Source organism: Nicotiana sylvestris, chromosome 8 (assembly GCF_000393655.2).
Source record: "Nicotiana sylvestris chromosome 8, ASM39365v2, whole genome shotgun sequence".
In the NCBI taxonomy this organism is placed as follows: Eukaryota; Viridiplantae; Streptophyta; class Magnoliopsida; order Solanales; family Solanaceae; genus Nicotiana; species Nicotiana sylvestris.
In genome coordinates this window covers 13,293,511-13,354,765 of record NC_091064.1, presented here as the reverse complement: position 1 = coordinate 13,354,765, position 61,255 = coordinate 13,293,511, and the positions used below count along the sequence as shown (strand labels likewise).

The following is a 61,255-nucleotide window of genomic DNA, read 5'->3' as shown; positions in this document are numbered from 1 at the left end:
CCCAGACATGAGAAAGGTTTTTTTTGGAACCACATTGGCATTGAAGTGGTTTATTACATAACTTAGAGAGGGAGTCAGAATCAGGCTCCCTATGGTTGTAACTTCTTATTTTTGCATTTCTTATGTAATTCAATCATTCAGTCTATAATAATTTGTAAACAACTCTAGGGATGGATAGTGGAAAGGGAAGAGGTGACTACGCATGCTCTAGCTATAAAAGGGGTAGAAGACATGTTATTAGGTTTATATTCCTACTTGCGCAATAGAAACCATGCTTAGGACTCATTTCATGCATTAGAGATCATGTTCCCTAGGACTTACGCTTACTATTTTCAGCATGTCCATTTCACTATCATATCACTTATAAAACCCTGCATTAATTGTGTTAATAACCGGTATTTTTGTGATCACGTTCTTACTGCTATGCACACTTAGAGATCTTGTTTTAGGCTTAAACAACACTAACAAACATATCATTTCTGCATATCCTGGAAATCATGTTTAAACACTGCAATATTCGTGTATATAGAAATCATGCTTAGATTCTGCATCATTATGCATCTCTGTACGTTAGATACCATGTCTTTAGGATTTCATTTATATTTGCTTAAGCACGCCTAGGCTAACTATGAATGCACAAAAATGAATAAAACTATTTTACTCAGTTTTTACAATCAACTGCAATAATTCTATGTGCTGAATACCTAGAACAACATGTTTTTTAGGTAATAAAAACCGTCTTAATGATTCGGAACAACTATTGCCTTGTTTTGCGCCTAGGCAAGCCTTAGGTAATAACCGGAATAAAATGGGAACTGTCTTTGTTTAATTATTAATTGCTACAACAAGCAGGCAGGCCTGAGTCGGACTTCTGTTCTGAGTTATATAATGAATCGGGTTCTGACTTAAACACCCTGCTTAGGATTTTAAATTCAGACCTTAACTGTGTATAAGTCGTGATGTCTATGTGCATTGTTTGCAGAGGTATAACTGAGCCTTCTATATGCTTTTATGTTTTCTTCATAATTGCGGTCTTATATGTTTTGTATGTCGCTTTAGTATTTTTACCTTTAAACCTGAGGGTTTGCCTAGAACCTCCTTCTTATGGGAATAAGAGTCCTAAAATTCCTCCGGGACTGATAGTAAGGAACAGGTAGAAGCATGCAATAAGAGTCGAGACCAATCATCGCTCTAATTACCTTCACAGGGTGGGAAAGGGTAGATATGGATATGATGACCAATGCACTAATACCACATGTATCCCCTATTCCGAGGAGTGTCATACCGGGTATTGCATTGATGTGATCCATTTTACAAACAAACCTACGACGCCCCTTTTATTTTTATAAGTATGCTTAGCTTATAACTCTTTCAAAATCTAGCCTTTCAATAATTGTTTCCAAACACTTGTGCATTTAAACTTAAATCCCCTCTTATTTGAGCCTTACTTGTTTATTTGCTAATTGCACAAATTCACAAAAACCTTTCTGGTCGGGAACTACACTAGTGGATCCTGAGGGGTGCCTACCACCTTCCCCTTAGGATAATTTCAAGCCCTTACCCTATCTCTGGTTATCAAAAATAGTTGTAGTTGAACCTTATAGGTTCCCTAATACACCTTAAAAACCGTTAGGTGGCGACTCTTCAAACACCCAATTCCCAAAAGGAAATGAGTCATCACACCCCATGAATGTCGAAACCTGGACTCCTCTCCGCGAAAGGGAAAAAGGGGTTGCGACACATATGCTTCGTGTCAGTTGAAGATTCATGAGAAGAACTATCTGGTTCATGATTTGGAGTTAGCAGCCATTGTTCATGCGTTAAAGATTTGAAGGCTTTATCTATATGGCATGTCATCTGAGGTGTTTACAGACCACAAGCGTCTACAGTATTTGTTCAAGTAGAAGGAGCTAAATTTGAGGCAGAGAAGGTGGTTGGAGCTATTAAAGGACTATGATATCACCATCTTATATCATTCGGGAAAGGCCAATGTGGTGGCCGATGCTTTGAGTTGGAAGTCAGCCAGTATAGGAAGTCTTGCTTATATTCCGGTCGGTGAGATACCACTTGCTTTGGATGTTTAGGCTTTGGCCAATCAGTTCGTGAGGTTGGATATTTCTGAGCCCAGTTATGTATTAGCTTGCATAGTCGCTCGTTCTTCATTATTGGAGCATATCCGAGATCGGTAGTATGATAATCCTCATTTGTGTGTCCTTAGGGACACGGTGCAACACAGAGGTGCCAAGCAGGTTACCTTAGAAGATGATGAAGTTTTGAGGCTGCAGGGTTGAGTTTGTGTCCCTAATGTGGATGGGCTCCGGGAGTTGATTTTAGAGGAGGCCCATAGTTCCCGGTACTCAATTCATTCGGGCACCACTAAGATGTATTAGGATTTGTGATAGCATTATTGGTGGAGGAGTATGAATAAGGACATTGTTGCATATGTGGCTCAGTGTTTGAATTGTCAGCAGGTTAAGTAAGAGCATCAGAGGCTTGGTGGTTTGTTCTAGAAGATTGATATTCTTGAGTGGAAGTGGGAGTGTATCACTATGGACTTTGTTGTTGGACTCCCACAGACTCAGAGGAAGTTCGATGCAGTGTGGGTTATTGTTGATAGGCAGACCAAGTCAGCACATTTCATTTCGGTGGCAGTCTCCTATTCTTCCGAGAGGTTAGCTGAGATCTATATCCGGGAGATTGTTCATCTTCATAGTGTGCCCATGTCTATCATTTCGGACCGAGGTACATAGTTTACCTCACATTTCTGGAGAGTAGTTCAGCGAGAGTTGGGCACACGGATTGAGTTGAGCATAATATTTCTTCCTTAGATGGACGGGCAGTCCGAGCGCACTATTCAGATTTTGGAGGATATACTCCGAGCTTGTGTCATTGAGTTTAGAGGCTCGTGGGATCAGTTCTTGCCTTTAGCGGAGTTTGCCTACAACAACAACTACTAGTCGAGCATCCAGATGGCTCCTTACGAGGCTTTATATGGTAGACGGTGTCGGTCGCCGGTTGGATGGTTCGAGCCGGGAGAGGTTCGGTTGTAGGGTACGGATCTAGTACAGGATGCCTTGGACAAGGTCAGGATCATTCAGGATAGGTTTCGTACGGCCCAGTCCAGGCGAAAGAGTTATGCTGACCGTAAGGTTTGAGATTTGACATTCATGGTGGGTGAGCGAGTATTGCTTCAAGTGTCACCTATGAAGGGCGTGATGAGGTTTGGGAAGAAGGTCAAGCCTAGCCCTAGATTGTCAGTCGTGCATCTAGTGTTTCAGGTGTCCGTGCTTCAGAAGTATCATGGCGATCCATCCCACGTGTTAGATTTCAGCATTGTCCAGTTGGACAAGGACTTTTCCTATGAGGAGGAGCCGGTAGCTATTCTAGACCGGCAGGTTCATTAGTTGAGAGCGAAGAGTTTCCCTTCTGTTCGTGTTCAGTGGAGAGGTCAGCATGTTGAGGCATCGACCTGAGAGTATGAGTCTGATATGCAGAGCCGTTATCCCCATCTTTTCCCCGACTCAGGTACTTCCTTCTTATGTCTGTTCGAGGACGAACGATTGTTTTAGAGGTGGAGGATGTGATGACCAAAAAGGTCATCACTTGTTTTAGAAACAAATCTTGTGTTTCGAGGCCTTAAAACCTCCTTTTTACCATACCTCAATTTGCGTGCGTGGTCCGGACCTATATTTGGAAAGCCTTTTATGTGAAAATATGAGAAACGGAAATTTCTAGAGTTAAAATTTGATTATGGATGACTTTGGTCAACATTTTGAGCAAACAGACCCTGATCCATGTTCCGACGATCCCGGGAGGTCCACAATAAAATATGGGACTTGGACGTATGCCCGAAAATGAATTCCGAGGTCCCAATCCTTAGAAATCAATTTTAGAAAGAAAATGTTTTGCTGAATTATCTATGAAATAAAGAAAAGAATTAATGTTTGAAACTATTGGTATCGGGCTCGTATTTTGGTTCCGAAGCCCGGTACAAACTTGTTAAAGTATTTAAACGATAACTGTGAAATTTGGTGAAAAATGGAGTTTATTTGACGTGATTTGGACCTCCGATCGAAGAGTTATGAACTTTAAAGTGTTCTTGAAGAAAATGATGAGTTTTGAGGTTTAATTCATAGTTTTACATGTTATTTTCATGCTTTGGTTGCACGAGTAAGTTGGTATGCTGTTTTTAGGTTGGTGTGCATGTTTGGTATGGGGCCCTGATAGCTCGGGTGAGTTTTGGATAGGCCACGGAGTGGAATTTAACTTAGGGAGCTGCAGGGTTTTAGCTAGTGTGTTGCAGGCGGCTCGCAAATGCGAGCAATGGGTCACAAATGCGAATAGTGGCCTGGGCTGCCTTGGACGCAAATGCGAAGAGGACTAGATTCCTCAGGGTTCTCAAATGTGAACCATTTCGCAAATGCGAGGTTAGCAATCTAAGGGGTTCGCAATTGCGAACCCTGGTCACAATTGCGACACCTGCAGCCTGCAAAAAATCATAACTTAGACGCATTTCAACCATTTTGCAAACCCTTTCAAAACCAAAACACTCTTGGGCGATTTTTCAAAGACAAGTATTCTTCCAAATCGATTGTAAGTCATTTCTAACTTGGTTTCATCAATGTTTAACATCATTTCTCATGATTTCAACTCAAAATCAAAGGTTTTCATGGGGGGAATTGGGTGTTTTGGATGGAACCTAGGTTTTTCAAATTTTGGGGATTTGGACCTCGATTTGAGGTCCGATTTTAAAATAAATTATATATTTTGGTTCATAGGGGAATGGGTAATCGGGTTTTGGTTCGAACTTCGGGTTTTGACAATGTGGACCCGGGGGCGATTTTTGACTTTTTGGGAAAAATATTAGAAAACCTATTTTCATGTATTGGAATTGATTCATGTAGCATTTATTGATATAGTTAAGTAACTTGTGGCTAGATACGAGCGAAGTGGTGGTGGAATCAAGAGGTAAAGCGATAGTTGAGACTTGAATTGTGTTCGTGGCATCGAGGTAAGTGTTTGGTCTAACCTTAGCTTGAGGGATTAGGAGTTGTGTCTTATTTGCTATGTGTTATTTGTTGAGTACGACATATAGGCATGATGACGAGTATCTATATGTTGGTGTCAAGCATGCCTGTGAGTCTTATTCTATGACTAATGTGATTCTATTTGTATTGTTCATGCCTTAAGAGATGATTTCTATTGTTGAGCAAATCTTGTGGAAGTAATAGTGATATTTGAACATTGAGGAGCATTGGCTCAAGTTGTATAATAAATTGTGGGAGTATAATTGGCAATTGAATCTTATAGGGCATTGGCTCAAGTTGTGAAGTGAATTGTGAAGTAAAAGTGAAAAAGAGAAGAGAATTTTTATATTGTCTCCCTTGACGGGTTGTTGTTGCTTTAAATGCTATCTCCCTTGTCGGGATGTTGATGCTTTTGATATTGTTCCCTTGCCAGAATGTGATTGTTGAACTATTGTTCCCTTGTCGGGATTTTCTTGTAATTTTATTTATTTCCTTGCCCTATTGCTTGTGATTGTTGTTTGGGTGAGGAAGAGTGTTAAAGCACGAAGGGTGATGCCATGCATTGTTTTAGTGAGAGTGTGTTAAAGCACGAAGGGTGATGCCGTGTATGATTTTGTGAGGAAGAGTGTAAAATCACGAAGGGTGATGCTGTGCTGCACGATGTACAATTCCGTGCCGATTATATTGATTTTATGGTGAGGATGAGAGTAAAAGTACAAAGGGTAATGTCGTGCATTTTATATTGATTCTTATGGTGAGGACGAGAGTAAAAGCATGAAGGGTGATGACATGCACTTGTTTTATTTCTAATCCTTGTTGATACTTGAGTTATGTTGTTCCTTGTATTTACCTACTATCTTTCTATTATCATTTAATGTTTCCCCGCAGTATGTTTTCCCCCTCCCATTCTAAACTGTATATTCCTGCTTTTATTTTCCATTGTATATGATTTAACTGCACAGGTTTGTTTGGTAGTCTGGTCCTAGCGTCGTCACTACTTCGCCAAGGTTAGGCTAGGCACTTACTAGCACATGGGGTCGGTTGTGCTGTTACTATACTCTGCACTGTGTGCAGATCCCGGCGCAACAACTTTTGGACCTTGGCTTGGGTGGTTGCCTTCAGTCCATACGGAGATCCAAGGTAGTCCTGTAGGTGTCCACAGGCCCTTCCTTCCTGTTTCATTTATGTAATTCAGAAATAGTGTTGTACTTATTTTTCAGACCTTGTTTGTAGTATTCCTAGACCTTCTGTGAAGTTGTGACACCTGTTTTGGGTAGCTTTTATTTAAGAAATTGTACTGGAATTATTTAAATGGTTTAATTCTTTCTTCCGCTTGTTTAAATTTCGTTGTTTATAAACTGTTGTTCACATTGTTAAAGGATTAAAATGGGAAAAAGGTAATTTGTTCAAATGGTTGGCTTGCCTAGCTTTCACTAGTAGGTGCCATCACGACTCCCGAGGGCAGAAAAATCCGGGTCGTGACACTTCTGTAGGAAAACGAAAAAAACGAATCCAGAGAAGAAGAAAAAGAGAAGAGAAGAAGAAGAAAGTTTTGGGCAAAGTCTTAAGAAGAACTGGGAGTTGAAATTGAAAGTATTAAAGTTCTCCTTCGACTCAAGAGGTTAACCTTCTTCTTCTCATCTGTTGAATTATTTCACTGAACTATGCAATTTCATGTAGTACAAAAGAATTCAATATCACATTTCTCTTATATATACAACTACTATGGAGATAATAAGGCTATAAGGGTTTGGTTTAACCACTGATAGGTCTACTTCTAGAGGAATAAATTATACTCCCTCCGTTTCAATTTATGTGAACCTATTTCCTTTTTAGTCCGTGCCAAAAAGAATGACCCCTTTACTTATTTGGAAACAAAGTACCTTTACACAATGTTTTATAGCCACACAAAATATATGTGCCTCATTTTACACCACAAGATCCAAAGTCTTCTCTCTTTTCTTAAATTCCGTGCTCAGTCAAATGGGTTCACATAAATTGAAACTGAGGGAGTACTAAATAGTTTGAAACTGATAGAATTATGGACTAGTTCTATGATTAAATATAAATACCTTTTTATTTACAAGATTTGTTTTTGACTAATTTAAATTAATCATAGCATGGGTAAATATAAATCCACAAATTAAGACTCAAACTTGAACCCCGATGATTAGGTTTTCTAAAATAGCTATGAATTAGCCTAAATAAGGAAATTAACATGAGATCGATATTATGTAATTATAGATTGATTGGAGGAATTTGTACGAATTGCTCGAGGTGAAGTATTTGGTATCACACGAGTACTGTGTGTAGTAATCTTACTGCAAATTGTGTTTTCATAACTTGCATGATTTTACACATGATTTTTAATATGAATATGTTACCAATTATTTTAAGTTGCATATGGGACAAGTCTTGTTCTCGATATGATACCGAAATAGTTATTTGAGAATATTACTGTTGTTCTAAAGATTACTGTGAGTAGGCCAAATACCCCCTTCTCGACCATACGCTGAGCTTTCACATATGAGATAACACTACGGGTAGAATGACCAGGAATCATTCTCCACTCTCAATGAGGTAAACTCGATAAGGCTAAGGTCAGAGTCTTGGCATGACAGTCCAAGATAGCATGGTAAGGTGATAACCAGTCCATCCCAATATGACATCGAAATCAACCATGTCCAGAAGAAACAAATCTACACGAGTCTCAAGACCCCCAATCACAACTATAAAAGAGAGATGGACTCAATCTACCACAATAGAATCACCCACTGGTGTACACACATATACAGAGGCACTCAAGGAATCACTAGGCATGACCAGATACGGTTCAAAATAAGATGACACATAGAAGTAGGTAGACCTTGGATCAAATAAAACTGAAGCATCTCGGCCACAAACCAGAACAATACTTGTGATAACTACATCGGAAGCCTCAGCCTCAGGCTTGGCTGGAAGAGCATAACATCGGGGCTGGGTCCCACCACCCTGGACTACATCTCTAGGACAGCCTGCAGCTGGCTGGCCTCCAACGCTGGCGGTATGAGCCCACCTCTAGCACCTCCAGCACCTCTACCCCCACCTCTAGCTGGTTGGGCGGGCTGTGGAACACCTGGTGCCTAAACCAAGCACGGTAACCCTGCTACTGCGACTGAGTACCCACCATTCTCGGACAAGCCCTCCTGATATGACCATACTTACCACACTCAAAACATCCACCTGAGTGATGCGGCTGAGGAAACTGAGACTAACCATGGCGACCTAAATGACCACCCCGAAAACTATGGAACGACGGTGCACTGATAGGAGTTGGTGGTGTATTGTAGGGCTGCTGATCAAAATACTGCATATGAGAACCACAACCACCTGAAGCATCGTGAGATACCTGAAGTGCTGATTGAAAGGCCTAAGAGGATGACCTCTACCATACGAATCCCTGCCTCCAAACGAGGCACCACTGAATCTGCCTAAATGACGAAGCCTCTTATCCAACCCATAACCACCTACCTGCGACAGAACCATCTCCACTCTTCTAGCCATATTGTCCACCTCCTTGAAGGAAATCTCACTCCTTGTCTCCCTAGCCAATTGAAGACGAATCGGCTGAATAAGTCCATCAATGAACATCCTCACCCTCTCTTCCTCGGTAGGAAGTATGATAAGAGCATGACGAGCCAAGTCGATGAATCTGGTCTCATACTAGGTAACAATCATAGAACCCTGCTGGAGATGCTCAAACTGCCTCCGATAGGCCTCTCTCTGAGTGATGGGGAGAATCTTTTCTAGAAATAGCTGACTAAACTGCTCCCAAGTCAAGGCTGGTGATCCGGCTGGTTTAGCTAAACAATAGTCTCTCCACCAAGTCTTGGCGGATCCCGACAAGCGAAAGGTAGAAAAATCGACCCCATTGGTCTCAACTATCCCCATGTTCCTGAGAACCTCATGACATCTGTCTAGATAATCCTGGGGATCCTCAGAAGATGCACCGCTGAAGGTAGTAGTGAAGAGCGTGGTGAACCTGTCCAATCTCCACAAAGCATCAGCAGACATAGCTGCTCCATCACCGGTCTGAGCTACTATACCCAGCTGAACTGCTCCAACTGGCTGAACTGCTAGAGTCTGAAACTGGGGAGCTACCTGCTCCGAAGTGCGAGTAGCAGGAGTCTGGGCTCCTCCTCCAACTTGAGAGACGGTTGGTGCTATAGGAAGCAAGCTTACCCGGGAGACACTCTCCATATGCCCCACTAGATGGACCAGAGCATCCTGGAGTACTAGGGTAGCAATAAACCCCTCTAGGACCTGAGCTGGGCCCACCAGAACTGTGTGGGCCAGAACTTCATCATTAAAGTCAACTAGAGGCTCCGCCGCTAGTGCTGCTGCTCTGGGCTAAGCTCTACCCCTACCTCGACCTCTAGCACGACCTCGGTCTCTGCCCCTCATGGAAGCTACTGCTGGGGGCTCGGGTTGCTGGTCAATGGATGAGGAAGCACGTGTTCTCGCCATCTGCGAAAGAACAGAGTAGAAATTCGATTAGCATTGATAAACCAAACCGCACAACAGGAAGGAATAAATGTAAAGTTTTTCCTAACTCTGTAGCCTTTGGGGGATAAATACAGACGTCTCTATACCAATCCCTCAGACTCTACTAAGCTTATCTATGAATTGTGAGACCCATGTAACCTAGAGCTCTGATACCAACTTGTCACGACCCGAATTTCCCACCCTCGTGAGTCGTGATGGCGCCTACTAATATGAGCTAGGCAAGCCAATTATTGAACAGATTACCTTTATCCATTTTTATACCCTTTTAGCATTTATAAAATAATAATGTGAAAAATAGTGAAAATTTTATTATGTGGAAGAAATGTAGTAAAATATCTGATATATGAATCTAATACAACTGTTTAAGCCTTAATCACCCAGAACTGGTGTCACAGTACTATAGACGATCTAAGAGTGCTAAATACAAAGTCTGAAAATAAAGATACATTGTTTCCGAATCAAAGAAATGAAACAGGAAATAAAGGATAGAGGAGACGCCAGTGCCTGCGGACGCCTGCAGGTCTACCTTGGATCTCCGCATTGGCTGAAGGTAGCCACCCAAATGCTATGGTCCAAGAGCTGCTCGGGGATCTGCACATAGTGCAGAGTGTAGTATCAGCACAACCGACCCCATATGCTGGTAAGTGCCTAGCCTAACCCCGGTGAAGTAGTGACAAGGCTAGGACTAGACTACCAAATGAATTTGTGCAGTTATATAATATACAGTGAAAAATAAAACAGGAATAGACAAGTAAAGATGGGAGGGGGTTACATGTTGCTGGGGTGTATCAATATCAACAGTATGTCAAGAATAACGGCATAAGGACAACTTAGAATTCACGGCAAAACAATAAGAAACTTGTATCCAATCTATAAACACTTTGTGTCAACAATTGTTGCGGCGCGCAACCCGATCCCAATATATAACAACATTGTTGCGGCGTGCAAACCGATCCATATCATTTACCACTATTGTGTCATGCAACCCGATCCACATATATCATTGTTGCGGTGTGCAACCCGATCCACATATATCATTGTTGCGGCGTGCAACCCGATCCATATATAATATTATTGCGGAGTGCAACCCGATCCACATATAATATTGTTGCAGCGTGCAACCAGATCCACATATACAATTAACAATAACCATAACAAGAGTCCCGGCAAGGGATCAATAAAGAACTATACTATCCCAGCAAGGGAATCGATAGTATAAGTAACTACGTCCCGGCAAGGGAGAAACAACTATAACCAAACTTGTTCCAACACCTAACTACCTTAACTAACACCAATACTCAGTCATAAGTAATTTCCACGAGAATAACCATAATCATTGTTCAATAAAAAGAATTATCAACCTAAGCATAGTATTATCTAAGAACACAATAAATTTCAATTCAAGACTCAACGTCATGCTCGACACCAACGTATAGATACTCGTCACCATGTCTATATGTCGTACTCAACAAGAAGCAAGTAGCAAATAGGACACAACTCCTAATCCCTCAAGCTAAGGTTAGACCAACACTTACCTCGATGCCACGAACACAATTCACGTCTCAATTATCGTTTTACCCCTTGATTCCACCACCAATTCGCTCGTATCTATCCACACGTTACTTAATTACATCAATAAACGCTAAATGAATCAACCCCAATGCATGAAAATGAGTTTTCCAAAGTTTTACCCAAAAAGTCAAAAATTGCCCCGGGCCCACATGGTCAAAACCCGAGGTTCAAACCAAAACCCGATTACCCATTCCCCCACGAACCCAAATATATAATTTGTTTTGAAATAAGACCTCAAATCAAGGTCCAAATCCCCAATTTTTGAAAAATCTAGGTTCTACCCAAAACACCCAATTTCCTCCATGAAAATCATTGATTTTGAGTTGAAATCATGTTAAAAGATGTTAATAAAAGATGTTAATGATTGAAGAAAATGAGTTAAAATTGACTTACAATCGATTTGGAAGAAGAGTAGTTCTCGAAAAATTGCCCTAGGGAGTTTGTGTTTGAAAGGATGTGAAAAATGGTTGATTTTCGGCTAAGTATAAAAATTGTAGGTTGTAGGTATCAGAATTACGAACAGGATTAACAATTGAGAACCCCGACCTCTGTTATATTCGCACTTTCGAAAGGGTTCTCGCATTTGCGAATGGGTTCTCGCATTTGCGAGATGGGAATTGCGACTACTGTGTCTCATTTGCGACTGCTAGTTGAAGCTGGGGAAAATCGCATTTGCGATCAAAATCCTCGCAATTGCGATATGGGATGGCCTGGGATGCTTTCGTAATTGCGACAAGGCCCTCACATTTGCGAGCCAGGATTCACAAATGCGAAGCCTGCAGGCCTTAACACACCAGCTAAAAACCTGCAATTCACTAAGTCTAAAATCCACCCCGTGGCCTATCCAAAACTCACTCGAGCCCTCCGGGCTCCAAACCAAACATGCACACCAACCTAAAAACACCAAACGGACTCGTTCGTGCGTTCAAATCACCAAAATAACATCAACAACTATGAATTTAGCATCAAAATCATGAAATTTTCTTAAGAACATCAAACTTCCAATTTTCTCAAAAATGATCTGATTCACGTCGTTTCAAGTTCGTTTCTTACCAAACTTCACAGACTTATCTTAAATCACATAAAAGACCTGTACCAGAACCAAATACGGGCCCCAACCAACAATTTCTAATGACAATTCATTTCCAAATCTCATAAATAATTTCAGAAAATAATTTCTTTCAAAAATTCATTTCTCGGGCTTGGGACCTCAGAATTCGATTCTGGGCATACGCTCAAATCCCATATTTTCCTACGGACCCTCTGGGAGAGTTAAATCACGAGTACAGGTCCATTTACCCAAAATTTTGATTGAAGTCAACTTAATTTATTTTATAGTCAAAATTCATCATTTTTCACATATTGTCACATAAAGGCTTTCCGGTTACGCGCTCAAGATGTGCACGCAAATCGAGGGGAGACATAAAGAGGTTTTTAAGGCCTCAGAATGCAGAATTCACTTTTAAAATAAGTGATGACCTTTTGGGTCATCACATTTATATCCCAAAGAAAGAGGACCAAAAAATTTGCAACTCTACTTTTATGATAATGTAAATGAGATTGGAAATAGATTGGCTTGCTCAAATAAATTAAATGAATCGATAGTGAAGGAACTGATGGATATACTAAAGGCTAATCCATACTCAATGTTTCTGTGATCCTTAACAGACATGCCAAACTTGCAAAACTTTCACATTACACTAAAATGTGACGCTGGATTGGATCAACATGTATATAATGTGCCTACTACTACTAAAATTGCATCAATATAGGTTGATGAAAATGATGGTCCTGCTACGCATGCACTACATCTTCAAATTTATACACACAGCGACAGGACACAAAGAGTAAACTATTATTTTGGGTGCTATGTGTCACGACCCATTTCCATAACAGATCGTGATGGCGCCCAACACCGTTGTCAGGCAAGTCAATGTGGAAGTATTAGTAAATTCTTATTTTACGTACCCAAAACAGTTACAATATTTTCTTAATTTGCAATTAAAAATAGGTGATATTATGCAACATTCGATAATAATTATACAACCCAAAAGAAACGTCTACAAATGTGTGTGCCAAGACCTGGTGTCACAAGTTGGGGGCAACTAGTAGAATATACAAAAGAATAAATTCATCCTACTGTCCGAGATAGAATAGACAACAAAAATAAATAAAGAGACACTCCATCAAGATTCTGAACGGCACAGGAAGGGGCAGCTCACCGTGGAAGTCTCGGACTATGATTCATGGGCGCGCACCAGATGTACCTGCCTCAGATCCTGTACAATTAAGTACAGAAGTGTAGTATGAGTACATAAACAATATGTACCCCATAAGTATCACGTCTAATCTCGAAGAAGTAGAGACGAGAGGTCGACTTGATACTTACTAAGGTCAAGTAATATAATGAAGTGTTATGCTAAGTATGGGAGTCACAAATAACCAATAGTTTGTAGCAAGAGGTAATAAGTCATGTTCTTAACAATTTTACAGTTACCCATTTACATTTCAAATATTTAACAAATCAAGTCATGGATAAGATTTCACATAGATGTCATGTGCACATTATGCCGAGGTCAATGGCCCGATCCAACGGAAAATAAACTGTGCACTCCTGAGGGTCGAATGGCGCGAACCATGAACACATCTATTTCTACCGAGGCGATCGGCTCGATCCACAATTATCAATTAATCTCAAGAAAAGCATGAAGGCGTATTTATTTTCAAACAAATTCATACAAGTGTCCAACAAGTGTATACATTCGCTTATTTTCCTTTCCATGTCTCTAGTATACCCTAAGTGATCCCATTAGCAAGAAATTATAGACACATTCACAAATATAGCATGGTACGGGTCCTAGACTACCCGGACAATTAACATAATAGTAGCTATGCACGGACTCTCGTCACCTAGTACGTACGTAGCCCCCGAATTTAGGAGCACATAACCAATTATATCACCTATGGGGACAATTCCCTCTTACAAGGTTAGAAAGGAGACTCACCTCGCTCCAAAGTGCACTTCCAATAACAAAAACGAGCCCGAACTATCAATTTGCAGCCGAACGATCCAAAACTAGTTAAATGAGGTAGAAACTAGTCAATATAAGCTCACAAGATCATATTCTAGCTATTTAGGCAATTTCCCAACCCTTAACACAAGTTTTCTAAAATCCGACCCCGGACCCACGTGCCCGAATTCTGAAATCTTTCGAAGAAGGTTGTTCTCTATAACCTAAGGATCAATAATATAGGATTTCTAATTCATTTCAAAACAAATTTCGTGGGTAAATCTAACTTTTGCCAAAACCCTAGGTTTTGCTCTAACACCCTTGATTTTACCTTAATTCTAGTGTTTAATCTATCTAAGACACAAGTATTAAACTAAGAATAGGTGGGATAACTTACCTCAAGATGCTAGGTGGAGGTCTTCTCTCAAAAGCTCCCAAAATCTCCAATGGAGGAGTGAAAAGTGGCAAAAATGACTTAGAACCTGTATTAAATGAAGCTCACTACTTCAATGATTTCCGCATCTGCAGTTAGGGGATCGCAGAATCTGCGAGAAATCGAACGCACTTGCGGAACCGGCCAAGCGGCCTGCGACTGCTTCTGCAGTCTCGAAGCTGCTTCTGCGGAGCCGCTACTGTGGTTTTGTCCTGGCCTACCTTGGGTCGCATCTGCGATAGGTGGACCGCTTCTACGGTCTTGCACCTGCAGTCGACCAACTGTAGGTGCCATTATGACAGAAGCAGATGCTTCAGCACTTCTCAAAATTTTCAACTTCACTAGAGCCTCGTCCGATTGACGCTCGGGCTCCCAGGCCCCGCCCGAACATACCGACAAGTCTGAAATCATGAAACGGACCTGCTCGAACCTTCGGAACGCCCAAAAAAACACTAAAGCTAAGAATCACCCCTTAAAACCAATTGAATCAAACTTATGAACTTCAAGTTCTTAATTTTCCTCTAACGAGCCAAAATCCCCTTAAACTGCTCGGATTGGCACCAAATTTTGCGGGCCAGTCTTAAATATTATTTCAGACCTGTACCGGGCTCCGAAACCAACATACGGGCCCGATACCTATGTGATAATTCATTAGTTAGTTTCTTTATATCCTTAGAATTTCAGTTTATCAATTTCTAATAAAAAATCATTATTCTGGCTAGGGACCTCGAAATTCTATTCCGGGCATACGCCTAGGTCCCATATTTTCCTACGAACCCTCCGGGACCGTCAAATCATGAATCTGGGTCCGTTTGCTCAAAATGTTTACCAAATTCAAACTTAGCCTTTTAAGAAAATCCTTAGGAATCAAATGAGCATATTTCACTCCAAACTCTTCCAAATCCCGAACTAACCATCCCCACAAGTCGTAAATTAGTTAAAGCAAGTGTGGGAAGTTTTTTAAAGGGGACGGGGTTCTAAATGGCAAAATGACCGGTCGGGTCATTATATTCTCCACCTCTTAAACAAACGTTCGTCCTCGAACAGATATAGAAAAGTACCTGAGTTGCCGAATAAATGTGGATATCTTCTCCGGATGTCCTCCTCGGACTCCCAAGTAGCCTCCTCGACTGGTTGGCCCCTCCACTCGACCCTCACCGCAAAAATCCTGTTGGACCTCAACCGATGATCCTACCTATCAATAATGGCAATCGGCTCCTCCTCATAACCCAATCTCCCTTCCTGCTAAATAGTACTAAAGTCCAACACATGGGACAAGTCGGCATGATACTTCTGAAGCATCGATACATGAAAAATCGGATGAACTCCCGATAAGTTGGGGGGCAAAGCAAGCTCGTAAACGACCTCCCCAACTCGTCTCAACACCTCAAAGGGGCCAATGAACCTAGGGCTCAACTTTACCTTCTTCCTGAACCTCATAATGCCTTTCATTGGCGAGACTTTCAAGAGAACCTTCTCGTCAACCATGAATGACACATCACGCGCCTTCTGATCCGCGTAGCTATTCTATCTTGACTGAGTTGTGCGAAGCCTTTTCGGAATCAACTTTACCTTTTCCAAGGCATTCTGTACCAAATCTGTACCGTATAACTTAGGCTCACCAGGCTCAAACCACCCGATAGGAGAATGACAACGTCGACCATATAAAGCCTCGTATGGAGCCATCTCTCTGCTAGACTGATATCTGTTGTTGTACGCAAAGTCCACCAAGGGCAAGAATAGATCCCAATGTCTCCAAAGTCAATCACATATCCTCTAAGCATTTCCTCCAAAATTTGAACTGACTGCTCTGACTGCCCGTCGGTCTGTGGATGAAATGTTGTGCTAATCTCCATGCGGGTCCCAAACTCACCCTGAACAGCTCTCCAGAAATGCGAAGTGAACTGAGGGCTTCTATCTGATATGATGGAAACATGCACACCGTGCAACCGGACTATCTCCCAAATATAAATCTAAGCTAGTCTCTCCGAAGTATAAGTAGTCACAACCGATATAAAGTGTGCCGACTTGGTCAACCTATCCACGATGACCCATAATGCATCAAAATTCCGCAAGGTCCGGGGCAAGCCAACTACAAAATCTATAGTAATGCACTCCCACTTCCACTCTGGTATAGGCATCTGGTGAAGTAGGCCACCCGGCATCTGGTGCTCGTACTTTACCTACTGGCAATTGAAACACCTAGCTACATACTCCACTATGTCTTTCTTCATCCTCGCTACCAATAATGTTGTCTCAAGTCATGATACATCTTCGTAGCACCCAGATGAATGGAATACCGCGAACTATGTGCCTCCTTTAGTATCCTCTTCCTCAGACCATCAATATTAGGAACACATAGGCGACCCTGGAGTCGCAAAACAACATCCTCTCCAATAGAAATCTCCTTGGCACTACCCTAAAGCACTGTCTCTCTGAGAATTTCCAAATGTGGATCATCGAACTATCGGGCCTTGATCTGCCCCAATAATGGAGACTGAGCAACAACGCACGCAAGAACTCGATTGGGCTCTGAAATATCCAACCTCACAAGTTTGTTAGCCAAGGACTGGATGTCCAAAGCTAGTGGCCTCTCCTCTGCTGGTATGAACACCAAGCTACCCATACTCTCTGCTTTCCTACTCAAGGCATCTGCGACAACATTTTCCTTGCCCGGGTAATAAAGAATGGTGATGTCATAATACTTCGGCAACTCAAGCTATCTATGTTGCCTCAAATTGAGATCCCACTACTTGAACAAGTGTTGTAAGTTGCGATGATCAGTATAAACCTCACATGATACCCCGTACAGATAATGCCTCCATATCTTAAGAGCATGAACAATCGCGACCAACTCCAAATTGTGCACAGGATAATTCTTCTAATGGATCTTCAGTTGACGCAAAGCATATACAATAACTCGCCCCTCTTACATCAATACACACCCTAATCCAATGCGCAAAGTGTCGCAATATACTGTATACATCCCTGAACCGGAAGGCAACACAAGGACTGCTACTGTAGTAAATGCTGCCTTGAGCTTCTGAAAGCTTGCCTCACAATCATCGGACCAATGAAAGGGAGAACCCTTCTGGGTCAATCTAGTCAGAGGTGATGCAATAAATGAAAAGCCTTGCACGAATCGTCTATAATAACCTGCTAACCCTAGGAAACTCCTAATCTCGATCACCGAAGTAGGACGTGGCCAAATCTGAACTGCCTCAATCTTCTTGGGATCCACCTTAATACCCTCTCCTAACACAATATGCCTCTAGAATGCCACTGACTCTAGACAGAACTCACACTTGGAGAATTTAGCATATAGCTTTTGCTCTCGCAAGGTCTGAAGCCCTACCCTCAAATGCTGCTCGTGCTCCCCCAAGCTACAGGAGTATATCAAGATGTCGTCAATGAAGACGATGACAAATGAATCAATGTAAGGCCTGAATACCCTGTTCATCAAGTACATGAATGTTGCTGGGGCATTAGTCAAGCCAAAAAACATCACCAAAAACTTATAATGGACATATCTAGTCCGGAATGTAGTCTTCGGAACATCCAAGTCCCGAATCTTCAGCTGATGATACCCTGACCTCAAGTCAATCTTGGAGAACACCCTATCACCCTGCAACTGGTCAAACAAGTCATCGATACGAGGCAATAGATACTTGTTCTAGATGTTGACTTTGTTCAACTGGAGGTAATCAATGCATATCCGCATAGTCCCATCATTCTTCTTAACAAAAAACACTGGTGCACCCCAAGGCAATACACTGGGTCTAACAAACCCTTTTCCTAACAACTCCTCAAGCTGCTCCTTCAACTCCTTCAGAGCCATATGGTACGGTGGTGTTGATACAGGCTGGGTGCCTGGAGCCAAATCAATACAAACATCAATATCATGATCCGGTGGCATACCAGGAAGATCAGAAGGAAACACATCGTCGAACTCTCAATCTATTGGAACTGAATCAATCGTCGGAGACTCTGCGGTGGTGTCTTGAACATAAGCCAAATAAGTCTAACACCCCTTCTCGACCATTTGCCGAGCCTTTAGAAAGAGATAACCTGACTAGATATATCAACTGTGGAACCCTTCCACTCCAACCTCGACAACTCTGGCATTGCCAATGAAACAGTGTTGGCATGACAATCTAAGACGACGTGATATGGAGATAACCAATCCATGCCCTAGATGACCTCACAATTTATCATATCAAGCAACAGGAGATCCGATCCAGTCTCGAAACCACAGAATGTGACCACACAGGACCGGTAGATCCGATCCACAACCACAACAGGAGTGCCTAAAGGCTCAGGAGAAATAACCAGGAAACGAGCAAATAGAGATGATAAATATGAATAAGTAGACCCTGGATCAAATAATATTGAGTCATCTCTACCGTTGATGTAAATAATACCTGTGATGACAGCATCTGAGGCCAATGCATCTGGCCTAGCCAGAAGGGCATAAAATCTGGCCGAAGCGCCTTCTAGTTGGCCTCCACCTGACTGAGTAGTAGCTGGCTGACCTCTCCCTGCTTGGCCTCCACCTCTAGGACAGACCCTACCAGTCTGCCCTCCACCTCTAGGTGGCGGGGCAGCCGGTGCTAAAATCATAGGCTGCTGACCTTGTTGTACTGCCTTGCCCCGAAGCCTGTGGTAGTATCTCCTCATATGACCAATGTTTTCGCACTCGAAACAACCCCGTGGTGCGGCGACCTGGTGCCCTGATGGCCTGTAGACCCACTGGAAGAAGACTGAATAGCCGGTGGACGATATGAACTCTCCGACATAGTAGTGAAATGAGAATCAGAAGAACCCTGTGGACCTGAATAACCGCCAGAGGAACCCTGAATAGCTGGTGGGTGGTAAGAACTCTCTAGAATCACACTGAAATATGGTCTCACTGGAGCACCTCGGGGAGCTGATGGTGGTGCTGAATACGGGGGTCTACTGGGCTAACCCCTCCCGAAGTGACCTCTACCCCTAGCTGGGGCACCTCTGAACTCTCCCGAAAACCAAGCCCTCTTGTCCTGCTGAATCTGCTCTCTACCCCTCTGGCGATATCCCTCAATCCTGCGAGCAATCTCTACCACTAGATGATACTCAATACCCATCTCTACCCCTCGGGCCATGCTAGCTTGAATACCGGGGTGCAACCCTACAAAAAATCTCTGCACTCTCTCTACATCAGTGGGAGGTATTATGAGTGCATGACGAGACAACTCAGAAAACCTCGCCTCATAATCGGTTACGGACATCTGACCCTGAACCGGATACTCAAATTGATACCGCGGCTCTTCCCTCTCAGAGGGTGGAATGTACCTATCCAAGAATAACTGTGTGAGCTGACCCCAAGTAAGGGGAGGGGAACCTGCCGGCCTGCCAAGAACATAAAACTGCCACCATCTACAGGCCCTGCCCTCTAGCTGAAAAGTAGTAAAGTCAACCCCATGCGACTCCAATATCCTCATGTTGTGCAGTCTGTCCTTGCACCTTTCTATGAAGTCCTAGGCATCCTCATGACGCTCACTACAGCCACTGGTTAGGCCCCATCTGTGTGTAGTGCACCCAGAGTCTGATACACTGCAGCTGCATGTCCAGGGGCCTGATCAGTAAGGGTTTGTGCTCTCCCTCATACCTGTGATGTAGCTGGATCTGCTGGAAATAAACTAGCCCGAGTCATGGAATCCATGAATCGCAGCATACGGCCCATGATCTCCTAAAAACCTGGTGTTGTAATGCGTCCACTGGGGTAGGCTTAGCTGCGGGCACCTCGCCCTGCTCATCGATGATAGGATCTCCCACAGGATCTGCTGATGGGGCTACTGAAACAGCTCTAGGATGCCCTCATCCCCTACATCGGGCCGGTGCCCTCCCCCGGCCTCTACCTCGGCCTCTAGCAATAGGGGGGAGCAGCTCCTCCCAGGTCTAGACCATCAGTCATGCGTGTCCTCACCATCTGTGAGAGACTAGAAGAGAAAAATTTAGTATACCAACCACTGCATGGCAGGAAATGAATAAAGAGTAGGTTTCCTAACACCCTATAGCCTCTCGAAGATAAATACATACGTCTTTGTACCGATCCGCAATACTCTATTAGGTTTGCCCATGACTTGTGAGACCTACGTGAACCTAGTGCTCTGATACCATGTTGTCACGACCCATTTTCATAACAGATTGTGATGGCGACCAATACCGTTGTTAGGCAATCCAACGCGGAAGTATTAGTAAATTCTTATTTTACTTACCCAAAACAGTTACAACATTTTCTTAATTTGCAATTAAAAATAGGTGATAATATGCAACATTCGATAATAATTATACAACCCAAAAGAAATGTCTACCAATGTGTGTGCCAAGACCTGGTGTCACAAGTTGTGAGTAACTAGTAGAATATACAAAAGAATAAATCTATCTTACTGTCCGAGATAGAATAGACAGAAAAAATAAATAAAGAGAGACTCCATCAAGCTGTTGAACGACACAGGAAAGGGTAGCTCACCGTGGAAGTCTCGGACTATGAATCAGGCGCACGCACCAGACTGATAGCCAGATGTACCTACCTCAGATCCTGTACAATTAAGTACAGAAGTGTAGTATGAGTACACAAATAATATGTACCCCGTAAGTATCCCATCTAATCTCGAAGAAGTAAAGACGAGAGGTCGACTTGATACTTACTAAGGTCAAGTAATATAATGAAGTGTTATGCTAAGCATGGAAGTCACAAATAACCAGCAGTTTGTAGCAAGGCGTAATAAGTCATGTTCTTAACAATTTTATAGTTAGCCATTTACATTTCAAATATTTAACAGATCAAGTCATGGATAAGATTTCACGTAGATATCATGCGCAAATTATGCCGAGGTCGACGGCCCGATACAACGGAAAATAAACTATGCAATGTCAGACGGTCGAATGGCGCGAACCATAGATGAATCTATTTCTACCGAAGCTATCGCCTGATCCATAGTTATCAATTAATCTCAAGAAACACATGAAGGTGCATTTATTTTCAAACAAATTCATACAACTGTCCAACAAAAGTATACATTCGCTTATTTTCCTTTCCAAGTGTCTAGCATACCCGAAGTGATCACATTAGCAAGAAATTATAGAGACATTCACAAATATAGTATGGTACAGGTCCTAGATTACCCGGACAATTAACATAATAGTAGCTACGCACAGACTCTCGTCACCTAGTGTGTACATAGCCCCCGCTTTTAGGAGCACCTAACCAATTATATCACCTATGGAGACAATTCTCTCTTACAAGGCTAGAAAGGAGACTCACCTCGCTCCAAAGTGCACTTCCAATACCAAGAATGAGCCCGAACTCTCAATTTGGAGCCGAACGATCCAAAACTAGCTAAATAAGGTAGGAACTAATCAATATAAGCTCACAAGATCATATTCTAGCTATTTAGGCAATTTCCCAACCCTTAAGACAAGTTTCCTAAAATCCGACCCCGGACCCACTTGCTCGGATTCCGAAATTTTTCGAAGGAAGTTGTACTCTATAACCTAAGGATCAATAATATATGATTTCTAATTCATTTCAAAACAAATTTCGTGGTTAAATCTAACTTTTGTCAAAACCCTAGGTTTTGCTCTAACCCCTTGATTTTACCTAAATTCTAGTGTTTAATCTACCTAAGACACAAGTATTAAACTAAGAATATGTGGGATAAACTTACCTCAAGATGCTAGGTGGAAGTCTTCTCTCCAAAGCTCCCAAAATAGTCAATGGAGGAGTGAAAAGTGGCAAAAATGACATAGAACCCGTATTAAATGAAGCTCACTGCTTCAGCGATTTCTGCATCTGCGGTCCCGCTTCTACGAGAAATCGAACGCACCTGCGGAACCGGCCAAGCGGGTTGCGGCCGCTTCTGCGGTCTCGAAGCCGCCTCTGCGGCTTGGGAGCCGCTTCTGCGATTTTGGCCTGGCCTACCCTAGGCCACATCTGCGATAGGTGGACCGCTTATGCGGTCTCGCACTTGCGGTCGACCAACCGCATGTGTGGTTATGACAGAAGCATATGCTTCAGCACTTCTCAAAATTTCCAACTTCACTCGAGCCTCGTCCAATTGACGCTTTGGACTTTGGACCCCGCCCGAACATACCGACAAGTCTGAAATCATGAAACGGACCTGCTTGAGCCTTCGGAACTCCCGAAACAATGCTAAATCTAAGAACCACCCCCCTAAAACCAATTGAATCAAACTTATGAACTTCAAGTTCTTAATTTTCCTCTAACGAGCAGAAATGCCCTTAAACTAATCGGATTGGCACCAAATTTTGCGGGCAAGTCTTAAATGTTATTTCGGACCTGTACCGGGCTCCGGAACCAACATACGGGCCCGATACCCATGTGATCAATCATTAGTTAGTTTCTTTAAATCCTTAGAATTTCAATTTAACAATTTCTAATAAAAATTTATTACTCGGGCTAGGGACCTCAGAATTCAATTCCGGGCATACGCCCAGGTCCATATTTTCCTACGGACCCCCCGGGATCGTCAAATCACGAATCCGGATTCGTTTGCTCAAAATGTTGACCAAAGTCAAACTTAGCCTTATAAGAAAATCCTTAGGAAACAAATGGGCATATTTCACTCCAAACTCTTCCTAATCCCAAACCAACCATCCCCGCAAGTCATAAATTAATTAAAGCAAGCGCGTGAAGTTTTATTTACTGGACGGGGTTCTAAAAGACAAAACGACCGATCGGGTCGTTATTCTATGACCCTTTACAGTACCCCTTGTTATTTCCATATGGTCAAAGCGGGTGGCATTGTGGTATTAAGAAATTTTCAAGAGCGGATAATATTCCTAGAAATCGCACTCTACTTGAACTTGAATAATTGCCGAATATAAAAATTTTTACCTCCGTTGATGAATATCTTAACATAGAAGCTCAAAATTTACAAAAAGCAAAACGCGAAGAGGTACAGTTTTAGTTCGTAAATATTACTATTATAAACTTGAGATAAGGAATGATGATGAAGATCAAATTTTGCAAGTGGTTTCAGGTAATCACATGCCAAAGCTTCATAAAAAAGGCAACATGTCTTTTTTTCCTACGTGTCATGATATGCAACCTTTATGACGTGGTGTTTCACAGGTGTTGTGATTGTTTATCTTGAAAAAACGATCTTGTAAGGTCAAATATCATTGAAATATACTCATAATCTATCAGTAAGGATGTATGGAAAATGGGTGGGTCGAGTCGAATATTTACAGATTGAAAATGGGTAATATAAAAAAAGATAAAATATCCGGCTTGCTATATTTAATATTAATAGAAAATGGATTAACGGATATATAATATGAATACACATATTATTCATTGCTTCTTAAATGTGATTACTTTTAGAAATTTCTAATCTTCCAATTTTGAGAAACCCTCAATTTGAATCTTCACAAATATAAAATTTAAATATAATTATTTATTATCCATTAAGTTATATATTTTTAAGGGAATAATATGAAATATTATCCATATTTGACTCATTTGTATAAAGTTGATTATCCAACCTATCTTTTAGTGGTTAATATAAATGGGTAATTATTATTTTAATTCATTTTGCCACCATTATATACTATCAATATGAATTTTTAGCTATTATAAATATTTTTATACTACTAATTCCGTATATCATGATCCATAATATTTTATGTGACTACATAGTATTATAATGATAAATCAAAAGGAATTGAGAATTCTCTAAAAAGCAGCCTCCGCAACAAGACATTCCAATGCAAGAACCTTTCTGCATACCATTTCTCCTTCTTACAAAGAAAAACACGGTCTTTATGCATAGAGCATATAATAGATGCGTTATGCATTGAATTATTATGACCGTAAATAATGAGTATAACACATGTATTATATGCGCTATACTTTAATGGGATAATTGCCGTTAAGGTATAGCGTATATTCTAAATGCGTTATACATAATATGGTCTTCAACATTTTTTTCATCTATTTTTATCGCTTGAGTCAAAATTTACAATATTTTGATTCCGGGGTCGTGGTAGGAACTTCTACGTTATGGAGCATTTGCCTTTTTTTTTTTAAACGGTTGTTGTCAACATTATTTTTCTTGGAAGAAAGAGTGCGGTTGACATTTTTGTCTTCGAAAGAGGAGAAGACACTGATATTGTTCATATGACATTTCTGTCTTGGAATAGGAAAAGACACTGATCTTGTCCAAAAGCTTCCCCCCAAATTTGTTAAGACATTAAAGTCCATTATAAAAATTGAAAAGGCAAAAAGGAAGCAAAGAATAGAAACGGTAGAATGTCACAACCAAACAAAAAACAATTTAAAAGGGAAACTTTGAGAAATACAAATAGTATCAAAAAAATTTAGTTGAGCGGACAACAACAACAACAACAACGACCCAGTATAATCCCACAAGTGGGATCTGGGGAGGGTAATATGTACGCAGACCTTACCCCTACCCTGAAGGGTAGAGAGGCTGTTTCCAGGAGACCCTCGGCTCAAAAAAGCAATAGGAGATGATATATTAGTACCATAAAAATGCTTAATAAAAATAACAACAATAACAACAGATATGAAATATGAAATACAGGATACGAAATACGAAATACGAAATAGATGGCTGGTATAGTACAACTAGAAGGTAAAACCCTGCATCAATAGACGACCAATGACATTCCTAGTCTAACTCCTAACTGGATAGTCTCCCTCTATTGTGCTGTAGAAATATTCACACTCTCCCCTAACCTACAACCTTAATGCTCGACCTCCATAATTCCCTATCAAGGGCCATGTCCTCAGTAATCCTAAGTCGCGCCATGTCCTGTCTGATCACCTCTCCCCAATACTTCTTAGGTCTTCCTCTACCTCTCCGCGTGCCCACTACAGCCAGTCGCTCACACCTCCTCACCGGTGCATCAGTGCTCCTCCTCTGAATGTGCCCGAACCATCTGAGTCTTACTTCCCGCATCTTGTCCTCCATGGGGGCCACACCCACCTTCTCTCGAATATCTTCATTCCTAATCTTATCCATCCTTGTATGCCCGCACATCCACCTCAACATCCTCATCTCTGCTACTTTCATCTTCTGGATGTGTGAGTTCTTTACCGGCCAACATTCAGTTCCATACAACATGGCAGGCCTAACCACTGCTCTATAAAACTTACCTTTTAGTAACGGTGGCACTTTCTTGTCACACAAGACTCCCGACGCTAACCTCCACTTCATCCACCCCACCCCTATACGGTGTGTGACATCCTCGTCAATCTCCCCGATCCCCTGAATAACCGATCCAAGGTACTTGAAACTACCTCTCTTGGGAATGACTTGAGAGTCAAGCCTCACTTCAACTCCCGCTTCCGTCGGCTCAACTCCAAATTTGCACTCGAGGTATTCCGTCTTCGTCCTACTCAACTTGAAACCTTTAGACTCAAGAGCATGTCTCCAAATCTCTAGCCTCTCGTTGACGCCGCCTCTTGTCTCGTCAATTAGAATAATGTCATCAGCAAATAGCATGCACCATGGAACCTCCCCTTGAATATGATGAGTCAGTGCATCCATCACCAGGGCAAATAGGAATGGGCTGAGCGCAGACCCTTGGTGCAACCCCGTAATAACTGGAAAGTGTTCAGAGTCGCCTCCTACTGTCCTAACCCGAGTCTTAGCTCCATCATACATGTCTTTAATCACCCTAATATAGTTACTCGGGACCCCTTTATCCTCTAAGCAGCTCCATAAGACCTTCCTAGGAACCTTATCGTACGCTTTCTCCAGATCAATAAACACCATGTGGAGATCCTTCTTCTTATCTCTGTACTGTTCCACCATCCTCCTAATAAGGTGGATAGCTTCTGTGGTAGATCGTCCCGGCATGAACCCGAACTGGTTGTCTGAAATAGACACCGTCCTTCGCACTCTCATTTCTACCACTCTCTCCCAAACTTTCATGGTATGACTTAATAATTTGATGCCCCTATAGTTGTTACAGCTCTGAACATCACCTTTGTTCTTATACAGCGGGACCATTGTACTACATCTCCACGCTTATATTATACCTATAATATAAGCGGACGCTTATATTATATTCAACCCAACTTTAAAGGAAAATTCACAACCCATAACTAACTTAAACACTATATTTATCATAAATAAATATAATTTAAAATAATTATAATATATAGCTACTTTTTATAGCAAATACCTTCTTTCAAACCATATCTCTTATTTTTGGTTGAAAAGATAGTTATATATATAATCAAGCTCTTACAAGAGAGCAGTTAAGGAGATGCATTAGAGGCATCAGATTTACAATACTAGAGTTAGAACCTAATGCCCCCGTAGAGGAGCCATAACTATGATCAAAAGTACAACTAGTCAAAATACTACTATGAGTACTAGGTATAATACTACTATTACACAAAATAGACCTATTTTTAATCATCCTTCTTCTGAGCAGCCCATTTTGATCTTGTTGATATAAGGATGAGACAAAAAGTGGTGGACTTCAAAAAAGTAGACAATTTGCTTTTGCATGCATGGCTCTATAGGTAGCTAGACTATCTGCAACATAATTTTGCTCCCTATAGATGCTTTGGAGAGGAGGACTATCCATCTATAGTAGTAATAACCTGTAATCATTAATAATATTAGTGTATTGCATTGTAGTGGAGTTGAACATACCGAGTATGACGTGTGCCTCTATCTCAATGATGAGTGGTTTGAGATGCTTTTGGACAACAATTGTCAGTCCCATGAGCAAGGCTAGAAGTTCTGTTTGAATAGTTGTCCCATGTAGTGATGTTCATCAAATCCTATAATCCAATGTCCTTGGTGATTACGACCCCAATACCATTTTTGGTCTGGTTAAGTGAGCAAGATCTATCAATGTTAAGTTTATAAGTATGGATGTTCGGGGGTGCCATTTTACAAATAACGGTATTAAAGAATAAGTCTTTGATCTCTGATTTGTGAGGTAATAAAATTCTGCCGTTTTTGTAAAGATGGAAGAAATATTTAAACAATCTTTTTGATGATCTAGAGTATTTTTATTGCGTAGAAGTCATAGTTCCCATAATGCAAAAGGTATAAGAGTGGTATTTGGAATATCATTTTGGGTAAATAGTAGTTGTTGATATATGAAATGGTATAACCAATTTAGAGAAGCATTATGGGATAGAAGAGAATTGACATTGACAGTGGATATCTTAAGCATAGTCGAGAGGTGTTTAGTAGGTAGACATTCTACAAATATATGTTGTAATGTTTCAGGGGCCAAATGACACTAAGTACATATAGATGAATTAAGAAGACCTAATCTTGTGAGATAAGCAGCTGTGGGAAGTCTATCATGGCTAAGTAACCATAAGAAAAAAGATATCTTTGGAGGAATATGAAGTTTTCAAATCCAGTTGTAGCTATCTATTGGATTAGTAGTTGTGGGATTTATACTATTCGTAATAGAATTGTACAATGATTTAACAGAAGATGTGTCATTTTGTGTGAGAGCCCAATATATTTGGTCATATGTTGAGGGTACAAGCGGCATATAAATGTCTTTGATTACAGATTGTAAATGAGTAGGTAAAGTGAATGGCAATATATTGAAATGGTATGTATGGTTGTAATAGTAGTTTGAAATAATTTTATTTTCCTCATATTTTGGGAGGGGTCCATATATGCAGTTACGAAGTAAGTAATTCTGACTAACCCAAGGATCCGTCCAGAATTTTACATGATTTCCTGTTGTTATATTCCATTTAAACCCTAATCCACAATAGGGCCATCCTTTCATAATATTACGCCAAGTTGTTGAAATTTATTTTTTGATCGGTGGAGATGGTCGTAAGTAATTATATAATAACACTTGTGCCCAGAGTTGATTGGGATTTTGAAATAGCCTCCATGCAAGACTTGCATGCAAAGCTTGGTTTTTTAAGGAGAGGTTCTGAATTTCTAACCCTCATTTATCAAGAGGTTGTGAGACGGTAGCCCACTTGATTAAATGTAATTTATTCTTTTGTTGAGTTGTTCCCCATAGAAAATTATGGATAACGATTGAGATAGGTAAGTATATAAGTAGGTATTTTCATGTATTGCGTAATATGGTTAGGAAGATGATTTAAAGTTGAACGAATTAATGTAGCCCTTCCTGCTTTGGATAAAAAAATTAGTTTTCCAGCCTATTAATTTATTTTTGAAATTTTCGATTAAGAATTGGTAATACCTTTTAGCAGGATTATTAGTAAATATTGGAAATCCTAAGTATTTTCCAAAACTTTTCCCCTCATTCATGTGGAAGATTTGTAGTATAGTGGATCTTATATTAGGCGAGCAATTTTTGGAGAAAAAGATTTTGGATTTATCAAAATTTATAGTTTGTCCTGAGTGAGAGGTAAAATGAGTAATAGTATTGACAATAGCTTGACAAGATGTATCTGTAATTTTTGAAGTAAGAATAATATCATCAACAAAAAATAAGTGGGATAACTGAGGTCATTTGTTTCCTATTGAAAGTGGTATCCAAGCATGATAATCAACTGATGTATTAATTTTTCTCGAAAACATTTCCAAACATAGAATAAATAAATAAGGTGATAATGGGTCTCCCTGTCTAATTCCTCTGGTGGGTGTGAAGTAGTCTGTAGGGTTACCATTAATTAAAATTGAAGTAGTAGTAGTTGTAATACATGACATAATTAATTTAATAAAAGAGGGTGGGAAATTTAGAGTGATTAAAATATAATGTATAAACGACTACTCTAATTTGTCAAAAGCTTTTTCCAAATCCAATTTTAGAAGCATGTTTAAATTATTACTTTTCATTTTTTGAAATTTGTTAATGATTTCTTGTACAATAATAGCATTGTCCCCTGCCTTTTATTTTTCTGGAAGCTAGATTGAGTTGGATGAATAATATGTTCCAGAACAGGTTATAGTCTGTTAACAATTATTTTCATAATGATCTTATAAATCGTATTACAAAGAGTGATAGGTCGAAATTACAATATAGTGATGCATTCTTATTTTTGAGTATTAAGCAAATGAAAGTGGTATTAATAGAAGGGTCAATCTGATGATCGTTGAATACTTTATGGCAATAAAAGTTTATTGAGTTACCAATTATGTTCCAATATTTCTGATAAAATAAAGGATGAAGTCCATCCGGTCCAGGTGCTTTGAGGGCTTTAAAAGATTGAATAGCAGTGAGAATTTCCTAGTCTTGCAATGGATTTGTTAGACGAGATTGATCATGCAATGTTAAAACATTGAAAGGCTGTAACCTATTCTTTCTAGAAAAAGTGATTTTTTGAGTTGTAAAGAGATATTGATAGTACTGTGTAATATGATCCTTGATGTGAATAGGGTCCGTTATCCAATTTTCCCCTTGATCTTGAATAGCAGTTATACGATTATGTCTCCTACGATTGAGAGTACTAAGATAAAAAAAATATATATTTGCGACACCATCATTTAACCAGTCAATACGTGACTTTAATTTCCAAAAATCCTCCTCAAGCCTAAAGATTTTATTAGATTCCAAGGTTAATGTATGTTCTAGGTTATGTAATAAAGGATTAGTTGGATAATTGATAGAGGATTGAGTACCGCTTAAACGAGCTAGTATTTTCTTTTTATGTTTAAAAATATTACCAAAAGTGGATTTATTCAATTCTTATACTGTGGTAGTGAACTAATTAATAGCAGGTATCAAATGTAAATTACCTAGCCATACTTGTTGAACTAAGGATGGAAAAGTAGGGTGTGTAGTCCATATAGTTTCAAATTTAAAAAAAATTTCAAGGTAAAGGGGCAGTGTTGTAGTTCTAATTTAATAGGACAATGATCTGAGTATGTATGTGGAAGATATGTAACCAGCACATCAGGGTATTGTTTAAGCCAGTCATAATTAGCCATAATACGGTCAATACATTCAAGTATATTAGTACTATTATGCCTACCATTCGTCCAAGTATAACGACTACCTTTGTATCCTAAATCAGTTAGATGACAATAATTGATACGGTCTAAAAATTTATTAGATCTTGAATTATTAATAGAAAAACCACCAAATTTATCATCTGCATGTAGAATCTCATTAAAGTCGCCACCAATTAACCAAGGGCCCTTATAATTATCATATACACATATGATGTTATGCCATAAAGATTGTATATTTGCTAAGTCAGTACTAGCATATATGGCAGTAAATAAACATTTAAAGGGAAAAGGAAGAACCTGAATATGGCGATGTATTTCCTGCAAAGTGGTGGCCACTGGTTCCATATGAATCACGTTTGACAACCATAAGATAGAAATTCCTCAAGACTGGCCAATAGCAGCAACCTCAATCATGCCAGTAAAATTAAAATCCTCCTTGACATTTTGGTGGTTTTGACAGTGTATTTCCAGCAGTACAACCAAAGATGGTCGATTGTAGTCCAATAATAATGAAAATTCCTTCTGAAATCATCTGACTGAGCACCCCTGCAATTCCAAATAATAAAATTCATATGATTGTCAGTTAGTTCAAGCAGTTGACTGCTTCTTTGATTCCTGTGAGTGCTTGTCTGTCCTGGTCGAAGAAAAAACGTGGGAAGTAGAAGCATGGCATACTTCCCCACATCTGGATTCGTAGTTGGCCTTAGACGAAATGATGTTGTTAGTAGATTCGGAAGACACCTTATGTATATTTTTCTTTCGTACTCCTTCTTCTAGACAAATACCCTGATTCCATCTAGACACGCATGAATTGAACAATTTTCTCTGTTGTAAACGACTGCTGCTTCTAGTTCTGCTTGAAAGTTGAGGTCTTGTTCTACTAGATTAGGATTGTGTAGTGGTGAGTGAGTGGGTGATGGAGCTGGGTTAGAGGTGGTGACAGGAGTGGGAGTGGGGTAAAAGGGCATCTGGAGAAGGTGTGGGTGAAGATGGAAGGGATCCCAATATGGGGTTGGGAGAGGAGGTGGATAGTCTGGTGCAAGATAAGGAGCCTGTGTCATGGACTAGTGGTACCTTCCGTATATTTCTGTCCCTAATTGCATGCCCTCCGCTACTATTTGTGCAAGGTCCCGTGGATTGTTGATCAAAATTTTCACCTCTTGATGGTTGACCTCCATCGTGAAGGTTAGAGCGTAATTCTGTAATCCTGTCTTTAGCCAAGAGGTGAGCTGGGTTGGTGCATGAGGAGTTTGAGCAGCGTAGACAATGGTGTTGGGTTGCATTATCAGATGTGGAGGACGGATGGAGTAGGGAATGTGGTTGTGTTGGAGACGATGAGTAGTCTGCCTGGGTGTATGTTGTTGTCTGCGTAGGTAATTGTAATTTGGGGATAACATTTTCTAAAATGAGAGACTTGGATAATGGTTTGAGTGTATTATTTGGTTTAATTGTAGTAGTTTGGTCCGAATTTGATAGAGCTATAGAAGAGTCGAGATCAATGGTGGAGAGGGGCGATGGAATGACTGATGTGTTGCTTGTGTGTTTGAAGAGTTTGAAGAGATGGGAAAGCCATCATTGCCTAGTTGCATGTGAACTACAAAATTAGGGTTAGACAAAGATAATGGTATGTCGGAGGTGGGATAGTGGGGTAGATGTTGTATTAGGTTTTGTGTGGGTGGTGAATAAGGTGTATTGGGACAGTGTATTGTGCCATGCATGTGTGATTGTCTAACGTGGCTATCTGCATGGCTTAGGATAGATATTGAGTGATGGCCATTTTTTTATTGGGCCGTTTGAGAAAACACTTGAGTGGAAGATGAAGAAGTTAATTAGCTATTTTCAGCCTGATGAGTCAAAAGATTAGGCTTATCAAAATCATTAGGTAGTAGTGTAGCAAATTGATCAGTGGTTAAAATGGAATTTATATGCGGTTTAGCTCTAGTTATAGGATGAGGATTAGGAGTAGGATTATTAATGGTTAATTTTGTAAAGGGAAGTGTATTAGGAGTAATTGATGCAGGCTTACTTGAAGAACTCGTAGGATTAGTAGCTAAAGGAGGTACTTGTTGGAATAGATTTACATCATTGGAAATAAGTTTCATGAAATTTTTTCTTTTTGGAAATTGCATTGTCTTCCGTTCTTCAGCTGATGGAATGAGGTTAGGATTAGGAATGTCTGATTGGTTGATATTAGCAGAAGAAATAGGATGTTCATCTTGAAGTTGGTAAGTACAAAATCTTTGATTATGCCCCCATCCGACCATATTTAGTACATAACAAATTTAATCCTTCATAAAGGATATTTTGCCTATGATTTCCAATGTAATGTGTTCGTAATGGTTGATCCAATGGTATTTCCACACATAAGCTGGCATATCTTCCTCTTGTTGTTGAGGATGTACAAGTATCAACAGTTAATAATTTTCCAATTTTATTACCAACTTTCTGAATATCATAAAATTCAGTAGGTAATTCAGGTAATCGCAACCAGATAGCAGAGTAATTGAATTTTGTTTCAGAAGCTATAAACTTTGGTTTCCATGGACGAACGGATAGAAAGTGATTTAAAAGGTACCAAGGTCTATTATGTAAAGCATGAGTCTTGTTTTCCTCCTTTTGAAATTTAAGAAGGAAAAAATCTGATCCTACATCTATGAGAGGTTGATTTTCAGTGGGTTGCCATAAAGTATAAATTTTTTGCCGAAGTATTTGATGCTCAACCTTACGACCATAAACCTTAACAATTACTGCATGTTGCCAAGGTTTGTAAATCCTACTTTTTTCTTCAAGAGAAAGTGGAATGAAATTTGATGCATCAGCAGGTGCCTCGATTTCATCGTCAAGCACCAATTCAGGGTTTGAAGGTTCATGTTGGTAGATGGTATATAGGTATCATTATGAGAGGTTAGGGTATGAACATACGATTTAGGAGCAGAAGGAGTAGGATATATGGTAGGGTCTTGCGTATCAATAATCATGTGGTTAATACGAGTGTGATTGGAATTGGTTGGTGTAAGGATATATGGGGTTTAGGGGGTATGAACTTTGAAGAAACAGATCGTTGTTGGGAGGTCACGTAGAGAGAATTTATTACTTGCTCTAATAACTTTCCTTTCCGGGGACTTTGTTTTCTTCCAAACCATATCTCAACTACACACAAGCGCCTCTTTTTCATTGCTTCCCAAAATATCTCGTCTGTCACCACTGCTCCGTCGCTGTTGCTCTAACTTTGAAAACTTCACTATTTCTTTTATTCAGTATTGACTTTTTAATTAATAAACAAAGCTTCATTATTTTCTTGTACGGTGATATTAAGAATGCATAAAATCCATATTCTAAGTTTCCAATTTTTGGATCAATTTCAGTAGTTTTTACAAGAACGTTGCTTAATTTTTAGGTATTTAAGTTAAACTACCTAATTTTTCATATTAATAAATAAATTTTTAACAACAAGATCTAAGATAGTGTATTTTAAATGCATGGCTAATATCTTATTCCCTCCGTTTTAATTTATGTGAACCTATTTCCTCTTTAGTCCGTATAAAAAAGAATGACATCTTTCCTTATTTAGAAACAATTTACCTTTACACAATGATTTATATCCACACAAAATATATATGCCTAATTTTACACCACAAGATCAAAAGTCTTCTCTCTTTTCTTAAATTCCGTGTCCAGTCAAATGAGTTCACATAAATTAATACGGAAAGAGTATTAATTTAAAATAAGCCTTACTTAATATAAATAAATATTACTAATATAATAGTAGAATTCAATGCAATACATGAAAAAATATATAAGTAATCTCTAATTTTATAGAAGAAAAATTGAACTTAGAGCAAAGTTATAAATAGATGTCTCCCCAGACATTATTCTTTGTACACATTATTTTACTCGGATATCATTTGTGGGATCATACTGAATTTGTTGTTGTTGTAACTATTTAGTAACTGGAAGGGTGCGAAACGACCAAACTTATGAATCATCCTTCCCTCCAAGAACTTCCCACCTTGCTCTTGGGGAGACTCGAACTCACAACCTCTTGGTTGGAATTGGAGGTTGCTTACCATCAGAGCAACCCTCTTGTCTTAGATTCTGAATATTCCAATAATCATATATTCATCAAAAGGAAGATAAAGAACATGTTGTCAATGAATACCTTTTGGCCCTCTTTACGAGATTTGACCGCAGAAGAGAAGGTGGTGCAAATAGTTCCAGGTCGTGTTTTGTGCGGCAAATTTAGCGGTTTGACACTGAGAATCTATTAATTTAGGAGGATAAGGTTGCTTGATGTCAAATAAAAAAGCTTTAAATATTTTTCATTCTCCAGAGAACATAAAGGATAAACTATCTGGTTCGGAAACAGAGAACGATCGATGCCGCTGGAAGTTGACGAAGCTCGGCGGTGTTAGTGGCTTACCGGCGAAGAATTTGGAGCCGGTAATTGAAGTTGAGGGAAGAAAAGAAAAGAAGTAGCAGTAGAAGCCATTGGATTGGAATTTTTGATTCTAGAACAATTTGGTTAGTTATTGTGTGAATATTTGGATAGGTCATAGGTGAACGAACATATTCCTATTTATAGTGGTAGTGCCATAGTCGGGTGAAGCATTTATTTTTAATATAATTTAATTCTACACAATATCTTTGACACAAGAACGTGTAATATTTAATGCGTTTTTTTAGTTCATGTCGCGATCCCAAATACCTCAATCGTGATGGCTCCCATCACAGAACTAGGCAAGTCAACCCAACATTTTCGACATTAAATTCCTTTTACAAATTCATTTTTCTAAAACAGGTTTAAGTCTCAAATTTCTCGTATGTAATATATAAATCAACAAAAATATGCGAAAACTAGTACGAAGATACACTAACAAAGCCCGAATCTGGTGTCACTAGTCATGAGCCTCTAAGTACAACCAAAACACTGTCTGAATAATACCAAATAGTCTGAAATAACAAAATACTAAGATAGGAAGGAGGAAGGCAGGGGTGCGAACGCCGTGCAACTATCTTACGATCTCCGGATACGACTCTGAGAGTGCTGGAAGCTCTCACTCTGATGCTCGGGCACCTGGATCGACACACAAGGTGCAGGGAGTAATGCGAGTACGCCAACTCAGTAAGTAACTAAAGTAAATAATGTCTGAGTACAGTGACGAGCATTTAAAATCATATAAGGAATCTCAGCAGAAATATCAAGTTAAAATCTACGGCTCAATGCCAGTTATCTCGTAAAACTTCAGTTTCAATTAAAATACTTTGAAAATATATATTCAACATTTTTCAACAGAGGCTCAGCATAAAAAAAAGAGTGAAAGCAGCGAAATGTCATAAACGGCCCCCTCAGGCAAGGTATCACTCATAAGTATAACCTCTCGGGCAAGCCTCTCAGTCACTCGTGACTCAGCTCTCGTCAATCAGTACTCACACTCAGCACTCCGTCTCAATAGATATCTCATAATAATAATAATAATAATAATAATAATAATAATAATAATAATAATAATAATAGTAATAACCGCTGCGGCGTGCATCCCAATCCATAGTTTATAGTCGACTACGCTCTTGGGGGTGTACAGACTCCGGAGGGGCTCCTACAGCCCAAACATCATATCGATATGGCGCGCATATTTGATTTTTTAACCTGTTTCTGAAGTTGGAAAAGCTACTCCAATATTAAGATCGTACTGTATGTGAGATATCGTTCCATCAAGATTCACATGATTTGTTGCAAGAAGGCGATTGGTTGTTGCCTGTCGATATTTGAGGCGGCGTTGCAACAACTTTTCTTCTTTCCGAGTCATTGCTAAAGAGTTATCTATTTTACGGTGTTTGGTATTTTTATCATGAGCTTCCTTTACTTAGCGAGAATTCTTTTCTGATTGTCGATGATCCATTAATGTGACCACACCAAGTACTCAGGGAATTCCTTGTACGGTAAATTCAGCTCTATAGCATCTTCATCAGTTTGATTCATATAGAAGAATTCTATTAACATCTGTGAGCACGTGATTTTTTCCCTATATGAATTACTCCCACAAATTCAAACAAAATGATTTCCTCCATTATTTACAAATTTCATAGATTTTTGTAGCATTTTTGTTAATTGTTTGCATTTGTCTGCGCATGTTAATTTTGTTTAAATTGTGAAAAATACAAAAATCTATTGCATTTGCATTTAGGATTTAACTTTGCATTTTTAATTTAGTTGCTTTACAAAAAGTGAAAAAAAAAGTTTATTTTTTCCTTTTAATTTTAGTCTTGAATTTTGGTAGTTTTTCCTTTAATTTGGTATTTAATTATTTGTGGTAATTGTTATTTAGAGTTAGTTAATTTAATTTGATAGAATAATTTGATTAGAAATTAATTTAGGTTTATTTTTAATTTTAATTTGAAATAAAAAAAATGAAAAGAAAAAAGAAAACAAAAGAGGGAAATCAGTTTGGGCTAATTCCAATTCAATTCCTCCAGGCCCAACGGATTTAACCACCAATACCCGTCCAGTCCAGCCCAGATCTGCCCCTAACCCGATCCAATCTCGCCCAGGAGTAAAACGACCTAGTTTTGGTGATCCCTGCTCTGAGCCGTTCGATCTTGATCAAATCAACGGTGGGGAAATGATTTACTTGGCGATATAAAAGTGTCTGAAAGTGTTACCCCCCCCCCCCAATCTCACTCGTCTCTCTCAGTCACCTCTCAGAGACGAACCTTAGAGCGCCGCCCTCAAAACCTTTCCATCTCCGGCGGAGGCGCCACCCCAAACTAATACTGCAGAACCCCCTCACTCCCCTCTTTCCAAATCCTCACTCCGTTCCCCTCGAATATGCCTAGAGCTTCTCGAATCTCAAATCTAGGGTTCGAGACCTAGAAGTCAAAGTCGAACTCATTCATGCAAGGTTAATGCTCCAGTTTCTCGTGAGTTTTAGGGTCGATTTTATCACTAAATAGCGTCATTCACTTGTTCTTGACAAAGAACAAGCGATTGACATTATTTGGAGATTTAAATTGGAGGGTCAATCCTGAGGTCGAGCCAGAGTCGGTGAGTTTATTTACTTCCTTTTGTTTATTCTTTTATTTTGCTTAGCTTCCTTTCCTCTTCTCTTTTTCACTTTCTCTCCCGTTACATAAACTAAAACTTGGACAAGTTTTTAGCTTAGATTGATTATTGTCTGTTTCGTTCCTTTTCAGTCTTTCTTTTCCAAGTTTTGTTCTATAATTTTTCTTGCTTGGTCTATTTAATTCGTTTGTTAACAGCATAATTAATTTCTGAGTTCACTTTGTTTGTTTGGCTATTTAGTTTAACTAGGTTTATATGATAATTTAGTCCTTTAGTTTAGATTTTAAGTTTGGTGGAATTGTTTAGTCGTTTTCCTACTGCTGGCCATAATTTGCTCATCTTGGTTTGATTCATTTTTTTGTCGTCTGGGCTCTGAATTCGAATCGATTTTTTTTAGCCCAGACCTGGTTTAACCATTGGGTCATTTGACACATGACCCATTTGAGGTCCTGAGGGGTAATAAACAGGGGTGCGAGGGGTAAATTAGGAATTGTAGGTAAGGGAATCATTTGTAACAACCTAAGGAAGCTTCTAGGAAGCTGGGTTAGTGGTTAATTTGAACGTTCAATTTCTAAATTAAGGGTATGGGAGCTAAAACAAAAATATCAAAAGGTGCAAAGTGCAAAACATAGTTCATTTCTACAACCCTAATGACTTGCCTATAAAGGCACCCTTACTTGACATTCAAGGGGGATTTTTGAAGAGAAAAATTCCTAAAAAGCTGAAACGGCTGAATTCTTTTAAAAGTTCTGAAATTCCTGCATTCCATTGTGGAGGAACTGTCAAAATCCTACCTGTTTGGATTTCTGATTTCTCTTTATTAGCTAAAGTACTTAAAATTTTCCCTAGCTACACTTCTGGTTGAGAAATGGCTTGAGCTTTTGGTTTGAAGCTGGTTTTGCATTTGTTATTCCCCTACTATTCCATCGTTTGTTCTTGAGTTGATTTCACTATTTCATTGACTGAATCTGGGCTCTTTTTCTGCTGCTGCTCCGCTGATTCTGCACTGCTCTTGTTTCCCTTTTTTTCCAGGTACACGTTCTTGAATCTTGTACAATGTGGTGCACAAGTTGAGGAATGAAATGGAAATGGAAATTTTGAAGCATAGCATTAAGTTTCTTGTCTCTGAAATGTTGGTCCTGTTTTTCTTGGAAATCATCAGATTTTATAGATTAGTTTTGATTTTCCCTTCGTCATGTTTACTCTTTACTTTTTATCCTTAAGTCTGCTTTGTAATATTGGGTGAACCATGGACTTTAGTCATTTACTGAATTTGAATTCGTGTTAAGGGGTCTTTAAGGCTATAGTTGCAGAAGTTTCATGTCAATTTGTTATGTATTTTAGACCCTATTTAGTTTTGGCTTAGATCTGTATTGCTTTCTAGTGTGAAATTACATTTAAGCTTGTTGGAAATGAGAAGTTGTTGGTCCGCTTGTATAGAATAGGTTTTATTAGTATGAGATTTATTTGAGGTTTAAATTCTCATGTCTCTATTTCGAGTTAATTTGAGGCTTTGAAAGTTGAAGTTGCCTACTGCATAGTTATTAAAATTGGATCTTCAATTGCTCTCCAAATGCATGTCATATAAATTGGAAGCTTACCTATTAATTAAAACTCAGAACTGAATGCCAGTGTAATTTCATATTTTCATATGGTTTTTTGTTTGATTGGTATTTAATTGATTTTGCATAAGTTTGGTTCTGAAAATTGGGCTTAAAGCTGGCCCAGTTATGGCGTTCAAAAAAAATCAGAACCGGTTTGCATACAGTCTGCTCTTGGACGTCCTTTTCACCAAAAGTTGGGCTCATCTTAGGCCCAAGATTGAAGGCCTTTGCAATCAGACTGCTTACCTCTTGGCTACTTGAGCCCATGACATTTTGTCAAATTCAGCTCTTCAGTTAAATGTCATGTACGTTTGAGTGAGTTAAAATCCCTTTAAGTTTTCTCTTAATTAACTAGTCTTCTTAAAATGAATTGAGGTGAGCCATATCATATAACACAAATAGCTTATGGCCTTCCAAAACTTAGTTTGAGATTCCCTCTAAAATTAGAATCGAGGTGTGTCGTGCCGAATAAAATCTTAAAATGCACGGCCCTCATTTAGTTGATCTTGAATATTTGAATCCTTAGAAATCGAGGCGTGCCATTTAGCGAATTTTGCATGGCCCTCGCAAAGTTGCAAATGCGTAGTTTCTTTAGGCGTGTTATTTTAATAATTTATCTTCCTAAACTCAGGTGCGCATTTATGTGACCCAAATCCAAATCTCAACAACGTTAGATAAAATATGTCGAGAGCCGCGGGTGCATTTATGTGACGTGGTTCGAGACGTATTTTAAATGACGTTGCAATTTTCCTTAAAAATAATTAAAGCGGTTAATAAGTTAAAATATACCATAGTCTAAAACATGTATTAAAATCAGATAATAGGCCAATTGTAATAGTTGAGCGACCAAGCTAGAACTACGGAACTCGGAAATGCCTAACACCTTCTCCCGGGTTAACAGAATTCCTTACCCGAATTTCTGTGTTCGTGGACTGTAATACAGGGTCAATCTTTTTGTCGATTCGGGATTTGAACCGGTGACTTGGGACACCATAAAATTATCCCAAGTGGCGACTCTAATAATTTTAAATAAAAATAATCCCGTTCCGATTGTCACTTAAATTGTTAAAACTCCCTTATACCCTTTACGGGGGTGTAGGAAAAAGGAGGTATGACAGCTCCGGCGACTCTACTGGGGAATCGAACCCAGAATCTCTGGTTCAGAGTTCAGAATTCGAGCTTTGATGAATTGTTATGTTCGGCTTTATCTATTATCTGATTTTATTACATGTTTGGGCCTAATGTGCTAAATGTTGCTTTTACCGCTTTGATATTATCCGAACTGTATATAAACTCCTACGAAACCCCTCTCTTCTCTCTCCGAGGAGTGCACGCTAGTCGTAACTTCTTTCTGTTAGTGTCATATCCCAAATAGAACGAGGTTCAGACAAGTTGCAAAGCCGGATGATCTTTTGGTTATCGGTACGCATCCCCCCGGCTCGAGTGGTCCGCTCGGGTAAGCCAGGTCCAGAACAGTACACCCAGGTTTTAAACCTAGAATAACTCAGCCTTATGCCGGATCCCTAGTAGGAACGCTTATCTGCATCATGTGCATTTGACTTTGGAGACTCAACACAGGGGTTGGGTCTGTCTAGGACAGGTATACCCGAAATGAAAAAGATCATCATGATGCATCCAACTTGCTACTTGTGCATTCATTTGCTTCGGATTTGCATGTTGACTGACTTATAGGGAAAAGGTTGAGAGAAAGAAAGTCAATGTGAGGGCTAAGAGAGATAATTGCTTGTTTTTGAAAAACCGATGTCCCAAAATATATTGAAACTCTGCCGAAATTTTGAAAAAAGAGAGGGAAATATTTGTTTTGTTTCGAAAAAAAAGAGAAAAAGTTGGTTTTTGTTTTGTCAAAATTGCCCGAACTATGCCAGTTTGATTCTCACTAGATATGGGATACGTAGGCAACCCCCATCGGGTCTAACTTTCTTTTTGCAAAAATAGCTCAAAAGGCACAAAAATTTTATTACTTTGTTGGAAATAAGTAAGGTGAAGCCATTCGTGTCGAAAATAGCTGAATGTCCCCAAAAGAACGCCAGAAGGCTATTTTTGCAAGAACAACCACCTTTGGTTTTTTTGGCATTTTGGCCGGTTAGCAAGTACAACCTTAAAATCTTCTCCCAGAAGTGCTGAAAGGCCGTATTTGCAAAGCCGGGTTTTATTTTGAAATAAAAATTTGAAAAAAGAGAGAGAAAAACAGTGTTAACTTTGTTTTTGAATCAAATGAGTCTTGATTTTGCTTAATCACCCTAATAAATAAGCAAAATGAGCACGAGTCAAAGTTTGCCAATAACAGTCATGAACAAAATCCCTTTGGAGTTGCATATGTGGTGAAAAGATCTGGGTAAATCAGAGCAAGATAGGGTCAATCTGCACTTGGGGAGGTCTCACCAGGTTGTTGAAGATCAGGCCTAGAGGAGACATCATAAAGGCGTTGGTTACATTTTGGGACACAGCTCATAATGTCTTGCAGTTCTCGAATTTTGAACTCACACCCACCTTAGAAGAGATATCAGGTTATATGGGAAGTACTGAAGGTCTGAGGCATAAGTATCCGATCGCTCCAAGAGTCGTTAACTCTCACAAATTTATGGATTTGCTAAAAATAAGCAAGGGAATCCCGTACTCTGAGTTGGAGGACGGGTTTTCCACTCTACATTTCATATACCATAGGTACGGGTATGTAGGAGGATTCGACAACCCGGAAAGCGAGGTTTGTAGCAAAGGGAACCGAGCAAAATAGGATGAGCATAGGCGTTCCGCCTTCATGGTAGCTTTCTTAGGCCTCATGGTGTTTCCCCGGAAAGATGGGAATATCGATCTGCGGGTGGCTGGAGTCGTCAAAGTCTTGATTACCAACGCCAAGAGCACCCTTGCCCCTATGATAGTGTTTGAGATATACCGAGCTCTCACAACTTGTAAAGCTAGGCCAGATTTCTTCGAGGGATGCAATTTGCTACTACAGATGTGGATGATCGAACGCCTGTGTCACCGCCCTCAGTATATGAGTTATGGGTCCACAGAAAAAAGTTGCATTGAAGAGTTCGACACAAGGATTTCAGGGTTCAAGTTACCAGAAGGGTTTGGAGATTGGGTATCCCGCCTTCGCTCCATCACTGCGGGGCAAATAGAATGGATACTGGGTTGGCTTCTTGTTGAAGAAATTGTGTATATGCCTGCCACCGGTCCTTACTTCCTCCTAATGGGTCTTCGCGGCATTCAGCCATACACTTCATACCGGGTTTTGAGATAGTTGGGAAGATGCCAGGTGACGCACCCAAATGAAAATCTTAGTGTTTATGTGGTTGAGGTCAGCTCCGACGGCCAATTTCATGAAGAAATAGTTCGTTCTATTTGGAACGAGTGCCAATATTTGAAAGCAAACACTCGAGTGCGTGACCTATCTAGAGGCAAGGTTTCACCCGCCTATCTTGCTTGGTATAGAAAGAAGAACACCACAAGGGTCGAACCTGAAAGACCAGCCAAAAAGCCTCACATTCAGGATTTCAAGAACAGTGGGTTTGGTTGGCCAAGGAGAATGAGTACAGGGCGACAATAGGAAAGCCGGAAAAGCAAGTCAGGGATCTTCAGTTTGAGAATGGTTTGCATGCCGCCGTAGATGAGGGCGAGAAGAGAAAGTTAGCCAAAGAAAATGACGCTCTTCGAGCCCAGATTCGAGAAATGAAAATAGCAGCCGAAACATCCGCCAGAAGCGCGAAAGATGGAAAGCTTATAGATAACCTTAGGCAAAAGGTGAGTGAGTACGATTTTGATCTAAACAAAGTAGAGGGTGGTCTAGCCAGGGCCCGAATAAAATTGACTAAGAACACAGAGGAGCGGGCATGCTTGGTTAAACAATTAAAAGAGAAATATGACAATGAGGTTATGGGGTTGAAGAAAAAGATCACCGCCCTTGAGAACAAAATGATCAAACAGACAAAAGACTTCAAAGCAGAAAGAGAACACTGTTATCCAGCAATGGCATAGTTGGAAAGAGATTTGCACAACTGCAAGAACACAATCATGTAGCTGAACAAACTTTGCAAGCTAGGGCCTAACAGATTGGGCGTTTGTTGCAAGAAAAGGGCGTCATAAGAGAAAGGGTCAGAAGGATCGCCGACTACATCACAATGAAATGCAGTAAGTGTGAGGACATGACTAGATCCATGTTCTTCGCCACTATGATGACCTTTGTCCTCCAGATAATGGAAGATCTCTACCACCTCCAAGGGGATTTAGCACGTAGGCCCGTGGCTAGACCAAATGATGTCCCACGGGCCCAGGAGCAGTTGAGGCATTGATGTATTCATGATTTTCATTGGAGTCTGTTATTCTATTTTCGAGTCTGTATTTTCATCTTTTATTGGAGTCTGTTAGTTTGTTTTCGAGTCTGTATTTTCATCTTTTCATCAGAGTTTGTTAGTTGCTTTTGAGTCTGTTAGTTTTTGAGTCGTCGTAATCAAAGCATTTTCTTTTTATGAAAATTTGAAAATCCCAAAATATTTCATTACTTATTTTTACACTTATCCCCCAGAACTACGCTCGGTCTGATTCATGAGGGGTCATGATACATAGGCAATCTCCATAGGATTCGACCATAACCAAAAGAAGGAAAAAGGAAAAAAAAAAGAGAAAGAGAAAAAAAGAGAGAAAGGAAAAAGGAAAAAGAGAGGAAAAACAAGAGAAAAAAAGAAAAAAAAGTGAGAGAGAAAATAAGACACGGTAGGAGGAAATTGTGGCAAAACAAGAGAAAGAAATGAGAGAATAAAGACAACGAGAAATTGAGCAAAGAAAGGTGGGATTGGAAAAAAAAGAAAGAGAAGAAGAAAAAGAAAAAAAAAAGAAAGGAAAAGAGAAGTCGCAAATAGAAATAAGAGAAGGCCGGGATGACGCAAGAAACCGATCAAATGCATTACAGAAATGGTTAACTACCTAGATGCATTACATTCCCCAATGTGCGGTTGCATATCTGTTAAGCTCTAATCACTAGCAAGCTTATTGTTGACAATCCGGTACAGGAAGGTGGTTAGTTTGTTTGGCATTCTGGCAACTCACCCATACAACACCCGGTCCAAAAATAAGTCGATCATGACCAACTAGGAACTTGATGTGAGTGTTATCGATCCGTCGAAAGAGGTGGAAAAATCGGAGGTTAATCTAAAAGAAGAGATGTATAAGCTAAAACAACAGATGGCCGAGATGTACCAAGCGTAGGTAAAAGGGCACCTGCCACCACTTTACCCCGCCAACCCTGCGTTTGTCCCGCCATTGGCTCAGTCCCAAGAACCTCTCATGGTCGATTCATCCCCGGGCTTTCCCATTTACCACCACTATCAGGGCATTACTTCCCAAATACCACAAGCTTCACCACCCAAACCAGTCCCATACCCTCTTCCACCAGTCACTCTCGTTATTGTGGCACCCCCACCTGCGATACTACACCGATCCTCCAGTGAGACTCTATTCCAGACTCACAACACCCAATATTACCCACCGGAGCCCACTTTCAAAGCTCCAGAACCCTATTCCTACACTCCTCATTTTTACCTCCCCGTGGAAACGAGAAGCCACCTAAAAATTCCGAGCAGGAGGAGATGTTTAGGAAAGTTAAAAGCCTGCAACAGTCATTTAGGAACATGCAGGGGTTGGGAGGCAAGGTAAGTGTGGCTTACAAAGATCTATGTTTATTTCTAGATGTTCAATTGCTGGCAGGTTTAAGATGCCCAAGTTTGATTTGTATGATGGGCACGGTGATCCAGTGGCACATTTGAGAGGTTTTTGTAGCAAAATGAGGGGAGCTGGCGGAAAAGATGAGTTGCTGATGGTATATTTCATTCAAAGTCTGAGTGGTTCGGCGCTGGAGTGGTACACTCGGTAGGATCACGAAAGATGGTATACATGGGACGATCTAGCCCAAGCATTCCCTTGTCACTTCCAGTACAATCTCGAGATTATTCTGGATCAGCTGTCTTTAACAAAGATTGAGAAAAAGCACAATGAAAGTTTCAGGGAGTATGGTTTTCGGTGGAGAGAACAGGCAGCAAGGGTTGACCCTCCAATAAAAGAAAGTGAAATGGTGGATTATTTTCTACAAGCCTTAGAACCTACTTACTACGATCATCTGCTATTAGATATAGGCAAGTCCTTCAATGAAGTGGTGAAAATGTGCGGTATGGTAGAAGAAGGACTCAAGACAAACAAAATCATGAGCTATTCGGCTATTAAGGCAACCACTCAAGCCGTTTAAAGTGGAACTGGGGGAGTAATTGGAAAAAATAAGAAAGAGGATGTAGCAACGATTGATTCGGGAGCTTGGTTCGGACCTAGGGGTTCACCTCACCACTATCATCAGCTTCGTCCCCACCACCAAACCTACCCCCATACCCCATATAATCTACCCCAACACTACTACCCACCACCAGACCCCCATTTTTCTATCCACCATGTCCAAACATACAATCAACCTCCTTCCCATGCACAATGGCGTGTGCCAGTCCTACAAAATACATACCCAGCTCCACAAAATGCCTATCCACCCCCACGAGCCTACTGAAACCCTCCTGGATCAGGTTTCCAGCCCAATCAAGCATTTAAGAACGAGAGGTTGCAGAAGAGGAAAACCTTCACTCCATTGGGAGAGTCCTATACTAGTTTGTTCCACAGGCTGAGACAATTGGATATGCTGAGGCCGATCGAGCCAAAACTGCCAAATCCTCCCCCGAGAAATCTTGATCATTCTGTAAGTTGCAAATATTGTTTTGGTGCCCCGGGGCACGACATGGAGAAATATTGGCAATTGAAAACAACTATTTAAGAGCTTATTGATACCAATCGGATTGAAGTCCAAGCTCCGTAGGTGCCCATATCAACCAGAACCCATTGTCGGCCCATCATGAGACAAATATGATCGAGATAGTGCATAAGGGAGGGGAGACTAAGAAGCCTTCGCAGACCGTCATGATGATTCGGTCTAGGGAATCTAGGCCGATTGAAAAGTTAACGAGTGATAAGTCAGTGATCAGGTTGAGCGGGGCAAATAGTGAACCATCTATGGTATTCAAGAAGGGGTCCTCAAGTGATGTTGCAGTGAAACAAGAAAAAGCAAAAGTGGTTGTGCTAGGAGTGGCGAACAAGTCTGTCATAATTGTGGAGGGTGCTCGCACAGATCCTGTCATTATCAAATCTGTAACCAAGCTACCGATAGTCAACAACAAGGCTGTCCCGTAGAATTATGAATGGGTGACAGTGACTTACAAGGGAAAAAAAGTTAAAGAAGAAGTCTATGAGACCCGTAGATTGACTCGCTTGAGGAGATGCTTTGCCCTCGAGGAGTTAAGAAAAGCTAAAACCTCCAAAGATAACCTAGTGCTAGTGAAGAAATCTGTGACCGAAGAAGAGGCAGAAGAGTTTTTGAGAAAAATGAAATTGCAAGACTATTCCATTGTGGAGCAGTTGAGGAACACGCCTGCTTAGATTTCATTATTGTCATTGTTAATCCATTCAGACGAGCACCGTCGGGCCTTGATGAAAATCCTGAACGAGGCCCATGTTCTTGATAAAATCTCAGTAAATCATTTGGAAAAGATAGCCAACAAGATTTTTGAGGTAAACAGAGTCACTTTTTCTGATGATGAATTGCCTGTAGAGGGTACTAAGCACAATAGAGCCCTCTATCTTACAGTGAAATGCGAAGATTCTGTGGTTACTCGGGTATTGGTTGACAATGGTTCTAGTGCGAACATTTGCCCTATCTCTACTTTAAACAAGTTGAAAGTGGATGATGAAAGAATTCACAAGAACAGTATCTGCGTTCAGGGATTCGACAGTGGAGGGAAAGATTCAGTCGGTGATATAGTGCTGGAGCTGACGATAGGTCCAGTTGAATTTACCATGGAATTCCAGGTGCTAGATGTGGCTGTTTCTTACAATTTGTTGTTGGGTCGATCCTGGATTCATACCGCTAAAGCAGTCCCATCTACTCTGCATCAGATGGTAAAATTTGAATGGGATAGACAAGAAATCGTTGTGCACGGTGAGGTTGATTTGTGTGCTTCTAGTGATGCCATTTTTCCGTTCATTGAGGTTGAAGACGATAAGGGGCCCTGGGTCTACCAGGTTTTTGACACGGTGTCGATAGAAAAAATTCCAGATGGGAAGTACGTTCCAATTCCGAAAGTAGCTGCCGTATCAGTCATGGTAGCCGTTGAAATGTTGAAGAATGGTTTTGTACCTCGTAAAGGTTTGGGGGCATCTCTGCAAGGTATCGTACAATCGGTGTCTCTCCCCAAAAACTTGGATACATTTGGTTTGGGATTCAAGCCCACAGCCGCAGACGTGAAAAGAGCCAAAAAATTGAAATAGAGGGCATGGGTCCTCCCGAAGCCCATCCAACGTCTCTCCCGGTCGTTTGTCAAGCATGGCGCCAGGAAGCACCCAGTAACAACAGTTCCCGGTTCTGCGGTTGGTCCTGATAAAGAGTTGATTGAAAGGTTCGAGAAGTTGTTCGACGATGTGAACATGATGGAAGTTGGAGAGGGTTCTAGCAAGGCGGATGTGTAGTTTGTTGGGTCCAGTGCAAAGATTAACAATTGAGAAGCTACTCCTCTCCCTACCCGGAAGGAGTTTTGGTAGTTTGCTTTGATTTTCTTTCAATTTATCTGGATTATTCCAGGGTTGTAATTCAGATTCTATGTTCCGCCCGTTTGGATGTATAAACCTTGTTATCTTTTATTTTCAATGAAATGCAATTTCCCTTTTTCATCATTCCTGATAGTTTTTATTTTTTCTTTTTCTTTTCTTGTTCTTTTTATGCTGGTTTCAATGACATGACATGCATGAGAAATCTTCGGTCCAGTCTTAAGAGCCAATCTAATTCTGAAATAATAATTCAAGAAATAGAGTGTGATGATAAATTAGAATATGATGAGGATGAGGCCTTTGAAGAGATTAGTAAGGAACTAAGTCATTTTATGGGAAAACACAAGCCTAACCTGAATGATACAAAAGCAATCAATTTAGGGGACCCAGATAATGTCAGGGAAACTAAGATAAGTGTCCATCTTGAACCATAAATCAGGGAAGAGATAATTAAAGCATTGTTTTAATACAAAGATATTTTCGCATAGTCATATGATGAAATACCGGGTCTAAGCACTAACTTGGTGGTTCACAAATTGCCCATTGACCCGGCATTTCCTTCTGTCAAACAGAAGTTAAGGAAGTTTAAAACTGACATGAGCGTAAAGATTAAAGAGGAAGTCACAAAGCAGTTTAAGGCAAAGGTCATTCGAGTCATGCAATATCCCACTTGATTAGCCAATGTTGTGCCTATGCCAAAGAAGGACGGTAAAACCAGAGTGTGTGTTGATTACCGTGATCTCAATAAGGCAAGTCCAAAGGACAAATTCCCACTGCTAAACAACCATATTTTGATTGATAATTGTGACAAACAGAAGATTGGATCTTTTATGGATTGCTATGCGGGCTATCATCAGATCTTAATGGATGAGGAGGATGCGGAGAAGACGGCATTCATCACGCCATGGGGAACATACTGCTATAGGGTCATGCCTTTTGGTTTGAAAAATGCTGGGGCAACGTACATGAGGGCAATGAAGACCATATTCCATGACATGATACACAAGGAGATCGAGGTTTATGTGGATGATGTGATCATAAAGTCTAGAAAGCAGTCTGACCATGTTAGAGATTTGAGAAAGTTCTTCCAAAGGCTTCGTAGGTACAATCTTAAGCTCAATCCTACAAAGTGCGCATTCTGTGTGCTGTCTAGAAAATTGTTGGGATTCATAGTCAGCCGAAGAAGTATTGAATTGGACCTGTCAAAGATTACAGCTATCCAAGAATTGCCACCCCCAAGGAGAAAGACTGAGGTGATGAGTCTATTAGGGAGGTTGAACTACATAAGCATGTTTATTGTTCAACTTATGACAACTTGTGAGCCTATCTTCAAATTGTTGAAGAAGGATGCTGCGGTCAAGTGGACGGATGAGTGTCAAGAAGCATTTGATAAGATAAAGGGGTACTTGTCGAACCCACCTATGTTGGTGCTACCTGAATCAGGGAGACCTTTGATTCTGTATTTAACAGTTTTGGACAACTCGTTTGGTTGTGTACTGGGTTAGCATGACATCATCGGCAGGAAGGCGCATGCCATCTATTATCATAGTAAGATGTTCACATCTTACGAGGTTAAGTACACTCACCTTGAGAGGACATGTTGCGCCCTAACGTGGGTAGCACAGAAGTTGAAGCACTATTTGTCATCTTACACTACTTACCTCATCTCTCGTTTGGATCGGTTAAAGTATATCTTTCAGAAGCCTATGCCTACAAGGAGGCTCGCAAAGTGGAAAATCTTGCTCACAGAATTTGACATAGTCTATGTGACTAGGACTGCGATGAAAGCCCAAGCATTGGCCGATTATTTGGCTGAGAACCCAGTGGATGAAGAATATGAGCCTTTGAAAACTTACTTCCCTGATGAAGAGGTAATGCATATTGATGAGTTGGAACCAGTTGGAGAGCTAGATTGGAAACTTTTCTTTGATGGAGCTGCTAACATGAAAGGCGTCGGGATATGGGCTGTACTTATTTCTGAAATAGGGCATCACTACCCTGTTACGGCTCAACTTCGTTTCTACTGTACTAACAACATGGCTAAGTACGAGGCATGCATTTTGGGTTTGATATTGGCTGCAGACATGGGTGTCTAGGAAGTCTTGGTCTTGGGAGACTCGGACCTTCTGGTACACCATATCCAAGGGGAATGGGAAACACGAGATTTAAAACTCATACCGTACTGGCAATGTTTGCATGATCTTTGTCAATGGTTTTGATCAGTAGAGTTCAGACATATTCCAAGGATCCATAACGAGGTTGCTGATGCTTTGGCTACCTTGGCATCAATGTTACATCATCCAGATAAGGCTTATGTGGACCCTTTGCATATTCAGGTCTATGAATAACACGTTTATTGTAACATGGTGGAAGAAGAACTTGATGGTGAGTCGTGGTTCCACGACATCAGGGAATATATCAGAATGGGAGTATATCCAGCACAAGCCACATGTGATCAAAAGAGAACAATTTGTCGTTTGGCATGTGGGTTTTTCTTCAGTGGAGGATTTTTTTTACAAAAGAACCCCCAGACCTTGGATTGTTAAGATGCATAGATGCTAGACATGTCACAACTATCATGACCGAAGTACATTCTGGAGTATGTGGACCGCATATAAGTGGGTATGTTCTGGCAAAGAAGATTCTCTGAGCAGGTTATTATTGGCTGACCATGGAGCGAGATTGTATCAGTTTTGTGCGCAAGTGTCATCAATGTCAAGTGCACGGAGATTTGATTCATTCTCCGCCATTTGAGTTGCATACAATGTCTGCACCATGGACCTTTGTTGCTTGGGGCATGGATGTCATTAGACCAATTGAGCCAGCAGCATCCAATGGACACAGGTTCATTTTGGTGGGCATCGATTATTTCACCAAGTGGGTTGAAGCTAAAACTTTCAAGTCTGTGATCAAGAAAGCAGTGGTAGATTTTGTGCATTCAAATATCATTTGTCGGTTCCCAAAGGTGATCATCACAAATAATGGTGCTAATCTCAACAGTCATTTGATGAAAGATGTATGTCAACATTTTAAGATTATGCGTCACAATTCCAGCCCTTACCGCCCAAGGCAAATGGAGCAATCGAGACGGCCAACAAGAACATAAAGAAGATACTTCGGAAAATGGCGGAGGGTTCCAGACAGTGGCATGAAAAGCTACCCTTTGCATTGCTGGGCTATCGCACCACTGTTCGTACTTCAGTAGGGGCAACTCCTTATTTGCTGGTGTATGGCATTGAAGCAGTGATACCCGCAGAAATCGAAATCACATCCCTTCAGATTGTCGCAGAAGCCGAAATTGACGATGATGAATGGGTTAAAACCCGCCTGGAACAATTGAGTTTGATCGATGAGAAAAGGTTGGTAGCAGTGTGTCATGACCAATTGTATCAGCAGAGAAGGACAAGAGCATATAATAAGAAGGTGCGTCCGCGGAAGTTTGAAGAGGGTCAGCAAATGTTGAGACGTATCCTTCCACATCAGGCCGAGGCTAAAGGTAATTTCGCCCCAAATTGGCAGGGGTCGTTCATCATAACTAGAGTGTTGTCCAATGGTGCTTTGTATTTAACAGACATAGAAAGCAAGTGTGTAGAAATGGCCATCAATTCTGATGCGGTCAAGAGATATTATGTATAATTTTCTTTGGTTAAATTGTATTTGTTTGTACTTGGCATATTTTGAAGATTGGAATGACGAAGACATTTTGTTCTGCTATCCAAACACTTTATCCTTTATTACCCTCTTTGAGCCTTATTTATTTCCCTTCATACTCCTATTTTGGAATCAGTAGCAAAGATCAGAAACGCAAGCGTGAAAGATAAGTACAGGAAAAAGAGAAAAGAAAAAGAATGAAAAGAGAGAGTAGAAAAAAGAAGAAGAAAAGGAAAAAGAAAAAAAAGAAAAAGAAAACGAAACCACAAAACAACAAAACAACAAAAAGAGAAAAAGGAAGAAAGAAAAGAAAAGAAGAGAAAGAGGAAAAAAAAGAAAATAAAGATCACTACAACAAAGTAATTTCTATGACATGAATTACGTTCGACCTGATTCCTTTTAAGTATACGTAGGCAGCCTCTCGGTTCGGTCCCATTAAAGTAAAAATTCAAAAGTCCCCAAGCAAAGAAACTGGGGCAAAAGTTGTGGTTGTTGTAAGAAATCTGATTCCGAAAGTTGTAATCTTGGACCCATTTGAATTGTTTTGAGCCTTTTGATACACTTCTTTCTAACTCCATCCAAACCCACATTACGGTCCAAGGAAAAACCTTCCGATCAGTCTTCGAGAGATGCCAAGTCGAGCAAGTGGAGGCAATTCAAATCAGGGGCAATACTCCAGTTAAAACAAAGAAAATGAAAATGAGAGATTCTTATTGGTGAAAACCCTCGGGGGCACATAAGGCAACGAAAGCTGAGAGAAATTTAAAATGAGAGAGTTTTATTGGTGAAAACCTTCACGGGCACCTTAAGGTGAAAGTGAGTTGAGAGAGGAACAAATGAGAAAGGTTTGTTGGTGAAAATCCTTCGGGGCATCGCAGGCCAAACAAGGACAAGGTTTTGGTGAAGAAATTGGGTTTTGAAAATCTTGGGGCGTAAAGTACGACAACTAAAAGTTGATTGGTTGGATAGAATGGGCTGATTAATCCAAAATGCATGTCATGATCATTGGTGCTGGCTGCTCCACTCAGATAAGTTTTTTTTCTTTTTCCCTTTGAGACAGTCTTTCAGTTTTGGATTTTTCTTATCCCTAACTCTCAAATTCATTGCATTTCATCTCTTCTGGGTTTATTTCTCTAAGATGTTTCCAATGACAGTTCTGTTTAAGCGAATAAGAAAGGATTTCAAAGCTCTCTACCAACTTCCAAAAATCGCACAAAAGCACAATGCGGCCAAAGCATTGTTAGAGATAGTATGATGTGAAATGGGATATAAAGGGTCAGCAAAAGTTCCATCGGTGAAATGGTTTAGTAATTTCGTGGGAGATGCAAAGTTGCAGATAGATAGGTCAGAGATGCAACACAACAGTTGGGTATGGAACACTCGGGTTATCCAAGGTCATGTGGGTGAAAGTCAATCAAGTCAAACGATTTTTGGCCAGTCCGAGGAAGCCAGTCAAAGTAGAGCACGATAGCAGAGAGGCCACCTTCAGCAAGAATGCCACAAACTAACCACCATATTTTAAACTGACAAGATTTTTTGTTGATGGAAACAGGGGTAGAAAATTTTGTTTGTTTTGGAAAAACCCTCTGTAAGGAAAAACAAGCACCATACAGGTTTGATCATAAGTTCTCAGGACCCTTCTGTAAAATGGGACCTAGTTTAAATTTCAAAAGAATCACGAGTAGCAAAATGTAGCATAAATGTACCCCAAAGGAATATAAATTGGCTTTAAAGGTTTTATGCTTGAGATAGGATTCAATTAAAAGCTTTCAGGACCCTCCTGAATGATGGTACTTAGCTTTAAGATTTCCATTAGATAACAAGATTTAACGTAAATTCTGCTGTAGGGTAGTATAATTCAGCCTTAAAAGTTGTCACTCTTAAGATAAGACTTGATTTTCGATTTTCATGACCCTCCTGGATAATGAGATGTAGTTTTAAGACACTCTTAGATAATAAGGTTTAGTGGGAGTAATACCTTTAGAAGATATAATTTAGACGTGAAGCTGTCATTTAACTAGGAGTTCTCAGGACCCTCCTGGATAATGAATTTATCTTTCAAATTCATAGAGATAGTTGGTGACATGATTCGATTAACACTCATAGATGCACCCAACACCAAACTGGGGCAGGAAAATTTCTTTTGTTTTGTTTATTTTGTTGTAATCAGGTTCAAAGACAACAGTTTCAGATGAACAGTTCAAGTTTCAGCGATCAGGCGCCCACCCGGAGAGCAAGGGAATACAGTTCAAGTTTCGGCAATTAGGTGCCCACCTGGAGATCAAGGGAATACAGTTAAAGTTTCGGCAATCAGGCACCCACATGGAGAGCAAGGGAATACAGTTGAAGTTTTGGCAATCAAGCTCCCGCCTGGAGAGCGAGGGAATACAATTAAAGTTTCGGCAATCGGGAGCCCACTTGGAGAACAAGGGAATACAATTGAAGTTTTGGCAATCAGGCGCCCACTTGGAGAGCAAGGGAATATAATTGCAGTTTCGGCAATCAGGCGCCTACCTGGAGAGCAAGGGAATACAGTTGAAGTTTTGGCAATCATGCGCCCACCTGGAGAGCAAGGGAATACAATTGAAGTTTCGGCAATCAGGTGCGCACCTGGAGAGCGAGGGAATACAATTGAAGTTCCGGTAATCAGGCGCCCACCTGGAGAGTAAGGGAATACAATTGAAGTTTTGGCAATCAGGCGCCCACCTGGAGAGCAAGGGAATACAATTAAAGTTTTGGCAATCAGGCGCCCACCTGGAGAGCAAGGGAATATAGTTCAAGTTTCGGCAATCAGGCGCCCACCTGGAGAGCAAGGGAATACAGTTAAAGTTTTGGCAATCAGGCGCCCACCTAGAGAGAAAGGGAATACGGTTCAAGTTCAGCAATCAGACGCCCACCTGGAGAGCAAGGGAATATGGTTCAAGTTCAGCAATCAGGCGCCCGCCTGGAGAAAAGGGAAAGCATCTCAGATTACAATTCAAGTCGGCAAAAAAGGAACTTCACCTGGAAATTACAAGTCAACAAGGCAACAAGAATCGCAAGATCAAGATTGAAGATATAGATAGGATTTTTATAATTCATAGATCCTAGTCTAGTCTAGCATCTTTTATTTTGTCATGGTGTAATAAGGAGTTTAGTAAGCAGCAACAACAGTAGCAACAACAGTGAAATCACAGCTTCATGGTAGTCCCAGCTACCGAAACTTCCCGAACTACACTGACCTGATTCCTTTATAGCCAAGGATATGTAGGCAACCTTGTAAGCAGGGTGAAATCAAATCTTTAAAAATGCTTCCTACGGAGTATTCCAATGGGCAAAAATCGCTCGTATCCGCTTACTTTATCTTTGCACGAAAACTCTTCGTGTTTCCGAGCAAAGAGGGGCAGTTGTGAGCACGTGATTTTTGCCCTATATGAATTACTCCCACAAATTCAAAACAAAATAATTTCCTTCATTATTTGCAAATTTCGTAGATTTTTGTAGCATTTTTGTTAATTGTTTGCATTTGTCTGCGCATGTTAATTTTGTTTAAATTGTGAAAAATACAAAAATATGTTGCATTTGAATTTAAGGTTTAACTTTGTATTTTTAATTTAGTTGCTTTACAAAAAATGGAAAAAAATAGTTTATTATTGCTTTTTAATTTTAGTCATGAATTTTGGTAATTTTTCCTTTAATTTGGTATTTAATTATTTGTGGTAATAGTTATTTAGAGTTAGTTAATTTAATTTGATAGGATAATTTGATTAAGAATTAAATTAGGTTTATTTTTAATTTTAATTTGAAAGAAAAAAAATGAAAAGAAAAAGGAAAACAAAAGAGGGAAATCAATTTGGGCTAATTCCAATTCAATTCCTCCAGGCCCGACAGATTTAGACACCAGTATCTGTGCAGTCCAGCCCAAATCCTCCCTTAATCCGGTCTAATCTCGCCCAGGAGTAAAATGACCCCGTTTTGGTGATCCCTGCTCTGAGCTGTTCGATCTTGATCAAATCAACGGTGGGGAACTGATTTACTTGTGATATAAAAGTGTCCGAAAGTCTTACCCCCCATCTCACTCGTCTCTCTCAATCACCTCTCAGAGACGAACCCTAGAGATCCACCCTCAAAAACTTTGCCATCTTCGGCGGCGGCGCCACCCCAAACTAACACTGCAGAACCCCCTCACTCCCCTCTTTCCAAATCCTCACTCCGTTCCCCTTGAATATGCCTAGAGCTTCTCCAATCTCAAATCTAGGGTTCGAGACCTAGAAGTCAAAGCCGAATTTATTCATGCAAGGTGAATGCTCCAGTTTCTCATGAATTTTAGGGTTGATTTTATCACGAATAGCATCATTTGCTTTTTCTTGACAAAGAACAAGCGATTGACATTATTTGGAGATTTAAATCGGAGGGTCAATACTGAGGTCGAGCCTGAGTCGGGGAGTTTCTTTACTTCCTTTTGTTTATTCTTCTATTTTTCTTAGCTTCCTTTCCTCTTCCCTTCTTCTCTTTCTCTCCGGTTACATAAACTAAAACTTGGACAAGTTTTTAGCTAAGATTGATTATTGTCTGTTTCGTTCCTTTTCAGTCTTTCTTTTCCAAGTTTTGTTCTATGATTTTTCTTGCTTGGTCTGTTTAATTTGTTTGTTAACAACATAATTAATTTCTGAGTTCACTTTGTTTATTTGGCTGTTTAGTTTAACTAGGTTTATATGATAATTTAGTCCTTTAGTTTAGGTTTTAAGTTTGGTGGAATTATTTAGTAGCTTTCCTACTGCTGGCCATAATTTGCTCATCTTGGTTTGATTAATTTTTCGCCGTTTGGGCTTCGAATTCATTTCAGAATTCATTCCAAGGAATTCGAATCAATTTTTTTGAGCCCAGGCCTGGTTTAACCATTGAGTCATTTGACCCATGACCCATTTGAGGTCCTGGGGGCAATAAACAGGGTTGCGAGGGGTAAATTAGGAATTGTAGGTAAGTGAATCATTTGTAACAGCCTAAGAAAGCTTCTAGGAAGCTGGGTTAGGGGTAAATTTGAAAGTTCAATTTCTAAATTAAGGGTATGGGAGCTAAAACAAAAATATCAAAAGGTGCAAAGTGCAAAACATAGTTCATTTCTGCAGCCCTAATGACTTGCCTATAAAGGCACCCTTACTTGACATTCAAGGGGCACTTTTGAAGATAAAAATTCCTAAAAAGCTGAAACGGCTGAATTCTTTTAAAAGTTCTGAAATTCCTACATTCCATTGTGGAGGAACTATCAAAATCCTGCCTGTTTGGATTTCTGATTTCTCTTTATTAGCTAAAGTACATAAAATTTTCCCTAGCTACACTTCTGGTTGATAAATGGCTTGAGCTTTTGGTTTGAAGCTGGTTTTGCATTTGTTATTCCCCTACTATTTCATCGTTTGTTCTTGAGTTGATTTTACTGTTTCATTGACTGAATCTAGGCTCTTTTTCTGCTGCTGCTCCGCTGATTCTGCACGACACTTGTTTCCCTTTTTTGCCAGGTACACGTTCTTGAATCTTGTAAAATGTGGTGCACAAGTTGAGGAATGAAATGGAAATAGAAATTTTGAAGCATAGCATTAAGTTTCTTGTCTCTGAAATGTTGGTCCTGTTTTTCTTGGAAATCATCAGATTTTATAGATTAGTTTTGATTTTCCCTTCGTCATGTTTACTCTTTGCTGTTTAGCCTTAAGTCTGCTTTGTAATATTGGGTGAACCATGTACTTTAGCCATTTAATGAATTTGAATTCGTGTTAAGGGTCTTTAAGGCTATAGTTGCAGAAGTTTCATGTCAATTTTTTATGTATTTTAGACCCTGTTTAGTTTTGGTTGAGATCTGTGTCGCTTTCTAGTGTGGAATTATATTTAAGCTTTTTGGAAATGAGAAGTTGTTGGTCCACTTGTATAGAATAGGTTCTATTAGTATGAGATTTATTTTAGGTTTAAATTCTCATGTCTTTATTTCGAGTTAATTTGAGGCTTTGAAAGTTGAAGTTGCCTACTGCATAGTTATTAAAATTGGATCTTCAATTGTTTTCCAAATGCATGTCATATAAATTGGAAGCTTAGCTAGTAATTAAAACTCAGAATTGAATGCCAGTGTAATTTCATATTTTCATATGTTTTTTTGTTTGATTGGTATTTAATTGATTTTGCATAAGTTTGGTTCTGAAAATTGGGCTTAAAGCTGGCCCAGTTATGGCATTCAAAAAAAATTAGAACCAGTTTGCATACAATCTGCTCTTGGACGTCCTTTTCACCAAAAGTTGGTCTCATCTTGGGCCCAAGCTTGAAGGCCTTTGCAATCAGACTGCTTACCTCTTGGCTACTTGAGCCCATGACATTTCATCAAATTCAGCTCTTCAGTTAATTGTCATGTACGTTTGAGTGGTTAGCTCGAACTTGGGAGGTTTGTACCCCTCTGGCAGTTCTACATCTGGCTGTATGCATAGGTCTTCATAGTTCAAACCTTCTATTCCTTTGTCACCTTCAACACCCTGAACTCAGCTTTTTAACTTCTTGAGCTCTTCGGCCATGTTTTTAATGAGCAGGTTCTTCTCGGAGGATTCTGGTGTATATGAGATTGGTTGGGTAAAGTGAGGTACAATTTCCACATATATAGGGTTGCTTTGATGGGTGCCAGGGACTTGGGTGTAACGATGGTCATTGGTGGAGTTTTGGGGATCGGGAATGGGTTGTGGTGTGTTTTGGGGAGTGTGGTAAGTGGTGGTTGGTGGGTACTGAATTGGTTGATGGTGATGTTGTGGCGGAGTTGGTACTGGCAGTGGATTGAGTTTTTGGGGTGGAGTTGCGTATTGATTCGGCGTAGGAGGATTTTGTGGATATAGGTTTTGTGTGTTTTGGGGAGGTGCTGGGTTCTTTGTATTTTGTTGGTGGATGTCGGGGACATTTAGGGTGAGTGACAAGTTTTCCAAGTTGCGAACATGCTCAAGTTATCCTTGCAGTTACAGTATCTTTTGTTCCAGTCTCAAGACTAGATCATTTGAGACTGGAGTACTATGATCATCTAAGGTTTCTACGTTCTCAATATTCTCCTTTCAGATACCACTTAAGTCGTCCATTTTTTGCTTTTCCTCTGCTTTTTGTGTTGCTTGGATGAGGAGGGCTTTGGATCTGGTATGATACGCTGATAAGGCTAGTATAAGTGAACCAACCTAAGGGGATGTGAATAACAATAAAAAATAGGCAAAAACAAAAAGGTAACAAGTCAGTGAAGATCCTGAAATGTTTGCAGTATTTAAACACATATTGCAGAAATGTAAATTCATGTCCTACTTCGGGAACCTCGGTGTGCTCGAGGTAGGCCTAGCGACAAATAAATTTGGAGAACTTTAAATGCCAATAAATGCTTCATTTCATAATATAAAAATAGACAAATCCCAAAATGACACTAAGACAATAAAAATAAGTCACTATTAGCACTTGGCCTTATTACATTTGAAAAGCGAGTAAACCTAATCTATTTAGTCTCGGAAAGGCCTTCCTCAGGTTGAATGCTCTCGTTGATCAAATCATCCAGTTCGCGTAGGTTTACCAGTAAAAGTGCCTTTGCCAAATGTTCTCCTTCATTTCCCCCAGCGTTCTAGCAGTCGGTGACTCTCTTCCTCACTTTTCCTTCCAATTCCAACAGGCTATATTCCAGATATTCCAGCTTCTTGCTAGATTTGGCGGCCCTCTCTTTCCATTCATTGATTTGGTCATTTGATGGAAGATTTCTCCACCAGTCTACCAAGAGTGAGGGTGTGCTAACCATACCGAAGCTAGGGACCTCTTTCCTCATTATCTGTAAAACAAAAGGGTTAGGCCTTACCCTCACCAGACTCGACTATTTATACATTCATGATTAGAGTATTGGCATTTAGTTCTCCAAATTAATGTACAGAACGTGGTTGTGTCCGTTGGGATTATGAAAAACCCGATAGAATTTGGATAAGGCTTATCTTAAAGGATCATTATGTGGAAAACATATTGATCCGACTAGTTTTGACCATGATGCATGCACAATTTTGACCATAGTAAGGCTACTATGGGGTTTTAGATTGGTACTCTCAAGCGGACAACTCGAGGGGGAAGGCACGAAACCGTCGACTGCACCGCTGATCGACTAGTTTTACCGCAAATAAGCCTTTTCGAATTTAAGGGTAATAAATAGGAAGAGCACAACCACTCATTTAAGCGTTGCTATAGGATTTGATACGCACGAGTGGAATATGATGCGGAGCATGATTTATGCAGCAATTAATAACATGTAGTTAAGTATTTGCACGTAAGCAAACAGTAAATGTGGTGTTTAAATAATTGAAAGGCAGTTATAGAAAAAGAAAATAAAAAGACAAGTCAGTTTCAAGGATAAAGAACCATAAATGCTTAAAAGAAAGTGGACAGTTAAATTCAAGTGAGGGAGAAGGGTACAGGATAAAGCATGCTTGGACTAATATGTCAAAAAACAAGTTCTTTATGGTAAGAGCCTAAAGGTATCCCCAGCAGAGTAGCCATGCTATCGCACCCTATTTTTTCCTCCGCGGAGAAAGTTCGGGGGTTTTGACATTCATGGGGGTGATGTCATTCCCTTTTTGAGAATTGGGTATTTAAAGAGTCACCACCTAACGGATTATGGTGCGTTACGGCACCTAGCGCGATTACTCTTAGACTAGTTTGCATTACCAGATATTAGGATAAGGGCTCGAAATAACCTTGAGGGGAAGGTGTTAGGCACGCCTCTCGGTCCATAATGGTGGGTCCCGGCTGAACTTATATTCATGAATTAGTGCATTAACAAATAAATAGTTGAATCAAATAATTTGCAAGTAGAGCACGTTGGACGTTGTATAACTCAAATAATAATACAAAGGTTTTGAACAAGTTGTATATAAAATAAAGTTTTAAATAGAAGGGATTTGGGAAAGGAGGGGTCCTAGGTTGGTTAGCCTACCGGATCACCCCACACAATGTCCGGTAAACACTCCTCAATGAGAGGCTACAGGTGACATTAGCGCATAATCATAATATCCCATATCTACCCTTCCCACCCCCTTGTCATAGCCTAAAGCATGCTATAAACTTGACGATGCCTATGCGTGCACTACCCATCCTTTCCTTATGGCCCTGGAGGTATTTTAGAACCTCTAAATCTGGGTAGTTCTAGATGATCCCTAAGGTGCATAAAAGGAGAAAATTCTAATGCGACAGGCAAGAAGAAATAGGAACTTAGCACATAAGGCAGAAAAGAAGCAATTAGAGGCTCAAGTTCACCTCCACAAATAATGCATATAAACAACACGATTCAAACACGAATACGGGCAATATTGTTAAACAGTATCCTAAGATATAATGTCTAGGCGAATATGAGAACACATGAGATATGCAGTTTTTGTTTTATTAACTCAGAAGTGATGGCCCTATCCGTTTGCCTACTAATTTTAATCTTGTTAAAATAAGAACAACTTTAAGTAGTGGAAACAGTTTCAGAGTTGCAGAATTTAAACTTACCCAATAGACTTGCCTAAACGCTGGATAATGGCATCCTAAGAGCATGATACTACATTTGATATAGTAAAACAGTGGGCAGATTTTAAAACAAACTCTTGAATTCCTATAGGCATACTGTCTAGTGATAGATTAGGGCAGTTTTTGAAAGAATTCATTTTAGGAAAACAAACCGTTAACTAGACCAACTTCGAAGCAAACTACTCAAGAACTGGATTGACTTATTTAAACTAAGCTGATTTTAGATCT

The 61,255-nt window shown here is 40.0% G+C and overlaps 1 protein-coding gene and 1 long non-coding RNA gene across 2 annotated transcripts; one reads left to right on the top strand and one right to left on the bottom strand.

The window, feature by feature from the left end:
- Window positions 1–13,129: 13,129 nt before the first annotated feature.
- Window positions 13,130–35,116, bottom strand: LOC104232323 (uncharacterized). The gene is made up of 3 exons (XR_011401878.1): window positions 30,839–35,116; window positions 21,097–21,165; window positions 13,130–13,423 (listed from the first exon to the last, which is right to left on the bottom strand). It is a non-coding gene; the product is annotated as an uncharacterized lncRNA (long non-coding RNA).
- Window positions 35,117–50,977: 15,861 nt separating this feature from the next.
- On the top strand, window positions 50,978–53,771 carry LOC138874705 (uncharacterized). Its single transcript, XM_070153483.1, has 3 exons — window positions 50,978–51,350; window positions 52,780–52,874; window positions 53,676–53,771. The coding sequence occupies exons 1-3, from the start codon at window positions 50,978–50,980 to the stop codon at window positions 53,769–53,771; spliced, it is 564 nt and encodes a 187-aa protein (XP_070009584.1).
- Window positions 53,772–61,255: the final 7,484 nt, after the last annotated feature.

Bases quoted from the DNA above. Each gene is read 5' to 3' on its own strand.
- LOC138874705 (XM_070153483.1), top strand. From the start codon at position 50,978: ATGGCGGAGGGTTCCAGACAGTGGCATGAAAAGCTACCCTTTGCATTG. The intron at 51,351-52,779 runs GTAATTTCGCCC...TGGGATATAAAG, and splicing joins ACATCAGGCCGAGGCTAAAG to GGTCAGCAAAAGTTCCATCG. The intron at 52,875-53,675 runs GTATGGAACACT...TGTTGTAATCAG, and splicing joins AGATGCAACACAACAGTTGG to GTTCAAAGACAACAGTTTCA.